The sequence below is a fragment of the Stegostoma tigrinum genome, chromosome 9 (genome assembly GCF_030684315.1).
Source record: "Stegostoma tigrinum isolate sSteTig4 chromosome 9, sSteTig4.hap1, whole genome shotgun sequence".
In the NCBI taxonomy this organism is placed as follows: Eukaryota; Metazoa; Chordata; class Chondrichthyes; order Orectolobiformes; family Stegostomatidae; genus Stegostoma; species Stegostoma tigrinum.
The window spans coordinates 97,384,309-97,456,397 of NC_081362.1; the positions used below are offsets into that span (position 1 = coordinate 97,384,309).

Consider the following 72,089-nt stretch of genomic DNA (forward strand, 5'->3'; position numbering starts at 1 on the left):
ACTCAGCAGGTTTGGTAGTATCTGTGGAGAGAGAAACAAAGTTAATGTTTTGAGTCCAGTGACCCTTCTCCAAAATTGATAGCAGACAAGAAACAATGGTATTTATGCTGATGATAGGGGGTGAGCGGGGGCAAGAGAATAAAGAACATATCTATTTCCACTCATTATCATCTGTCTGCTCAGTTTACACACAGGCAAAAGGGTCAGGCTCTATCGCCATGGTCTCATTATCCCAGCAGACCTCACATACAGGGTGCTTCAGATCTGTGTCATCTTTCAGATCAGATCAGACCAATGAGTTACCAGCTGTCTCTGTTGGGCTAAGTGAATGGATCAAGATTTTGGGAATCAATTAACTGTGAGCTGAATTATCATCCAGTGCAATTTATTGCTCGTTATGAATTTTATGTCTGCAAGCATTTTCTGTCCGTTCAACTGATTTGCAGTTGTCACACTTTGCCCACCCCAGGGAAAATTCACAATCCCTCATTTGTTCTGTGTTTTAACAAAATCACATTATCACTATGCAGTCTGATCACACACGCCTTTCAAAATCAGTATCTGAAGTTTCTAATCACCGAGATAAGGACAGTACAAAAATTAAACATTGATGAATAAAAATTGCTCAATGATATGTTACCTACTGAAACCTAGCCAAAGGGTTTGGTGGATGGGAATTTTCCTCAAGAAATGTGGCAGGCAGGATAAATAATGGGGTGGTTTGGCACTGATAAGTTGCCCACCTCCTCCAGCTACCTCTGTCATTATGTTCTGAGTCAGGCTCATGGCTGGTCTTTCTTTTTATAATGAACCTGTCTTGTTCTAATCAATTTGTCCAGAGATGTTATTACACATCTCTGGAACAGACGGGACTTGAACCTAAGCCTTGGGTTGAGACACTATGCCTGCATCACGATAGGACTTGGCCAATCTTCTTGACCCACACCAATTATGGACCACAACCCGCCAATTAACATCATTTGAGGGCCTCAACCATCCACGCCTTGTTTACCTGCCATCCTAGTGAGTAAGAAATGTCCCTGACCTCCCAACAGACCAACTTAGGCAACCTACCTGCTGAGTTTGGAGGTGTGGGCAGGTTGGCTCTATTTACCCCAATTTGGGGGCAATTGTGAGCATGGATGGCAGAGAGCAGGGTGGCTGCTGAAAGGGGGGGGTGGGGAAGGGAGATCTGGTCATTCCTGAAGCCAGCCACCAAAACACTTATGGAACATAGAGCATTGAACATTACAGTGCAGAATAGGCCCTTCGGCCCTCGATGTTGTGTCGTCCTGTGAACTAATCTAAACACATCCTCCTACATTATCCCATCATCATCCATATGCTTATCCAAAGACTGTTTAAATGTCCCTAATGTGGCTGAGTTCACTACAGTGGCAGGCAGGGCGCTCCATGCCCTTACCACTCTCTGAGTAAAGAACCTGCCTCTGACATCTGTCTTAAGTCTATCACCCCTCAATTTGTAGCTATGCCCCCTTGTACAAGCTGATGTCATCATCCTCGGAAAAAGACTCTCACTGTCCACCCTATCTAATCCTCTGATCATCTTGTATGTCTCCATAAAATCCCCTCTTAGCCTCCTTCTCTCCAATGAGAACAAACCCAAGTCCCTCAGCCTTTCTTCATAGGGCCTTCACTCCAGACCAGGCAACATCCTGGTAAATCTCCTCTGCACCTTTTCCAATGCTTCCACATCCTTCCTGTAATGGGGCGACCAGAACTGCACACAATATTCCAAGTGACGCCTCACTAACGTTTTATATAGTTGCAGCATGACATCACAGCTCCGTAACTCAATCCCTCTACCGATAAAACCTAACACACCGTAAGCCTTCTTAACAGCACTATCAACCTGGGTGGCAAATGCAGGGAATACTATCCTCATGGATACATAGTAAATAGGAGCAGGAGTAGGCCAACCAGCCCTTTGAGCCTGCTCTGCCATTCAGTATGATAATGGATGATCATCCAACTCAATCGCCTGTTCCTGCTTTACCGTATATCCCCTGGTTCCTTTAGTCCCAAGTGTTAGGTCTAACACCTTCTTGAAATCATCCATGTTTTGGCACCAACTACTTTCTGTGGCCGTGAATTCCACAAACTCCCCACTCTCTGGGTGAAGACATCTCTCCTCATCTCAGTAAATCTAATTCTGAGCAATGATTCCCACCAGGAGTACAAGGTATATTTAATTTACTACAACTCATCAATACTATTTAATCAGCTGTAATTGTGGGAAATTTTTCTCCAGATTTACATATTTTCAGCTTCACATTTTTTTCCAAGTCATTTTGGAAAGTGGACAGATTTCTCGACATAAAATCATGAAGTTTCCTTAGAATCCCGACAATGTGGAAACAGGCCGTTCAGCCCAATAAGTCCACATCAACCCTCCAAACAGCATCCCAACCAGACCCACCCCCTTATTCTATATCCCTGCATCTCCCAATGCCAATGCACCTAACCTATACATCTCTGAACACTATGGGCAATTTGGCATGGCCAATCCACCTAGCCTGCACATCTCTGGATTATGAATTTGAATTGAACTTCTGTTTTGTTAAGGAGTCTCAGCTCTTATGAGAGAGAAAGAGGAAAAGAATGAAAGGGTCTTGATAACTCCTCTGATTTTGATTAGCTCAGTATTTCTTTTAAAACTTTACAAACGGAATGAGGCTGCTGAAAAGGGAAGTTACAACTTGGAATCAGCAAGAGCAGCACAGTAGGAGCTGGAATGAAGAAGGTGAGGAGAGGGCAGACAGTGAGTTCGAGAGAGAGAGAGGGTGAAAGGTAAAGAAACAGGAATGAACCCTATGAATAAACAGTAAATGTTTAGAAAGTGAGAGGGATTAGAGAGGCTGATGCAGAAGAACAAGACTGTGTTGAGAGAGAGACAGAAAGTGGAATTTTAAAAAGTGTTGGAAGGAGCTGGGAGAAATAGAGGGATTTAGAGGAGAATAGGGCGAGAGAAAAGAAAGATATTTATTCAGATAAATAGCAAGACCCAAATATTATAAAGCCCTAATATTTCAACTATATTGCAACTGTCTGAAGGTGAAATCCAATCAGCATGAATATTTAACAAACAAAGTGATGAGCTGATAAGGTCTATTGCTGTTTGATTCCTGGTAAACCCATACTGATGATCTCACAGTGACCTGGGCAGATCTGAAAGATTCTTAAATATCTATGACAAGTTAGCCTCAAAAGACGCGCTCAAAGATAAACACTGTCCCCTGATTTCACGCACCTGTTTACGATAATTGTGTTACGATAGTCAGGAGGTGGTGGATTGATAAACGTGGAGCTGCTGTAGTTATACAGAGAAATGTGATATATTTATTTTTGGGCAGTCATTCCCAAATCCTGCTAATACTTTGTTACTCTGGTAACATGTGTTGCACAAACAGTTCTGATTTGCTATTCATGTATTATCTTGCCCATTTTACGTGATGTGCCATTATCCACAAAGCACATTCAAACTCTCAGTTTGCATTTTGTGTACCACTGGTGTACCTATGTTCTATTTTGATTTGTCAATTTGCAATGTTGGAGTGTGTATATGTAGTTTGGACAGTGTATATACCCAGTAGACAGTGTATACAAAGTATTGGATTGTGGCAAACGGTATAGTCAGTGGATATGTAATATTGGAGTGTGTACAAGCAGTGGAGACAGTGTAAAACAGGGTAGATATTATACATCAGTGCTGGAGTATGTACATACAGTGTAGACAGTGTATACACAGTGTAGGGGTGTGCACATATAGTGTAAACAATGTATATGCAGTATTGGAATGCATACATGCTGTGCAGACTGTATACAGCCTGGACAATGTACGCAAAGTTGGAGTTTTAATGTGCCCTATAGCCAGTGTACAGTGCTGGATGATGTACATATCCTGTTGAAGTGTGGTACATGCTGTACATTTACATACAGACAGTGTATATGTAGTGAAGACAGTGCATAAGCAGGATAGAAAGTGCAGGAACAGTGCTGGGCATTGTACAAACAGTGTACGAACAGAGCTCGGCAATGAGATCCTGCCAGTTGTCTCCCTGCCCCAAAACATCATGCGCGGCGTTTGGTCTAACACAATCTGGAGGATATTCAACAGCTATACTCCACTATTCCAGGGAAGGGAATCCCAAAGATTATTGAGAAATAAATTCTTTCTCATCTCCATCTTAAAGAAATTATTTCTTTTTAAAACTGCATCCCATTCAGCATCCACCCTCCTCAGTCCTATCAGGATTTTTTTGGTTTCACTAAGATCACCCTGCACTCTTCTAAGTTCTAACGGTTGTAGGTCTAGCCAATGCAATGTGATCGTCATCATAGAGTGAGCCTGGTGAAACTTCTCTGAGTTGCATCCAATGCAAGTACATCCCTCACTAAATACAGTGACGAAATTGTATGCAGTCTACCAGGAGCACACTCACCCAAACACAATTGCAATTGGAGCAAGATTTCCCTCCCTTTATACACCACTTCTCTACAACAAATGTTAATATTCTATTTACCTTCCTTATTACCTGCATTGTAATTGTTCCTGTTTTATTTCATTGTTCCCGTTCGTGGACACCCAGATCCCTTTCTATGCAGCATTCTGAATTCGCTCTCCAATTTAATAATTTGCTGCTTTTTCTTCTTCCTGTCAAAGTGGACAACCTCATATTTTCCCATGTCTTCCAGATCAGACCCGTTCCCAAACAATCCTGAGCCTCTGAAGCTTGACCAACATCTTACCCAACATTGATCACTCCTTGACATCATGATGCACTCAGATTTGGGAATCCAAACTTTTCCTTTGTGGAAACATATTTGTTTTAAATACTTTGTAGCTTTGCCTTGAAACCTCTCACTGAGTTTCACAGGTTTTTCCTTCAGACAGATGTTAGTTCAAGAAGACTCAGAGACTGTAGTATGGTGGTAATGTGACTGAGCCACTGATTCAGTTTCACAAAAATGGAGATGTGAGTTCAAATCCCACCACAGCAGTGAGGAAATTAAATTTTCAATTACCCTGGGAAGGTAGCATGCTTTGCCTGGCCACTATGAGACTAACCCTCTGAAGTGGCCAAGCGGAATTCTCAGCTGCACTAAACTGCCTCAAAAAAGAAAAAAGAAACAAAATGGAAATCCTAGCATGGAAGTGAAACTGTCCGCCCTATCTTGTCGATACTGCAAAGTCCTTTTTACTGGCATCTGAGGTGCCAAAATTGGAAGAGCTGTTTCACAGACTAATCAAACAACAGCCTGACACAGTTGTACTCATGGAATCATCCCTTACAGACAATGTCCCAGACACCGCCATCACCATTCCTGGATATGTCCTGTCCCATCGGCTGCTCAGACCCAGTAGAGGTGGCGGCATGGTGGGATGCAGTTAGGAAGGAGTGACCGTGGGAGTCTTCGACGTTTACTCCGGGCCCCATGAAGAGTCCTGGCTTCAGATTAAACAGGGGCAAGGAAACCTCCTGCTGATTACCACATACCGTCCTTGCTTGGCTGATGAATCAATACTCCACCATGTTGAACAACACTTGGAGGAAGTACTGAGGGTGGTAAGGTACAAAATGTATTCTGGGTGGGGGATTTCAATGTCCACCACTGTTCAATCCTGTCTCAAATAACAAGTGAAATCGGTAAGTAGCAAAAATAGCCTCTTCATTGAGGATCCGAAGTAGCACAGTTCAAGGCGGTGATGGAATCCTGAAGTCTCTTTAAACACAGTTCTTACATATATTAAAACTCTATCGCTATGGTGTTAGAGATAATGGGAACTGCAGATGCTGGAGAATCCAAGATAACAAAGTGTGGAGCTGGATTTTGTGCTCCTGAGATGCTGCTTGGCCTGCTGTGTTCATCCAGCTTCACACTTTATTATCACTATGGTGTTACACGGTTTTATCTATTGTACACAGAAATTTAAGTGACATCTGCCTCGGGAAACAGGAGATTGTTTAAACATTTGCTAAGTGCTGGCTGCTATTTGGTCCAGAGTGTCTGTCCGATCTACTTTCATAATAAAGAGGTGTTAGTTCTTTTACCTCTTAAGTTAGTAAACGTTAGCACAAATACTAGGCCTATATGATCTAAATAAGTTAGAAATTATACATGCACTGAATAAAAGTATAAAGGATATTAAACTGATTACCGCAGCTGGGTCGTGAGATTTTGTTTACAATTTGCCAGTGTGAGTTTCATTCATTCATGCAATGTCACAGGAGCGCTGTTTTGATAGTAACTTTCTTAAAGAGGACAAAGGCCCTATCCAATATGTATTTAATAGGTACATGCTAGTGGAGGAAATTTGTTTAATGTTCTGCAACCTATTCTAGACCCAAGAGACGGTTGCTACGGGGGTGATTAATATTATCATCTTTTCATAGTTTCGGGTGGGTCGTGGCAGTGAGAGTATTGTTTCTGAATAGGTTAGTAATCGTTGATATTTATTCAGAAGCAGCTTTTGGTGAAAATAGTTCTGATAAGGGCTGAATGTGTGTAGTGGTAGTAATGGGTTTGGAAGGAATGTTTTAAGTTAGTCTACCTCATAACAGTAAAATGCATGACAAAAATTGTAGTTTTATGATTGAATGAATGAAAATGTATTAGAGTATAAAGCAAGTTAGTAAAGTGTTATAAATGAATGAATGAAAATGTGGCATTAGTAAATATAGAATGAATGGGAATGTGATATAAGTGAATATAGTGAACTGGTGAGTGAATTAGTAAAGAGACCTATAATACAATATCTCATAGCCACTGAGACTGGCTTGGCAGCAGTACTACTGATCGAGCTGGTCGGGTTCTAAAGGACATAGCTGCTAGACTGGGTCTGCGGCCAGCAGTGAGGGAAAATATACTTGACCTCATCCTTACCAATCTACCGATTATAGATGCATCCGTCCATGACAGTATCAGTAAGAATGACAGTCCTTGTGGAGACAAAGCCCTGCCTTCACATTGAGAATACTCTCCATTGTGTAGTGCAATTAACACAGTCAGAAGTGTCACAGATTCAGAAGAGAATTCACAGCTCAATAATAAGTATAATTTGTGCAAAAGTGCAAGGTGATGGCCATCTCCAAGCACAGAGTATCTAACCAGTACCACCTTCACATTCATTGCTGGTGCTGCGCCTGAATCTCTCGTTATCTACAACCTTGAGGTTACCATTAAACAGAAACTAAACTGGTCTCACCATATAAATACAGTAAGATCAAGAACAGGGCACAGGCTGGTAATACAGTTATAAAGAAGAACTGACACCCAACCACTGCTCCCCCCACACCACGGCCCTGCTGAGGACTAAAACCAAAACACCCAAAGAGAAGCACCTCACCTTATAATCTACAAAAGGAGTGTGAAAAGTGCTGTAGCTTGCCTTTCAGCAACTTCTAGTGGTTAAATAAAATAAATCTCTGACACTTACTTTAAAATCAAGAAGTAACAATTTATTTACCTAACTCTAACAGTGAACAAACAAACTGAACTGTGAAACAAATAAGTCCCTTCTATCTTTCAACTATTCCCAAATAAAGCAAGATTCCAATGGTACACTGTTCCAATCAATACAAAACCCACTTATATACAAAAAAACAGAATGTAGTCTCTCAAAATCACAGACAGGTTATTTGTCTATCAGAATGTTCTTTGCCTTCTCTGTCAAATCTTCTGTTTGAAATTATTAACTAGTTACGCCATGGGTACCGTTGGTGTATTTAGATGGTGCTTTCTCCAAGACATAGAGAAGTCCATGAGAGCCAGCGATTCTCTCTTGAGAGATGAGGGCTGTTCGCTCTGGCAGATGGCAGTTACCACTGGGCTTTGTCCAACTGTCCCTTTCTTTTATACCCTTGATGACATGTTCATATCTTATTGTAGGATTCGTCCTATCTGGTCAAAATGAGTTTTTGGTATCTAAGTGTCCGGATCAAATTGATTAGCTAAATTCAAAAATCTTGTTGTTTTGGTAAAAAGAACTGCTGCTTGGCCTGCTAACTGTATGGCCTTCTGATACAAATATTTCAATTCAGATGCTCTGTGTGTATTTGCAAATTTTCAAGCTCAACTCACAGGCATTCAATTTAAATCCCTAAGCGCATTAAAAAAACACATGATCTTTTAAAGGGACCATGGCAATGCTTTCTCCTGCTTCTATTTTACAAATGCCAATTTCTAAATTCCTGAAACCCAATTCATAAGTACTCTACCCAACTTCGAAACAATACTGCGATATGTAACTCATCTCCTGACTCCCCAAAGTCTGTCCATCATCTACAACACAGAAGTCAGGAGTTTGATGGAATACTCACCACTTGCCTGGTTGGGTGCAACTCCAGCAACATTCAAGCAACTTGACACCATCCAGGGCAAAGCAGTCACTTGATTAGCTACCCATTCACAAGCATCCAGTCTCTCCACAACCGACATTCAGCACCAGCAGTGTGTATTATCCACAAGATGCACTGCAGAAATTCATCAAAGACCCTCAGACAACGCGTTCCAGACTCCCGGCCACTTCCATCTAGAAGGACAAGGGCAGCAGATACATGGGAACACCACCCCCTGCAAGTTCTTCTCCAAACCACTCACCATCCTGGCTTGGGAATATATCGCCGTTTTTTCAGAGTCTCTGGGTCAAAATCCTGGAACTCTTATGCTAAGGACGTTGTGTGTCTAATTACAGTCACCTGGGAAAGCGGAGGTTCAAGAAGGCAGCTCATCCCCTTCTCTCAAGGGTTAAATAAAAGCGGGCAATAAATTTTCGTCCACCTAATGACATCACATTTCAAAATCAAGTGACAAAAAAGGTTTCCCATAGATTGGCCCCTATAAACCTCCAGTCCCCAAAACCTGCTGGCTACCATATCTTGTGAACGGAGATGTCCCAGGATAAGACTCCAGTAAAAGGTAGCTTTTATATAAGGGGACATAGTTTTAAAGTGAAAGGACGTACATGGAATAGTGTAGGTTAGATGGGCTTGAGATCGATATGACAGGTCGGCACAACATCGAGGGCCGAAGGGCCTGTACTGTGCTGTAATGTTCTGTGTTCTATGAGGTAGATATTGGGGAAACGTCAGAGGTAGGTTCTTTACTCAGAGAGTGGTAGTGGGGTGGAACATTGCTGGAGAGGGTCGTGGAGTCGGCCTCATTAGGGGCATTTGCAACACTGTCCTAAGTTCTAATGACAGGAGCCGACTGTCTGAGAGCAGATGAGGATTCTACAGCTACCTGCAACTTGTGGTAAGAATCCTGTGGTTCCTTCCTCAGTACAGTGTGAACCCAACTGGTGGGGGGGAGGGGCAGGGGGAATGTGGGGAGACGGGGGTGAGCTGTGATTTCAGCTCAGTTTCATAAAGAGACAGGGCTGAGCACAAGGACCAACTGGAACAGAAACCCCGTCTGGTGTGGTGAGGACAGGACGGGGTCAGATAGTCAGTCGCAGAGACATTCATGTGTTCTGGCTCTTACCCAAAACCAGAGGAGAATAATTAACAGGTATGGTCGGGAATTTCAGTGGGTTGTTTCTAAAGAAATAAGGTGCAGTGAATGATAGAGGTGAAGTGAGAATGGAGTAAACAATCGAAACTGAGCTGGCTCAGCAACACCCCCATCCCAGAGTGGAAGGGAAATGGCTGACAGCCCTCTGCATTGTTCCTACCAACAACCTTGTGATCACTCTGACGATCACACACTCATCCTCACACCCTCACCCTCTCACACATTCACCCCTCACACATCTCAACACTCACAAACCTCATCCTCGCAGACTCATATGCTCACCCTCACAAGCACTGAAGCTCGCAAACACACTCAAACAACTTCCCTAACTCACCCACACGCACACCATCACACAGCTCTCCCTAAGACACATGCACCCTCACTCCCTCACATACATACGCAGCTCCCTCTTACACACTCCGCTTCACACACACATCCTCACACAGTTCCTGCTCATACACTCACACAACACCCACGCTCACAGCTTCCCCTCAGGCACACCATCAATCAGCTCATCCACACACAGCTCCCCCTCATTCACACATCCTCACACACCTCCTCCTTACACACACACACACACACACACACACACACACACACACACACACACACACACACACACACACACACACACACAGCTCCCCTTCACACATACCGTCAATCAGCTCCCCACACACAGTTCCCCCTCTCACACACATCCTCATACATCTCACACACAAACACTCACCATCACACAGCTCCCTCTCTCACCCTCACATTCACAAATACCCTCACACAACTATGCCTCACACAGCATTCCCTCACAAATAATCACCCTCACACAGCTTCCCATCACACACACATACTCACACAGCTCCACCTCTCACACTCATACACCCACAATCACAAATACCCTCACACAGCTCCCCCTTCACATACATATTCACCATCACACAGCTCTCCCGTGCACATACACACCCTCACACAACTCCTCCTCACACACACTGATACACTCACACAGCTCCCCAATATACACTCACCCTCACACAACTCCCCCTTATACATTCTCCCTCACACAATTCCTCCTTCCCACATTCACAAACTCCCTCTCACACACACTTTCCCTCACAGCTCCCACTCACACAGCTCTCTTCACACACACATGCACTCACCATCATGCAGCTCCCCCTTACGCACTCACACTCAAACAACTCCCGCTTATACTTTCACTCTCCACTCTCTCTCTCTCTCACACACACACACACTCACCTTCACACTGCTCCCCCTTATACACTCACCTCACACAGATCCCACTCATACCCTCACACTCCTCCTCTCTCACACATACACACAACTCCCCCATACTCCGTGCCATACTCACCGTCACACAACTCCCCCTCACACACTCACCCTCACACAACACCCCCTCACACAAATACTCAGTTCCCCTGCACACACTCACCCTCATACAGCTCTCCCTCGCACAGCTCCCCCTCACATCCACCTATAATCCCCTCGCACACTCTCACACTCCACTTCATACACATAGCCTCACGCGGCTCTGCTTCACACAGCTCCACTCAGTCCAAAAATTGGATACCAGAATCACTCATTATCTACATCCTGGTGATTAATATTGACCAGAAACTGAACTGGGCTGACCCTATAAACACAGTAACTACAGAAACGTGGCAGAGGCTGGGAATACTGTGACAAGTAATTCACCTCCTGATTCCCCAGAGCCTGTCCATTATCTGCAAGTCAGAAGTGTGACGGAATGCTCCCCACTTGCTGGATGGGTGCAGTTCCAACAACACGCAAGAAGGTTTGACACCATCCAGGACAAAGCAGCCTACTTGATTGGCACTGCATCCACAAGCATCCACTCACCCCACCAGCAACAGTATGCACTGCAGAAATTTACCAATGACGCTCAGGCAGAACCTTCCAAACGCATGGCCACTTCCACTTAGAGGGATAAGGGCAGCACCATCTCCTGCACGTTCCCCTCCAAGCCAATCTGCAACAAAATCGGAAGTTGCTCGAAAAGCTCAGCAGGTCTGCCAGCATCTTTGGAGAAAAATATCAGAGTTGGCATTTTGGGTCCAAAGACCCTTCCTCAGAATTCAGCATCCTGACTTGGAAATATATCGCCGTTCTTTCAGAGTCGCTGGTTCAAAATCCTGGGGATCTTCTTCCCTAATGGCATTGTGGGTATAATTACAGTCACCCAGGGCTGTGCTGGTCAAGAAGGCAGCTCACCACATTCTTCCCAAGAGTAAATAGGAATGGGGCAATAAGACCATAAGACCATAAGACCATAAGACCTCGGAGTGGAAGTAAGGCCATTCGACCCATAAAGTCCACTGCGCCATTTAAATCACGGCTGATGGGTATTTCAACACCACTTCCCTGCACTCTCCCCGTAGCCCTTGATTCCTTCTGGTCGCCCTATTATAAGAAAGATGTGGATGCTTTGGAGAGGGTTCAGAGGAGGTTTACCAGGATGCTGCCTGGACTGGAGGGCTTATCTTATGAAGACAGGTTGACTGAGCTCGGACTCTTTTCATTGGAGAAAAGGAGGAGGAGAGGGGACCTAATTGAGGTATACAAGATAATGAGAGGCATAGATAGAGTTGATAGCCAGAGACTATTTCCCAGGGCAGAAAAGGCTAACACGAGGGGTCATAGTTTTAAGCTGGTTGGAGGAAAGTATAGAGGGGATGTCAGAGGCGGGTTCTTTACACAGAGAGTTGTGAGAACATGGAATGCGTTGCCAGCAGCAGTTGTGGAAGCAAGGTCATTGGGGTCATTTAAGACTGCTGGACATGCATATGGTCACAGAAATTTGAGGGTGCATACATGAGGATCAATGGTCGGCACAACATCGTGGGCTGAAGGGCCTGTTCTGTGCTGTACTGTTCTATGTTCTATGAGATCAAGAACTGGTCGATCCAACGTCCCGGCCTCCACTGCACTCCGTGGCAATGAATTCCACAAGCGCACCACTCTCTGGCTGAAGAAATGTCGTCTCATTTCCGTTTTAAATTTACCCCCTCTAATGTTAAGGCTGTGCCCACGGGTCCTAGTCTCCCCGCCCAACGGAAACAGCTTCCTAGCATCCGCCCCTTCTAAACCATACATTATCTTGTAAGTTTCTATTAGATCTCCCCTCAACCTTCTAAACTCTAATGAGTACAATCCCAGGATCCTTAGCCGTTCATCATACGTTAAACCTACCATTCCAGGGATCATCCGTGTGAATCTCCGTTGGACACGCTCCAGGGCTAGTATGTCCTTCCTGAGGTGTGGGACCCAAAATTGGACACACTATTCTAAATGGTGCCTAACTAGAGCCTTATAAAGCCTCAGAAGCACGTTGCTGCTTTTATATTCCAACCCTCTTAAGATAAACGACAACCTTACATTCGCTTTCTTAATTACAGACTCTACCTGCAAGTTAACCCTTAAAGAATCCTGGACCAACACTCCCAGATCCCTTTGCACTTCTGATTTGCCAATTTTCTCACCGTTTAGAAAATAGTCCATAGGCAATAGGCAACAGAAATAGGCAATAACTGTTAGCTCACCCAATGACATCACATTTCAAAAACAAATTACAAAAATGGTCTACCACAGATTGGCCCCTATAACCCTACTGTCCCCAAACCCTGTTGGCCTCCATATCCTGTGAAAGGAGATGTCCCAGGACAAGACACCAGTAGTGACAGGAGCTAACTGTCTGAGAGCAGATGAGGGTTATACAGCTATTTGCACCCGGTGGTGAGAATCATGTGGTTCCTTCCTCAGTACACTGTGTGAACCCGACTGGGGGTTGGGGGGGGCGGGGGGGGGGGGGGGGGGTGGATTTGGGGAGACGGGAGTGTGGGGTGAGCTGTGATTTCAGCTCAGTTTCATAAAGAGAAGCACAAGGACCAACTGGAACAGAAACCCCATCTGGTGTGTGGAGAGGACAGGACGGGGTCAGATAGTCAGACGCAGGGACATTCATGTGTTCTGGCTCTTAATCAAAATCAGAGGAAAGTAATTAACAGGTATGGTCGGGAATTTCAGTGGGTTGTTTCTAAAGAAATAAGGTGCAGTGATTGATAGAGGTGAAGTGAGAATGGAGTAAACAATCGAAACTGAGCTGGCTCAGCAACACCCCCATCCCAGAACAGTAGGGAAAGGACAGAGAGACCTCTGCACTGGTCCAACCAATATGTTCATGATCTGTCTGATCTCCACACCCTCTCACATTCCAGCTTCCACCCTCACATACTCAAACATACATACAAATGTACATTCACACACAGACACACACACACACACACACACACACACACACACACACACACACACACACACACACACACACACACAAACACACACACACACACACACACACACACAACAGTCTAGCAGAAGTATAGTTGGACTGTTAATCCTGAGACCCAGCTAAAGTTTTGGGGACCCGGGTTTGAAACCCATCACATCAGAAGGAGGAATTTGAATTGTAAAAAAATTCTGGAATTAAGGGTGTAATGATGACCATGAATCCCTTGCCAATGCTGGAAAATCCCATCTGTTTCACTAATGTCCTTCAGGGAATGAAACTGTCATCCTTACTCCATCTGGCCTACATGTAACTCAAGGCGTACATCAAAGTGGTTGAATCTTAACTGCTCTCTGGGCAATTAGGAATGGGCAACACTCCTTCCTTGTCACCTCAGACTCCAGCATCGGCAGTTCCTACTATCTCTGAGTGAGTTTTAACCCCACTGAGAAGCCTCTTCTCAGGGCCTCTACCTTGAAGAAGTCACCCTCCTCCCTCCAGAAAGACATCAGTTGATCTCTCCTTTCTCTACCTTCTTTCATCGCCTTCCCCTCTCTTTATTTATTTCAGAGCACTCTTCCCTCCCCCATTTCTGAAGAAGGGTCTAGACCTGAAAATTCAGCCTTCTTGCTCCTCTGATGCCGCTTGGCCTTCTGTGTTCATTCAACTCCGCACCTTGTTACCTCAGACTTCAGCACTGGAACTTCCTACAATCTCCCATGGCCAATACATGTTGCCTAGCTAGCAATGCCCTCATCCCATTAATGAAGAGAAAAAAGACACTGTCAGTATCTGGTGTTGCCTCTCACTCTACTTTGGACTGAATGAACAACAAGCTCCTCTGAGCCCTGCTTTCTGGGCCATGGCAGGCTACAGTCTATAATGCATTGAATATTCATGAATTTGTACAGGCTTTGGGGAGTCAGGAGATGAATTACTCTCCACAGTATTCCTAGCCTCTGACCTGCTCTTGAAGCCACTGTGTTTACGTGGTGAGTTCAGCTGAGTTTCTGGTGCATGATCATCCCCAGGACGTTGATAGTGGGGGATTCAGTGATGCTAACACCAATGAATGTCAAGGGGCTAAGGTTAGATCGCCACTTATTGGTGATGGTCATAGCCTGCTATTTGTGTGGTTCAAATGTCACTTGTCACTTGTCAGCCCAAGCCTGGATATTGTCCAACTCTTGCTGCATCTGAACGCACACTTGCTTCAGTATCTGACGAGTCACAAATGGTGCTGAACATTATGCAATCATCAGCAAACATCCCCACTTCTGACCTTATGATGGAAGGAAGGTCATTGATGAAGCAACTGAAGATGGTTAGGCAGTGGACATTATCCTAAGCAATCTGCAGAGATGTCCTGGAGCTGAGATGATCGACCTCCAACAATGACGACCATCTTCCTACACTTCAGGTATGACTCCAACCACCGGAGAGTTTTCCCCTGATGCCCACTGATTCCAGCTTTGCTCAGGCTATTTGATACCACACTCGGTCGAATGCAGCCTTGATATCAAGGGCTGTCACTCTCACCTCACCCTCTGGAATTCAGCTCTTTTATTCTGCTGCTGTTGGTGGCTAACAGCACCTCATGGATGCCCAGACTTGAGTTGACAGATCTGTGTGAAGTCTGTCCCATTTAGCACGGTGATACTACCACACAACACAATTGAATTTATTCTCAATGTGAAGGCAGGATTTCGTCTCCACAAAGACTGTGTGATGGTCACTCTTACCGTTACTGTCATGGACAGATGCAACCGCAGCTGACAGATCGGTAAGGATGAGGTCAAGTTTGTTTTTCCCTCTGGTTGGTTCCCTCACCACCCGCCACAGACCCAGTCTCAAAGCTGCTTCCTTTTGGACCCGACCAACTCAGTCAGTAGTCAGCAGTAGTACTGCTGCTGTGCCACTCTTGGTGGTGGACACTGAAATCCCCCAACTGCAGTTTATTCTGTGGGCTTGCCATCCTCAGTACTACCGCCAAGTGTTGTTCAACAAGGAGCAGTACTAACCCATCAGCTGAGGGAGGACGGTATGTGGTAATGAGCAGGAGGTCTCCTTACCCATGTTTAACCTGGGGCCATGAGACTTTGTGGAATCCAAGTCAATGTTGAGGACTCTCAGAGCAACTCCCTCCTGACTGTACGCCACTGTGCCACCACCTCTGCTGAGTCTGTCCTGTCCGTGGGACAGGGCTTATCCTGGAATGGTGATGATGGTGTCTGTAAGGTATGTTTCTGTGAATATGACTATGTCAAGCTGGTGCTTGACTTGTCTGTGAGACAGCTCTCCCAATTTTGGCTCTATCCCCCAGATGTTCATGAAGACAACTTTGCAGGGTCAACAGGGCTGTTTCTGTTCCTGTCTTTTCCAGTGCCTAGGTCGATGCCAGGAGATACATCCTGTTTCATTTCTTTGAGACTTTGTAGCAATTGGTACAACTGAGTGGCTTGTTGGGCTATATCAGAGGGCAACTGAGAGCCAAACACATTACTGTGGGTCTACAGTCACATGCAGGCCAGGCCAGGTGAGGATGGGAGATTTCCTTCCCTAAAGGACATTAGTAAACCAGATGGGTTTTTCTGAAAATCGACAATGGATTCATGGTCATCACTCCAGAAGTCTCATGGCTCCAGGTTAAACATGGGCAAGGAAACCTCCTGCTCATTACCACATACCGTCCTCCCTCAGCTGATGAATTAGCGCCCAGATAAAACTCCATCTGCCATTTCTCTGCCAAAGTCTGCAGCCTGTCTATGTTCTGCAGAATCCTCTGGCAATCCTCCACATTATCCACAGCACCCACATCCTTTGTGTCGTTAGCAAACTTACTAATCAGGCCACCTACATTCTCGTCCAAATCTTTTGTATATATTCTAAACAACAGGAGTTCCAGCACTGATCCCTGAGAAACACCAGTGGTCAACAGATCTCCAGTCAGAAAACACACCCTCTCACCGCTTCTCTCTGTTTTCTATAGCTAAGCCAATTCTGTATCCATCTGAGATAACAAGGTGTAGAGCCGGAGGAACACAGCAGGCCAAGCAGCATCAGAGGAGCAGGAAAGTTGACGTTTCGGCTCTAGACCCTTATCTCGATGCTGCTTGGCCTGCTGTGTTCCTCCAGCTCTACACCTTGTTATCTCAGGTTGTACAGCATCTGCAGTTCCCACTCTGTATCCATCTTACCAGCGAACCTAGGATCCCATGTGACTTCACCTTCCGTATCAGCCTGTCATGAGGGACCTTATTAAAGGCCTTGCTAAAGTCCATATAGATAACATTTACCACCTCGCCCTCAATCATCTTTGTCACTTCCTCAAAAAACTCCAGAGTTTGTTGGCATGACCTGCCTATCGCTAACATGCCTATATTTTTCAAATGTAGTAAATGCTATCCCTAAGAACCTTCTTGAATAATTTTCCTATCACTGACATAAGGCTCACTGGCATGTAATTTCCTGGATCATCCCTGTTGTCCTCCTTAAACAAAGAATCAACATTGACTGTTCTCTAATCATCTGGGACTTCTCCAGTGTCTAAAGAAAATACAAACATTTTGGACAAGTTCCCAACAATTTCTTCACCTGCCTCCCTCAGCATTCTGGAATAGATCCCATCAGACCCCGAGTACTTGTCTAACTTAATGCTTTTCAAAACACTTGATATCTCATTTTGTATATTAACATGCCCTAAAAAATCAACATACCCCTCCCGAGACTCACCACCTACCATGTCCTGCTCCTTTGTGAATACTGATACAAAATATTCATTAAGGACCTCACCTACTTCCTCAAGATCCATGCATAAATACCCTTTTCCTTGCTTCCCTCGTGCTCCTTCCAAATGTATAAAACGCTTTAAGGTTTTCCTTCATCCTGTTTGCCATGGCCCCTTTTAGCCCTCCTAAATCCTTTTTGAATTCTTTCCTGCTAGCTTTGTCATCTTCAAGGGCTTTGTTTTCAGTTTCCTAAACCTTAAGTATGCCTCTTTTTTCTTTAGACTACGTTCTCAATTTCTCTTGTCATCCAAGATTCCTGAACGTCGCCATCTTTATCCTTCATTTTCACAGAAACATGGCGGTCCTGAACTCTATACAACTGGCCCTTAACAGATTCCCACGTGCCTGACATGGAATTATCTTCAAACAGTTGCCTCTAATCTACATTCCCCAGTTCTTGCATAATATTGTGGTAAATAGCCTTCTCCCAATTTAGTGTTCTTATCTGAGGATTCGTCTTGTCCTCATCCACAAGCAGATTAAAATTTACAGAATTATGGTCACTGTTACCAAATACTAGGTTTAGTATGACCCCTTCCTTAATTGGACTATTCACATATTGTTTGAAAACACTGTCCTGGATATACCTAACAAATTCCACATCCACCCCAGTCCATCCAAGCCCCTAGCAGTAAGCCAGTCCCATGCAATGGAAGTTAAAATCACCCACCAACACAACCTTGCTGTTTCTCCATTTTTCTACAATCTGTCCACATATCCATTCCTCTATCACCCACTGTCTTGTTGAAAGGCCTGTAGTACAACCCTAAAGTGATTGCACACTTCATATTCCTTAGATCTACCCATATCGCCTCTCTGAATGATCCCTCCAAGATGTCCTCCCTCAACACAGTTGAACACTACTTAGTTGGCGAGCCAAGTATAGGTTACTTCTTCAGCCGTGGTGTTATCTCCAGAGCTATGCTTCTGGATTCTGCTGCTCAGGTATTTGTTCCACTGTTCACCCTAGGTTACTCTGACTGACCCCACTCCTCAGGTATTTACCGTGCTATCAATGTTCATTGCCAGGTTTGCTCTCCTTCACGGTGTTACTGCTCAGATTGAGCTCCAAAGGAAGCGGTTGAGGAGGAACCTTCATGAACCTTCCTGGGGGAAGTGATGGCCTAGTGGTATTATCGCTGGACTGTTAATCTGGAGATCCAGACAACATTCTGGGGACCCAGGTTCAAATCCTGCCAAGGCAGATGGTGGCTTTGAATTCAATAAATATCTGGAATTAAGAATCTAATAATGACTGTGAATCCATTGTCAATTGTTGGGAAAAACCCACCTGGAAGGGAATTGCCATCCTTACCTGGTCTGGCCTACATGTTACTCCAGACTGTCAGCAATGGGGTTGACTCTTAGCTGACCTCTGAACAATTATGGATGGACAATAAATGCTGCCTGGCCAGCCATGCCCTCATCCCATAAACAAATAAAGGAAAATAATAGTAAGCTCAGGCATTGTGGGAATTGAACTGTGCTGTTGCTGTCACTCAACATCACAAGCCAGCTAATTGAGAACCATCCCCCAAATGACCTCCCCTCTCATATTTATATGGAGACGCTGATTCAGAATCTGCTCAATGGTAAGCCCCAAGATGTTGATAGTGAGGGATTCACCAAAGGTAACACCACTGAAAGTCAAAGGGTGTTTAAGATTTGACCACTTTGCTGCAGGATGTTTTCCTAATACAAAAGGTTGTTCTTTGACTTGGATGAAATATGAAAGAAAACGGAGGGTAGTAGACAATCTGAGCTTGATCGGAAAAATGTATGGACATCATTAATCTCATTAAACTGAGAAACTATTACCTAGTAATTTTATATCTCATCCATCTCTGACTAACCTTCAAAATTCCAAGTAGCATGCAGTTCCCAGGCTGGTATGTGGTTTTAATTTTTTTCAAACATAACATGCAATCAAATCTGATCATAACCCAGACTCTTAACCTCCTCTGAAGGCAATTACAGATGAGGCACATCTGGCTCAGGATGAATCAATAAATTGGCGATAAGGGAACAGTGAATAATACACAGGAGTAAAACAACCTAAAAAACATTCCATTGGAGAACAAAAAATCTGCAAGCAAGATCCAATTGTGGTATCTGAAGCAGGCTAACAATGGTTTTAGTTAAAAGTATGCCATTATACTGTTAAGCAAATAGAGTTTTAGTTGATAATTTTGGGTTTCAGAACTCAACAAGAAACTAACAAAACGTTGATGAAAAAGTGAATTAAAATATGCCACTTAATTTGTCAGGAACATGGACTACTTCCAGATAGCTTGCAGAAGTAAAAAGGAGAGTGACTAGAGTAAACATTGGTCCCTCAGAGATGGAACAAGAGAAAATAAATGAAGGATGAGACAATAATGGGACATTGAACCACTGTTCACTGCCTGTCCTCACAGTCAAAGACTGGACATAAATGGAGGATAGCTGAGAGTCGAATCTGAGTGAGTGAAGAAATTAACAGTAGCAGAGAAAATATACTGGAGAAAATTCAGGTGTTGATATCGGAGGAATCCCCCATCCCTGGGTACATATTGTACAATAATACATAACATCAGATCACAGATCTTTATTCAGAGTCATTTCCATGATGCATTCCTCCAGAAAACTCTCCAAAAACATCCATTATCTCATCTTATAGGGTCTAATTGCCAATTTATTGTCCCAGTTTACATTAAAGTAAAAGCACCATGACACCAAATTCCAAAAATGAAATTTATGACTTCACAAGATAACAAAGTGTGAAGCTGGATGAACACAGCAGGCCAAGCAGCATCTCAGGAGCACAAAAGCTGACTTCACAAACCTGGTTTCAATCTCACTTGTCCCAGTTTACCGTCTGCTGGGATCATGTTTTTAATTTATTCATTAAATTGGAGCATCACTGTCTGGGCCAGCACTTATTGCCTGTCCCTCGTTGCTCTTGAGAAGGTTGGGATGAGCTGGCTTCTTGAACCGCGGCAGGCCACGTGATGTCGGTTGACTCACAAAGCCCTTAGGGAGGGAATTCCATAATTTTGACCCAACAGTGAAAGACTGGCTATATATTTCCAAATCAAGATGGTGAGTGGCTTGGAGGGGAACTTGCAGGGGACGGTGTTCCTCTATACCTGCTTCTACATGGAAGTAGTCATGGGTTTATAATGTGCTGTCTAAGGAGCCTTGCCAAATTTGCTCAGAGGATCTTGAAGATAGCACACACTGCTGAATATCATTGAGCTGGTTGCTGCTGATTCATACCATCGTTAATGACACCTTCCATCATTTTATTAACTGTCAAGAGAGACTGATGGGGCAGGAATTGGCTGGGTTAAATTTGTTGCTAATGTGGGCAGACTATACCACGATAAATTTCTCCCACACCCATTTCCACCTCCTGGTAATAAACTCTTAGTTCTCTGTCCATGGTGGTATGACTCCAGTCACAGAGGGTGTTTACACAAGTAAATGGCAATGCCTCTGTTTTTCCAGAGGGAATCAGGCGGAAGGTGGAATTAGCATCACCCAGATTGTGATCACTCCCATGGCATGGGGCTGAGGGGGCAATGACAGCACCCATGTGAATTAATGGCAAACACATCTGAATCCTGGCACTCACCACAACTGCAGAGGGGTCCAGTCCTGGAATATTGACTGGGTGTGTGCCAATGGAGAGTCCATCATGATGGTGACAGCCTGATACTGTCATTCTCTGCCTGTCCACCCTGCATTCCATCTGTGTGCCACCACAAGGTCAGAGGGTAGCAACTGGGCAACAAGAGCTACCCATTGATCACACAGTCCTGCCACAAGCATCAAACACAGGTGCACGTTGACAAGGTGTAGAGAATGGTATCCATTTGCAGCAAGGCAGTGCATCTCGGGCATACCACTGAAATATCAACCAATGTTTGCGTTCGCAGGAGCATGATCAGGGGAAGTGCCCGTCAGCCATGATTTAAATGGCGGAGTGGACTTGATGGGCCGAATGGCCTTACTTCCAATCCTCTGTCTTATAAGACCATAAGACCATAGGGGAGAGTCGTTCCCCCTCATGACTCAGAGCCAGGCTGAGAACCCAGAAACAAGGAGGTGGCAACTAGCTCATCCCCTTGCCAGCTAGCCTCCATGATTGGCTGACACAGCTCTATTCCAAAAAGGACAGCTCCAATTCACTGCTCATCAACCAATCCCTGATTACACCATCCGTCTGTCATTGACCATGACAGTCTCCTCTTGGACACAATGCTGAGAGAGAAATCTCCATCAAACCAACATTTGAAATCTAGATTCAAAGTAAAATCATCCAAACATTCATTTAGAACACAACAATTTGCTCCCAGGTTGCTGTCAATGTACCACCAGGGTTGACCCTTTTATCCTGAGAGTGGAGATGTCCCACTCCAGTAATGAAAGGAACTGCATGTCTGAAAGCAGATAGGGGTTGTACAACTCAAAAACAGAAGTTGCTGGAAAAGCTCAACAGGTCTGGCAGTATCTGTGAAGAAAAAAAATCAGAGTAAACATTTCGGGTCCGGGGACCCTTCCTCAGAATATGGTTACGCAGCTGCCTGCACCTTGTGGTGAGAACCATGTGGTTCCTTCCCCAGTATTGTTTGTGAACCTAATTGGTGGGAGGAGGAATGGGGGAGTGAGGAGGGAGGGTGTGGGGTGAGCTGAGATTTCAGCTCAGTTTCACAAAGCAACACAGCTGAGCACAAGGAGCGACTGGAACAGAAACCCTGTCAGGTGTGGAGAGGAAAGGGTGGGGTCAGATAGTCAGACCCAGAGTCATTCATGTGTTCTGGCTCTGACCCAAAACCAGGGGAGAATAATTAACAGGTATGGTCGGGAATTTCCGTGGGTTGTTTCTGAAGAAATAAGGTGTAGTGCTTGATTGATAATGATGATTGGGTAATAAATGTTGACCTTGTTCAGCAACACCCACATACCGGAATAGAACGAAAACACTGAAAGGTTACCTCCCACATTCCACACAGTAACGTGGGGCCTTCCAGATATAAATATAAAGATCAGCACAGCACGAAGCCAGGTCCAAACCCCCTGACTTTGTCAGACTGACAGGCTGCAGACAATCTTCAGATCCTCTTCAACATCAACTGGAAACAGGTAAACGTGGTGAGTAGCAGCAAATTACTGCAGATGCTGGAAGTAAAAGTGCTGAGATGGCCGAGGGCCAGGCTGCATCCCTGCAGAAACAGCAAGCTACCATTTCAATTCTGGATGACTCTTCCTCAAAACATTAGCTTGCTCTTTCGCCGTGGATGCTGCCTGATCAAGTGTGATTTCCAATGTTATTTGTTTTCAATCCCTGAATACATGTCGGTCATGACCTGAAATGAGAATTTACACCAAATTTGATCGCAAGTATCTCATCTGGTGTTAGAGTACTAAGGGCCAGTTAACATTAGTTGTGAGTTCACACTGTCTATTGGGGGAATAGTTACATGATTCCCACCATGAGGTGTGTTTTGATGAGGAGTCACTAGATCTAAAATGTTAACTCTGATTTCTCTCCAGAGATGTTACCAGACCTGCTGAGCTATTCCAGCAATTTCTATTTTTGTCTGATTTACAGAATCCACAGTTTTTTTGGTTTTTATTTCGTAATCCAGGTCGGTTGGCTTGCTGAGCTGGTTTGCTGTTTTGCAGACATTTCGTTACTATGTTTGGTAACATTCTCAGTGCAGCCTCCGATGAAGTGTCGGTGTGTTTTCCCACCATGTTTGTAAACTCTGGGGTCCGTTGGGATGGATTGCCTCTCTTCTGGTTTTCCTTCATAGTGGAATGTCGATGGGGTCGAGTTCAATATGTTTATTAATAGCACACTTCGTGGAGTGCCAGGCTTCTAGGAATTCTCTGCCTCACCTGGCCCAGGATTTTGGTGTTGTCCCAGTCAAAATGGTGGTTCTCCTTGTCCATGTGGATTGAGATGAGTGAGTATTGGTCGTGTCTTTTTGTGGCTGGTTGGTGTTCACGTTCTCTTGTTGTTAGTTTCCTTCCTGTTTGTCCGATGTAGTGTTTCTCACAGTCTCTGCAGGGGATCTTGGAGATGACATTGGTCCTGTCCGTGGCGGGGAGTGGGTCGTTAGTTCGGGTGAGCAGTTGTCGTAGGATTGGCGTGGGCTTGTGTGCCACTCTGATGCCCAGCGATCATAGGAGTCTCGTGGTGAGTTCCGACGTGTTCCTGATGTAGGGTAGTGTGATGAGTGTGTTGGGGTCTGTCGGATCTTTCTGATGCTGTTCACATAGGCATCTTCTGACAGGTTCTTTGGATATCCATTATCCTTAAACACTTGGAAGAGGTATTCATCTTCCTCTTGGTGTAGTTCCGTGTTGCTGCATTGTGTTTTGTTGCCCTTTTAAATAGTGTTCACGATTAAATAGTGTATTGCTTAAAAAAGGGCAACAACACACTGCAGCAACATGGACCTATGCCAAGAGGAGGAGGAATACCTCTTCCATGTTTTCAAGGATAATGGGTATCCAAAGAACTGGGTCAGAAGATGCCTACCGGAACAACATCAGAAAGATCCTTCACGCCCCGATACAGATCGCACTACCCTACCCTGTTGCAGCGAGCTTATGAAGTGGCTAGAGAATTGGCTCTCGGGCAGGAAACAGTGAGCGGGGAGAAGGGATAACAACGTGCAGAGGTGGATGAACACAGCAGGCCAAGCAGCATCAGAGGAGCACGAAGGCTGACCTTTCGGGCCTAGACCCTTCTTCAGAAAGACTTTTCTGAAGAAGGGTCTAGCCCCGAAATATTAGCCTTCCTGCTCCGCTGATGTTGCTTGGCCTGCTGTGTTCATCCAAATTTACACCTTATTATCCCAGATTCTCCACAATCTGCAGTTCCTACTCTCTGAGTGGGAATAAGGGGTTCCACGGGGATCACTGCTGGATCCAACTGTTTGCAATTTATATTAATGACTGGGAGAAAGGAAGTGAATGTACTGTAGAAATATTTACAGATAACCCTAAAATAAGTGGAAAGGCAGGTTGTGAGAGGGTTACAATTTACAGAGAGATATTGATAGGCTAAATAAGTGGTAAAAAGCCTCAATTTATAGCTTTAAATTGAGGGGTAAAAGATATAGGACAGATGTCAGAGGTGGTTTCTTTACTCAGAGAGTAGTAAGGGAATGGAACGCTTTGCCTGCAACAGTAGTAGATTCGCCAACTTTAGGTACATTTAAGTCGTCATTGGACAAGCATATGGACGTACATGGAATAGTGTAGGTTAGATGGGCTTGAGATCAGTATGAGAGGTTGGCACAACATCGAGGGCTGAAGGGCCTGTACTGTGCTGTAATGTTATATGTTCTATGTTCTATGTTCAAATGGAGTGTAACATGGAAAAATGTGGTGAGCAGAGGTTAAAATGGTTGGAACTCTACTCACTGGGAATCTAGAAGAATGAGATCCATAGTATAGGTTTAAAACTCTTGTTCTGTATCCACGAGGATGGCCTTAACTGTGACCTTGGATTCATGTCACACGACATGCAACCTCACTACAGCATTTTGTGTTTGCAAAATCTTCTGTACTGTTCCGTTTTCACCTTGATAACATTATTTTTTTACCTTAGTTTGTACAGTTTTCGATTACTTGTTACTTTGGTTAGACCCTCGTCATGTGACTCTTAAACCTATTGTGTTCTTCCAGCCACTTCTTTGTCTTTGACATCATCTTATTTTTGATTATTTTGTAATTACCTCTCTGCCTTAATGATTCAGATCATAGGTCATCCATTCACTTGCAATTCAGCTATTAACGTTGTACTCACATTGACACTTTTGATCACTTGCAAAGACTTATTTGGCCTGTCGATACTCCACCACACTGTTTGTACTATCTTTTAATACTCTTATTTACCTGGAATTATCTTGCAATTATCTCCCGGCCTATTAATTCTGAGAATGTGCTTTCCTCCACCTGATGAAGGATCAGTGTTCCAAAAGCTTGTAATTTCAAATATATCTGTTGGACTATAACCTGATGTCATGTAAGAAAAGACGAGAGCAGTGCAGTAGACATTGTCTATTTGGCTTTTAGCAAGGTCTTTGACAAGGTACCACCTGGTGGGATGTTGAGTAAGATTAAATCTCATGATATCCAGAGAGATCTAGCCACTTGGACGTAAGATTAGCTTGACGGTAGAGGGTAGTAGTAGGGGGTTGTTTTTCAGACTGGAGGCCTATGACCAATGGTGTGCCACAGGCATCGGTGCTGGGTCCATTGTTAGTTGTCATTTATATAAATAATGTGGATGAGAATTTCAGAGGTACAGTTAGTAAGTTTGCAGTTGATACCAAAATTGGAGATTATAGTTGACAGTGAAGATGATTATCTTGGAATGAGGTGAGATCTTGGTCAACTGGGTCAGTGGGATGAGGAATGGAGTTTAATTTATATAAGTGCAAGGTGTTGCATTTTGGTGGGTCAAACCAGGGCAGGGATTGCCCAGTCAATGGTAGTGGTCTGAGGAGTGTTATAGAACAATGAGATCTAGGGGGTATAAGTTCATAGCTCCTTAAAAATGGAGCCACAAGTAGACAGGGTGGTGAAGATGGTTTCCAGCATGCTAGCTTTCATCAGTCAGAGCACGGAGTATGGAAGTTGGAATGTCTTGTTGCAGTTCTGGTTGGCTGATTGTAACAACGATTCTTAATAAACTACAAGGCATACAAAGAAGATTTACGGGATGCTGCCTGGACTGGAAGGTTTGAGTTATACAGGAAAGGTTGGTTAAGCTGGAACTTTTTTCCCTGGAGCACAGGAGACTGGAGGTGTTTTATAGAAGCCTATAAAATCATAAGAGGCGTTGGTAAGCCAACTGCTCTTCCCTCAAGGTAGCGGAGTCTAAAATTGGAGGACATTGGCTGAAGGTGAGAGGGGAGAGTTACAAAAGGGTCCAGAGAGACAACTTTTTCACACATGGGCTGATGAGTGTCTTGAATGGTCTGCCAGGGTTAGGGGTGAAAGCGAGTGCAATTTCATCATTTAAGAAACATTTAGACAGGTACATGGATGAGATAGATATGGAAGCATACGGACCAGGAGTAGGGAAATGGGACTAGTTTAATTGTGAAAATTGAGCAGCATGGGCATGCTAGGTCAAAAGCCCTGTTTTGAAGCTGTAGATGTCTATGACTCTATGATTCTAAGATCCCTGGAGCAGGTGGGACTTGAACCCAGGCCTCCTGGTTCAGTGGAAGAGAAAGTCCATTGTCCCACACTGCTACAAATCATTCACACAGGTAGCTTAGTTAGGTCAAGGCCTCATCTAAGACCACAAGTAATAGGAATAGTAGGCCATTCAGCCTGCTCCAGACAGTCTGCTCCACCATTCAATAGGATTATGGCTATCACACATTCCTCACATCCACTTTCCTGCCCTTTTCCCATAACTCCTGATTCCCCAACTGATCAAGAATCTATCTCAGCCTTAAATACACACAAGCTCACTGCCAGAGAGCTCTCTTTGGCAAGGAGTTCCAAAGACTCTCAACCCTCAGTGAATCTTCCTCATCTCAGTCTTAAATGGGTGCCTCTTTATTCTAAGACTGTACCCTCTGGTCCTAGACTCTGCCAATGAGGGGAAGCATCCTCTCAGCATTTACTCTGTCAAGCCCCATTAGAATTCAATATGTTTCAATGAGGTCACTTCTCATTCTTCTAATTCCAATGAGTCAAGCCCCAACCTGTTTCACCTTTGCTCATAAGACAATTCCTCCATCCTAGTGAAACAAAAACAGAAATTGCTGGAGAAACTCAGTCGGTCTGGCAGCACGTTTGGAGAAAGAAACAGAGTTGACATTTTGGGTCCAGTGACCTTTTCTTCAGAACAGATTTCAGATTTGTGTTTCAAAACTGATTCATATTTTCAACATCAGCAGTTTAGTTTTATCATCCTAGTGAACCTTCTCTGAGCTACTTCTAATGAAAAAATCTTTGCTTAAATAATGGGACCAAAACTATTTATTTAGATTATGCTTTTCCAAATGTTCTGCTATTACTTCGTTAATAATTGATCGCAATTCATCAGCCTTTAGTTACACACTTTTTGCCTCCGTCCCTTTTTGAATAGGAGTATCACATTGGCAGTTTTCCAAACCTCTGATACTTTTCCAGAATCCAAGAATTTTTTGAAAATTACAACCAATGCATCCACTATCTCTGTAGCTCCTTCTTTTGGGATTCTAGGATGAAAACCATCACGGCCAGGGAATTCTCTGCCTCTAGCCCCATTAGGTTATGGAATACAACTTCTCTAGTGACGGTGATGGTAGTTAATTCCTCCCTCTGTATTCTTTAGTCTTAAGGGGACATTCAAAGTATCTTCCACTGTAAGGACTGATGCAAAATATTTAACTACTCTACTATTTCCTTGTTCCGCAAAACCATCTACCCCACCGAACCATTTTCTAAGAGGCCTCTCTTTTCCTTTTTATATATTTAAAGATGATCTTTCTGTCAATTTTATATTCCTCCCTTAGTTTGTCTTCGTAGTTTATTTCCTCTCTTCTTATTATCTTTTTAGTCCTCCTTTGCTGGATCGTGAGCTTATCCCAGTCTTCGGGGTTATCACTGACTTTTGCCTTCTTATATGGAGCTTTTTTTTCAAATTAATACTCTCCTTAGTCCGCTCTTAGCTCCCAGTAGGGAGGATAGATTCTAAGTTTTTGGAGCAGATTTGTAGATACTGGGAGCTATTTTTAATGACAGTCATGAACTACCTCCTTAAATGTCTGTCACTGCTTGCTTACTGTCATTCCTGTTAAATTAGCTGCCCAGTTCACATTAGTTTACTTTATCGTTTTTTCATTATAATTCGCTTTACTTACTTTAACCATGATTGTTTTCGAAGCAAGTTTCTCACTCTTGAACTGAAATTTCAATTCTGTCATATTATGATCGCAACCCCCGAGGGGATCTTATACTCTGAAAAGACATGTTGTAATTTAAAGTTGCAGATGTTCTTATGTGGTTATGACACAGGATTATCTCAAGATCAAATCATCTCAGTTCCGGGACATCTCTACTGGAATTCCTCAGCGTAGATATTTTTTAATTATTAATTTGTTTAGGAATGTTATTACACACTGCTGGGGTAGTGAGGCCTTCTGGCTCAGAGATAGGGACACACCATTACACACCAGCTATCCTTGTTACTGTCCTAGGCCCAACCATCTTCAGCTGCTTCATCAATGGCCTTCCCTCCATCATAGGGTCAGAAGTGGAATGTTTGCTGACTATTGCACAATGTTCAGCACCATTCATGAATCCTCATATCAAAGCAGTCCATGTTCAAATGCAACAAATCTGGATAATATCTGGGCTTGGTTGCTAAGTAGCAAGGAACAATTACACCATTCAAATTCCAGGCAATGACTGTCTCCTAAACAGACAACCTAATTACCACATTATAACATTCAATGGCATAACCATCACTGTATCCTTCACTCTTTGCATCCTGAAGATTACCACTGACCAAGAATACAACTGGACTAGACATATAACGGAGGAAGGTATAGTTAGGAGGAAGGTATAGTTAGGAGGAAGGTATAGTTAGGAGGAAGGTATAGTTAGGAGGAAGGTATAGTTAGGAGGAAGGTATAGTTAGGAGGAAGGTATAGTTAGGAGGAAGGTATAGAGGAGATGTCGGAGGGAGGTTCTTCACCCAGAGAGTTGTGAACGCATGGAATAGTTTACCAGTGGTAGTCGTGGAAGCAGAGTCATTAGTGACATTTAAGCGACTGCTGGACATGCACATGGACAGCAGTGAATTGAGGGGAATGTAGGTTAGGTTATTTTAGTTTTGGATTAGGATTATTCCACGGCACTACATCGTGGGCTGACGGGCCTGTACTGTGCTGTACTTTTCTATGTTCTATATAAATACAGTAAGTTACAAGAACAGGTCGGGGCTAGGAATACAGCAGCAAATAACTCACCTCCTGACCCTCCAAACCCTGTCTACCATCTACAAGGCACAAGTCAGGAGTGTGATGGAATACTCTCCAATAGCCTTGATGGTGCAGCCCCAACAACACTCAAAAGCTTGATAACATCCTGCTTAATAAAATGTGAGGCTGGATGAACACAGCAGGCCAAGCAGCATCTCAGGAGCACAAAAGCTGACGTTTCGGGCCTAGACCCTTCATCAGAGAGGGGGATGGGGAGAGGGTTCTGGAATAAATAGGGAGAGAGGGGGAGGCGGACCGAAGATGGAGAGTAAAGAAGATAGGTGGAGAGGAGAGTATAGGTGGGGAGGTAGGGAGGGGATAGGTCAGTCCAGGGAAGACGGACAGGTCAAGGAGGTGGGATGAGGTTAGTAGGTAGCTGGGGGTGCGGCTTGGGGTGGGAGGAAGGGATGGGTGAGAGGAAGAACCGGTTAGGGAGGCAGAGACAGGTTGGACTGGTTTTGGGATGCAGTGGGTGGGGGGGAAGAGCTGGGCTGGTTGTGTGGTGCAGTGGGGGGAGGGGATGAACTGGGCTGGTTTAGGGATGCAGTGGGGGAAGGGAAGGGGAGATCTCACATTTTATTATCTTGGAATCTCCAGCATCTGCAGTTCCCATTATCTCTAACATCCTGCTTAACTGGCACCACATCCACAAACATACATTCCCACACCCCGCAGTGCTCAGCAGCAACAGTATGTACTATCTATAAGACTCACCAACATTTCTTAGACAGCACATTTTATACAGACAACCATTTCCATCTAGAAGGACAAAAGCAGCAGATACTTGGGAACACCACGCCTACAGGTTCCCCTCCAAGCTACTCACCATCCTGACTTGGAAGTATAATCGCCATTCCTCCGGTGTTGCTGGGTCAAAATTCTGGAATTCCTTCCTGAGGGCATTGTGGGTCAACCTACAGCACATGGACTGCGGCAGTTCAAGAAGGCAGCTCACCACAACCCTGTCAAGGGGCAACGAGGGACAGGCAACAAAAACTGTCCCAGCCCATGATGTCCACACCCTGAGTGAATGAAACAAAAAATATTGAGTGTGATTCCAGCAGAGGCAATTGTCAGATTGAATTGAGATGTTCAGGCTAGAAGGCTTTTGACAGTGTAAATAAGGAGAAAGAGCTTCCATTGGCTGAAGGGTCAGTAACCAGATGAATACAGATTGAAAGTAATTGGTAAATCAAGCAGATATGACCTTGTGGAGGAAAGCTTACCCAAAGATTTATGATCGAGGACATTCTGCCTGAAAGGGAAGTGACAGTTGATTAAATGACGCCTTTGAAAATAGAACTGGATAAATATTGGATTGGGAATGTTAGCACTGTGATACGGATTGATAGGAGAACGGGACTACATGGGGAGCACATTTTCATACTTCACTGTGACCGTGTAGTGGAAATTACACTCTGATAGGAGAACGGGACTACATGGGGAGCACATTTTTACACTTCACTGAGAGCGTGTAGTGGAAATTACACTCTGAGAGGAGAACGGGACTACATGGGGAGCACATTTTCACACTTCACTGTGACCGTGTAGTGGAAATTACACTCTGATAGGAGAACGGGACTACAGGGGGAGCACATTTTCACACTTCACTGTGACCGTGTAGTGTAAATCACACTCTGATAGGAGAACGGGACTACATGGGGAGCACATTTTCACACTTCACTGTGACCGTGTAGTGGAAATTACACTCTGATAGGAGAACGGGACTACAGGGGGAGCACATTTTCACACTTCACTGTGACCGTGTAGTGGAAATTACACTCTGATAGGAGAACGGGACTACATGGGGAGCACATTTTCACACTTCACTGTGACCGTGTAGTGGAAATTACACTCTGATAGGAGAACAGGACTACAGGGGGAGCACATTTTCACATTTCACTGTGACCGTGTAGTGGAAATTACACTCTGATAGGAGAACGGGACTGCATGGGGAGCACATTTTCACACTTCACTGTGACCGTGTAGTGGAAATTACACTCTGATAGGAGAACGGGACTACATGGGGAGCACATTTTCACACTTCACTGTGACCGTGTAGTGGAAATTACACTCTGATAGGAGAACGGGACTACAGGGGGAGCACATTTTCACACTTCACTGTGACCGTGTAGTGGAAATTACACTCTGATAGGAGAACGGGACAACAGGGGGAGCACATTTTCACACTTCACAGTGACCGTGTAGTGGAAATTACACTCTGATGGGAGAACGGGACTACATGGGGAGCACATTTTCACACTTCACTGTGGCCGTGTAGTGGAAATTACACTCTGATAGGAGAACGGGACTACAGGGGGAGCACATTTTCACACTTCACTGTGACCGTGTAGTGGAAATTACACTCTGATAGGAGAACGGGACTACATGGGGAGCACATTTTCACACTTCACTGTGACCGTGTAGTGGAAATTACACTCTGATAGGAGAACGGGACTACATGGGGAGCACATTTTCACACTTCACTGTGACCGTGTAGTGGAAATTACACTCTGATAGGAGAACGGGACTACATGGGGAGCACATTTTCAAACTTCACTGTGACCGTGTAGTGGAAATTACACTCTGATAGGAGAACGGGACTATATGGGGAGCACATTTTCACACTTCACTGTGACCGTGTAGTGGAAATTACACTCTGATAGGAGAACGGGACTACATGGGGAGCACATTTTCACACTTCACTGTGACCGTGTAGTGGAAATTACACTCTGATAGGAGAACGGGACTACATGGGGAGCACATTTTCTCACTTCACTGTGACCGTGTAGTGGAAATTACACTCTGATAGAACGGGACTACATGGGGAGCACATTTTCACACTTCACTGTGACCATGTAGTGGAAATTACACTCTGATAGGAGAACGGGACGACATGGGGAGCACATTTTCACACTTCACTGTGACCGTCTAGTGGAAATTACACTCTGATAGGAGAACGGGACTACATGGGGAGCACATTTTCACACTTCACTGTGACCGTGTAGTGGAAATTACACTCTGATAGGAGAACGGGACTACAGGGGGAGCACATTTCCACAGTTCACTGTGACCGTGTAGTGGAAATTACACTCTGATAGGAGAACGGGACTACAGGGGGAGCACATTTTCAACACTTCACAGTGGCCGTGTAGTGGAAATTACACTCTGATAGGAGAACGGGACTACATGGGGAGCACATTTTCACACTTCACTGTGACCGTGTAGTGGAAATTACACTCTGATAGGAGAACGGGACTATATGGGGAGCACATTTTCACACTTCACTGTGACCGTGTAGTGGAAATTACACTCTGATAGGAGAACGGGACTACATGGGGAGCACATTTTCACACTTCACTGTGGCCGTGTAGTGGAAATTACACTCTGATAGGAGAACGGGACTACATGGGGAGCACATTTTCAAACTTCACTGTGACCGTGTAGTGGAAATTACACTCTGATAGGAGAACGGGACTATATGGGGAGCACATTTTCACACTTCACTGTGACCGTGTAGTGGAAATTACACTCTGATAGGAGAACGGGACTACATGGGGAGCACATTTTCACACTTCACTGTGACCGTGTAGTGGAAATTACACTCTGATAGGAGAACGGGACTACATGGGGAGCACATTTTCACACTTCACTGTGACCGTGTAGTGGAAATTACACTCTGATAGAACGGGACTACATGGGGAGCACATTTTCACACTTCACTGTGACCATGTAGTGGAAATTACACTCTGATAGGAGAACGGGACGACATGGGGAGCACATTTTCACACTTCACTGTGACCGTGTAGTGGAAATTACACTCTGATAGGAGAACGGGACTACATGGGGAGCACATTTTCACACTTCACTGTGACCGTGTAGTGGAAATTACACTCTGATAGGAGAACGGGACTACAGGGGGAGCACATTTCCACAGTTCACTGTGACCGTGTAGTGGAAATTACACTCTGATAGGAGAACGGGACTACAGGGGGAGCACATTTTCACACTTCACAGTGGCCGTGTAGTGGAAATTACACTCTGATAGGAGAACGGGACTACATGGGGAGCACATTTTCACACTTCACTGTGACCGTGTAGTGGAAATTACACTCTGATAGGAGAACGGGACTATATGGGGAGCACATTTTCACACTTCACTGTGACCGTGTAGTGGAAATTACACTCTGATAGGAGAACGGGACTACATGGGGAGCACATTTTCACACTTCACTGTGGCCGTGTAGTGGAAATTACACTCTGATAGGAGAACGGGACTACATGGGGAGCACATTTTCACACTTCACAGTGGCCGTGTAGTGGAAATTACACTCTGATAGGAGAACGGGACTACAGGGGGAGCACATTTTCACACTTCACTGTGACCGTGTAGTGGAAATTACACTCTGATAGGAGAACGGGACTACATGGGGAGCACATTTTCACACTTCACTGTGACCGTGTAGTGGAAATGACACTCTGAGAGGAGAACGGGACTACAGGGGGAGCACATTTTCACACTTCACTGTGACCGTGTAGTGGAAATTACACTCTGATAGGAGAACGGGACTACAGGGGTAGCACATTTTCACACTTCACTGTGACCGTGTAGTGGAAATTACACTCTGATAGGAGAACGGGACTGCATGGGGAGCACATTTTCACACTTCACTGTGACCGTGTAGTGGAAATTACACTCTGATAGGAGAACGGGACTACATGGGGAGCACATTTTCACACTTCACTGTGACCGTGTAGTGGAAATCACACTCTGATAGGAGAACGGGACTACAGGGGGAGCACATTTTCACACTTCACTGTGACCGTGTAGTGGAAATTACACTCTGATAGGAGAACGGAACTACAGGGGGAGCACATTTTCACACTTCACTGTGGCCGTGTAGTGGAAATTACACTCTGATAGGAGAACGGGACTACAGGGGGAGCACATTTTCACACTTCACTGTGACCGTGTAGTGGAAATTACACTCTGATAGGAGAACGGGACTACATGGGGAGCACATTTTCACACTTCACAGTGACCGTGTAGTGGAAATTACACTCTGATAGGAGAACGGGACGACAGAGGGAGCACATTTTCACTCTTCACTGTGACCGTGTAGTGGAAATTACACTCTGATAGGAGAACGGGACTATATGGGGAGCACATTTTCACACTTCATTGTGACCGTGTAGTGGAAATTACACTCTGATAGGAGAACGGGACTATATGGGGAGCACATTTTCACACTTCACTGTGGCCGTGTAGTGGAAATTACACTCTGATAGGAGAACGCGACTACATGGGGAGCAGATTTTCACACTTCACTGTGACCGTGTAGTGGAAATTACACTCTGATAGGAGAACGGGACTACAGGGGGAGCACATTTTCACACTTCACTATGGCCGTTTAGTGGAAATTACACTCTGATAGGAGAACGGGACTACATGGGGAGCACATTTTCACACTTCACTGTGACCGTGTAGTGGAAATTACACTCTGATAGGAGAATGGGACTACATGGGGAGCACATTTTAACACTTCACTGTGACCGTGTAGTGGAAATTACACTCTGATAGGAGAACGGGACTATATCGGGAGCACATTTTCACACTTCACTGTGACCGTGTAGTGGAAATTACACTCTGATAGGAGAACGGGACTATAAGGGGAGCACATTTTCACACTTCACTGTGACCGTGTAGTGGAAATTACACTCTGATAGGAGAACGGGACTACATGGGGAGCACATTTTCACACTTCACTGTGGCCGTGTAGTGGAAATTACACTCTGATAGGAGAACGGGACTACAGGGGGAGCACATATTCACACTTCACTGTGACCGTGTAGTGGAAATTACACTCTGATAGTTGAACGGGACGACATGGGGAGCACATTTTCACACTTCACTGTGACCGTGTAGTGCAAATTACACTCTGATAGGAGAACGGGACGACAGGGGGAGCACATTTTCACACTTCACTGTGACCGTGTAGTGGAAATTACACTCTGATAGTAGAACGGGACGACATGGGGAGCACATTTTCACACTTCACTGTGGCCGTGTAGTGGAAATTACACTCTGATAGGAGAACGGGACTACAGGGGGAGCACATTTTCACACTTCACTGTGACCGTGAAGTGGAAATTACACTCTGATAGGAGAACGGGACTACAGGGGGAGCAGATTTTCACACTTCACTGTGACCGTGTAGTGGAAATTACACTCTGATAGGAGAACGGGACTATATGGGGAGCACATTTTCACACTTCACTGTGACCGTGTAGTGGAAATTACACTCTGATAGGAGAACGGGACTGCATGGGGAGCACATTTTCACACTTCACTGTGACCGTGTAGTGGAAATTACACTCTGATAGGAGAACGGGACTACATGGGGAGCACATTTTCACACTTCACTGTGACCATGTAGTGGAAATTACACTCTGATAGAAGAACGGGACTACATGGGGAGCACATTTAAACACTTCACTGTGACCGTGTAGTGGAAATCACACTCTGATAGGAGAACGGGACTATATGGGGAGCACATTTTCACACTTCACTGTGACCATGTAGTGGAAGTCCCGTTCTCCTATCAGAGTGTAATTTCCACTACACGGCCACAGTGAAGTGTGAAAATGCGCTCCCCATGTAGTCCCGTTCTCCTATCAGAGTGTAATTTCCACTACACGGTCACAGTGAAGTGTGAAAATGTGCTCCCCCTGTCGTCCCGTTCTCCTATCAGAGTGTAATTTCCACTACACGGTCACAGTGAAGTGTGAAAATGTGCTCCCCATATAGTCCCGTTCTCCTATCAGAGTGTAATTTCCACTACACGGTCACAGTGAAGTGTGAAATTGTGCTCCCCATGTAGTCCCGTTCTCCTATCAGAGTGTAATTTCCACTACACGGTCACAGTGAAGTGTGAAAATGTGCTCCCCATGTAGTCCCGTTCTCCTATCAGAGTGTAATTTCCACTACACGGTCACAGTGAAGTGTGAAAATGTGCTCCCCCTGTAGTCCCGTTCTCCTATCAGAGTGTAATTTCCACTACACGGCCACAGTGAAGTGTGAAAATGTGCTCCCCATGTAGTCCCGTTCTCCTATCAGAGTGTAATTTCCACTACACGGTCACAGTGAAGTGTGAAAATGTGCTCCCCCTGTCGTCCGGTTCTCCTATCTGAGTGTAATTTCCACTACACGGTCACAGTGAAGTGTGAAAATGTGCTCCCCATATAGTCCCGTTCTCCTATCAGAGTGTGATTTCCACGACACGGTCACAGTGAAGTGTGAAAATGTGCTCCCCATGTAGCCCTGTTCTCCTATCAGAGTGTGATTTCCACTACACGGTCACAGTGAAGTGTGAAAAAGTGCTCGCTCTGTAGTCCCGTTCTCCTATCAGAGTGTAATTTCCACTACACGGTCACAGTGAAGTGTGAAAATATGCTCCCCACATAGTCCCGTTCTCCTATCAGAGTGTAATTTCCACTACACGGTCACAGTGAAGTGTGAAAATGTGCTCCCCATGTAGTCCCGTTCTCCTATCAGAGTGTGATTTCCACTACACGGTCACAGTGAAGTGTGAAAATGTGCTCCCCATGTAGTCCCGTTCTCCTATCAGAGTGTGATTTCCACTACACGGTCACAGTGAAGTGTTTAAATGTGCTCCCCATGTAGTCCCGTTCTTCTATCAGAGTGTAATTTCCACTACATGGTCACAGTGAAGTGTGAAAATGTGCTCCCCATGTAGTCCCGTTCTCCTATCAGAGTGTAATTTCCACGACACGGTCACAGTGAAGTGTGAAAATGTGCTCCCCATGTCGTCCCGTTCTCCTATCAGAGTGTAATTTCCACTACACGGTCACAGTGAAGTGTGAAAATGTGCTCTCCATGTAGTCCCGTTCTCCTATCAGAGTGTAATTTCCACTACACGGTCACAGTGAAGTGTGAAAATGTGCTCCCCATGTAGTCCCGTTCTCCCATCAGAGTGTAATTTCCACTACACAGCCACAGTGAAGTGTGAAAATGTGCTCCCCATATAGTCCCGTTCTCCAATCAGAGTGTAATTTCCACTACACGGTCACAATGAAGTGTGAAAATGTGCTCCCCATGTCGTCCCGTTCTCCGATCAGAGTGTAATTTCCACTACACGGTCACAGTGAAGTGTGAAAATGTGCTCCCCATGTAGTCCCGTTCTCCTATCAGAGTGTAATTTCCACTACACGGTCACAGTGAAGTGTGAAAATGTGCTCCCCCTGTAGTCCCGTTCTCCTATCAGAGTGTAATTTCCATTACACGGTCACAGTGAAGTGTGAAAATGTGCTCTCCATGTAGTCCCGTTCTCCTATCAGAGTGTAATTTCCACTACTCGGTCACAGTGAAGTGTGAAAATGTGCTCCCCATATAGTCCCGTTCTCCTATCAGAGTGTAATTTCCACTACACGGTCACAGTGAAGTGACCGTGTAGTGGAAATTACACTCTGATAGGAGAACGGGACTACATGGGGAGCACATTTTCACACTTCACTGTGACCATGTAGTGGAAATTACACTCTGATAGAAGAACGGGACTACATGGGGAGCACATTTAAACACTTCACTGTGACCGTGTAGTGGAAATCACACTCTGATAGGAGAACGGGACTACAGGGGGAGCACATTTTCACACTTCACTGTGACCGTGTAGTGGAAATTACACTCTGATAGGAGAACGGGACTACATGGGGAGCACATTTTCACACTTCACTGTGACCGTGTAGTGGAAATTACACTCCGATAGGAGAACGGGACGACATGGGGAGCACATTTTCACACTTCACTGTGACCGTGTAGTGGAAATTACACTCTGATAGGAGAACGGGACTATATGGGGAGCACACTTTCACACTTCACTGTGGCCGTGTAGTGGAAATTACACTCTGATAGGAGAACGGGACTATATGGGGAGCACATTTTCACACTTCACTGTGGCCGTGTAGTGGAAATTACACTCTGATAGGAGAACGGGACGACATGGGGAGCACATTTTCACACTTCACTGTGGCCGTGTAGTGGAAATTACACTCTGATAGGAGAACGGGACTGCATGGGGAGCACATTTTCACACTTCACTGTGACCGTGTAGTGGAAATTACACTCTGATAGGAGAACGGGACTATATGGGGAGCACATTTTCACACTTCACTGTGGCCGTGTAGTGGAAATTACACTCTGATAGGAGAACGGGACTACATGGGGAGCACATTTTCACACTTCACTGTGACCGTGTAGTGGAAATTACACTCTGATAGGAGAACGGGACTACAGGGGGAGCACATTTTCACACTTCACTGTGTCCGTGTAGTGGAAATTACACTCTGATAGGAGAACGGGACGACAGGGGGAGCACATTTTCACACTTCACTGTGACGGTGTAGTGGAAATTACACTCTGATAGGAGAACGGGACTACATGGGGAGCACATTTTCACACTTCACTGTGGCCGTGTAGTGGAAATCACACTCTGATAGGAAAACGGGACTACATGGGGAGCACATTTTCACACTTCACTGTGGCCGTGTAGTGGAAATTACACTCTGATAGGAGAACGGGACTACATGGGGAGCACATTTTCACACTTCACTGTGACCATGTAGTGGAAATCACACTCTGATAGGAGAACGGGACTACATGGGGAGCACATTTTCACACTTCACTGTGACCATGTAGTGGAAATTACACTCTGATAGGAGAACGGGACTATATGGGGAGCACATTTTCACACTTCACTGTGACCGTGTATTGGAAATTACACTCTGATAGGAGAACGGGACTACATGGGGAGCACATTTTCACACTTCACTGTGACCTTGTAGTGGAAATTACACTCTGATTGGAGAACGGGACTACAGGGGGAGCACATTTTCACTCTTCACTGTGGCCGTGTAGTGGAAATCACACTCTGATAGGAGAACGGGACTACATGGGGAGCACATTTTCACACTTCACTGTGAACATGTAGTGGAAATCACACTCTGATAGGAGAACGGGACTACATGGGGAGCACATTTTCACACTTCACTGTGACCATGTAGTGGAAATTACACTCTGATAGGAGAACGGGACTACATGGGGAGCACATTTTCACACTTCCCTGTGACCGTGTAGTGGAAATTACACTCTGATAGGAGAACGGGACTACATGGGGAGCACATTTTCACACTTCACTGTGACCATGTAGTGGAAATTACACTCTGATAGGAGAACGGGACTATATGGGGAGCACATTTTCACACTTCACTGTGACCATGTATTGGAAATTACAGTCTGATAGGAGAACGGGACTACATGGGGAGCACATTTTCACACTTCACTGTGACCTTGTAGTGGAAATTACACTCTGATAGGAGAACGGGACTACAGGGGGAGCACATTTTCACTCTTCACTGTGGCCGCGTAGTGGAAATCACACTCTGATAGGAGAACGGGACAACATGGGTAGCACATTTTCACACTTCACTGTGACCGTGTAGTGAAAATTACACTCTGATAGGAGAATGGGACTACATGGGGAGCACATTTTCACACTTCACTGTGAACATGTAGTGGAAATCACACTCTGATAGGAGAACGGGACTACATGGGGAGCACATTTTCACACTTCACTGTGACCATGTAGTGGAAATTACACTCTGATAGGAGAACGGGACTATATGGGGAGCACATTTTCACACTTCACTGTGACCGTGTAGTGGAAATCACACTCTGATAGGAGAACGGGACGACATGGGGAGCACATTTTCACACTTCACTGTGACCGTGTAGTGGAAATCACACTCTGATAGGAGAACGGGACTACATGGGGAGCACATTTTCACACTTCACTGTGGCCGTGTAGTGGAAATTACACTCTGATAGGAGAACGGGACTACATGGGGAGCACATTTTCACACTTCACTGTGACCGTGTAGTGGAAATTACACTCTGATAGGAGAACGGGACTACATGGGGAGCACATTTTCACACTTCCCTGTGACCGTGTAGTGGAAATTACACTCTGATAGGAGAACGGGACTACATGGGGAGCACATTTTCACACTTCACTGTGACCATGTAGTGGAAATTACACTCTGATAGGAGAACGGGACTATATGGGGAGCACATTTTCACACTTCACTGTGACCATGTATTGGAAATTACACTCTGATAGGAGAACGGGACTACATGGGGAGCACATTTTCACACTTCACTGTGACCTTGTAGTGGAAATTACACTCTGATAGGAGAACGGGACTATATGGGGAGCACATTTTCACTCTTCACTGTGGCCGTGTAGTGGAAATTACACTCTGATAGGAGAACGGGGCTACATGGGGAGCACATTTTCACACTTCCCTGTGACCGTGTAGTGGAAATTACACTCTCATAGGAGAACGGGACAACAGGGGGAGCACATTTTCACACTTCACTGTGACCGTGTAGTGGAAATCACACTCTGATAGGAGAACGGGACTACATGGGGAGCACATTTTCACACTTCACTGTGACCGTGTAGTGGAAATTACACTCTGATAGGAGAACGGGACGACATGGGGAGCACATTTTCACACTTCACTGTGGCCGTGTAGTGGAAATTACACTCTGATAGGAGAACGGGACTATATGGGGAGCACATTTTCACACTTCACTGTGGCCGTGTAGTGGAAATTACACTCTGATAGGAGAACGGGACGACATGGGGAGCACATTTTCACACTTCACTGTGGCCGTGTAGTGGAAATTACACTCTGATAGGAGAACGGGACTGCATGGGGAGCACATTTTCACACTTCACTGTGACCGTGTAGTGGAAATTACACTCTGATAGGAGAACGGGACTATATGGGGAGCACATTTTCACACTTCACTGTGGCCGTGTAGTGGAAATTACACTCTGATAGGTGAACGGGACTACATGGGGAGCACATTTTCACACTTCACTGTGACCGTGTAGTGGAAATTACACTCTGATAGGAGAACGGGACTACAGGGGGAGCACATTTTCACACTTCACTGTGTCCGTGTAGTGGAAATTACACTCTGAGAGGAGAACGGGACGACAGGGGGAGCACATTTTCACACTTCACTGTGACCGCGTAGTGGAAATTACACTCTGATAGGAGAACGGGACTACATGGGGAGCACATTTTCACATTTCACTGTGGCCGTGTAGTGGAAATCACACTCTGATAGGAGAACGGGACTACATGGGGAGGACATTTTCACACTTCACTGTGGCCGTGTAGTGGAAATTACACTCTGATAGGAGAACGGGACTACATGGGGAGCACATTTTCACACTTCACTGTGAACATGTAGTGGAAATCACACTCTGATAGGAGAACGGGACTACATGGGGAGCACATTTTCACACTTCACTGTGACCATGTAGTGGAAATTACACTCTGTTAGGAGAACGGAACTATATGGGGAGCACATTTTCACACTTCACTGTGACCGTGTAGTGGAAATCACACTCTGATAGGAGAACGGGACGACATGGGGAGCATATTTTGACACTTCACTGTGACCGTGTAGTGGAAATCACACTCTGATAGGAGAACGGGACTACATGGGGAGCACATTTTCACACTTCACTGTGGCCGTGTAGTGGAAATTACACTCTGATAGGAGAACGGGACTACATGGGGAGCACATTTTCACACTTCACTGTGACCGTGTAGTGTAAATTACACTCTGATAGGAGAACGGGACTACATGGGGAGCACATTTTCACACTTCCCTGTGACCGTGTAGTGGAAATTACACTCTGATAGGAGAACGGGACTACATGGGGAGCACATTTTCACACTTCACTGTGACCATGTAGTGGAAATTACACTCTGATAGGAGAACGGGACTATATGGGGAGCACATTTTCACACTTCACTGTGACCATGTATTGGAAATTACACTCTGATAGGAGAACGGGACTACATGGGGAGCACATTTTCACACTTCACTGTGACCTTGTAGTGGAAATTACACTCTGATAGGAGAACGGGACTACAGGGGGAGCACATTTTCACTCTTCACTGTGGCCGCGTAGTGGAAATCACACTCTGATAGGAGAACGGGACTACATGGGTAGCACATTTTCACACTTCACTGTGACCGTGTAGTGAAAATTACACTCTGATAGGAGAATGGGACTACATGGGGAGCACATTTTCACACTTCACTGTGACCATGTAGTGGAAATTACACTCTGATAGATGAACGGGACTACATGGGGAGCACATTTTCACACTTCACTGTGACCGTGTAGTGGAAATCACACTCTGATAGGAGAACGGGACTATATGGGGAGCACATTTTCACACTTCACTGTGACCGTGTAGTGGAAATTACGCTCTGATAGGAGAACGGGACTATATGGGGAGCACATTTTCACACTTCACTGTGACCGTGTAGTGGAAATTACACTCTGATAGGAGAACGGGACTATATGGGGAGCACATTTTCACACTTCACTGTGGCCGTGTAGTGGAAATTACACTCTGATAGGAGAACGGGACTACATGGGGAGCACATTTTCACACTTCACTGTGACCGTGTAGTGGAAATTACACTCTGATAGGAGAACGGGACAACAGGGGGAGCACATTTTCACACTTCACTGTGACCGTGTAGTGGAAATCACACTTTGATAGGAGAACGCGACTACATGGGGAGCACATTTTCACACTTCACTGTGACCGTGTAGTGGAAATTACACTCTGATAGGAGAACGGGACTATGTGGGGAGCACATTTTCACACTTCACTGTGACCGTGTAGTGGAAATCACACTCTGATAGGAGAACGGGGCTACATGGGGAGCACATTTTCACACTTCACTGTGACCGTGTAGTGGAAATCACACTCTGATAGGAGAACAGGACGACATGGGGAGCACATTTTCACACTTCACTGTGACCGTGTAGTGGAAATTACACTCTGATAGGAGAACGGGACTATATGGGGAGCACATTTTCACACTTCACTGTGACCGCATAGTGGAAATTACACTCTGATAGGAGAACGGGACTATATGGGGAGCACATTTTCACACTTCACTGTGACCGTGTAGTGGAAATTACACTCTGATAGGAGAACGGGACTACATGGGGAGCCAATTTTCACACTTCACTGTGACCGTGAGGTGGAAATTACACTCCGATAGGAGAACGGGACGACATGGGGAGCACATTTTCACACTTCACTGTGACCGTGTAGTGGAAATCACACTCTGATAGGAGAACGGGACTACATGGGGAGCACATTTTCACACTTCACTGTGACCGTGTAGTGGAAATTACACTCTGATAGGAGAACGGGACTACATGGGGAGCACATTTTCACACTTCACTGTGACCGTGTAGTGGAAATTACACTCTGATAGGAGAACGGGACTACATGGGGAGCACATTTTCACACTTCACTGTGACCGTGTAGTGGAAATCACACTCTGATAGGAGAACGGGACTACAGGGGGAGCACATTTTCACACTTCACTGTGGCCGTGTAGTGGAAATGACACTCTGATAGGAGAACGGGACTACATGGGGAGCACATTTTCACACTTCACTGTGACCGTGTAGTGGAAATTACACTCTGATAGGAGAACGGGACTACAGGAGGAGCACATTTTCACACTTCACTGTGACCGTGTAGTGGAAATTACACTCTGATAGGAGAATGGGACTACAGGGGGAGCACATTTTCACACTTCACTGTGACCGTGTAGTGGAAATTACACTCTGATAGGAGAACGGGACTACATGGGGAGCACATTTTCACACTTCACTGTGAACATGTAGTGGAAATCACACTCTGATAGGAGAACGGGACTACATGGGGAGCACATTTTCACACTTCACTGTGACCGTGTAGTGGAAATTACACTCTGATAGGAGAACGGGACTACATGGGGAGCACATTTTCAGACTTCACTGTGACCGTGTAGTGGAAATTGCACTCTGACAGGAGAACGGGACTACATGGGGAGCACATTTTCACACTTCACTGTGACCGTGTAGTGGAAATTACATTCTGATAGGAGAACGGGACTACATGGGGAGCACATTTTCACACTTCACTGTGACCGTGTAGTGGAAATTACACTCTGATAGGAGAACGGGACTACATGGGGAGCACATTTTCACACTTCACTGTGACCGTGTAGTGGAAATTACACTCTGATAGGAGAACGGGACTACATGGGGAGCAAATTTTCACACTTCACTGTGACCGTGTAGTGGAAATTACACTCTGATAGGAGAACGGGACTGCATGGGGAGCACTTTTTCACACTTCACTGTGACCGTGTAGTGGAAATTACACTCTGATAGGAGAACGGGACTACATGGGGAGCACATTTTCACACTTCACTGTGACCGTGTAGTGGAAATGACACTCTGATAGGAGAACGGGACTACATGGGGAGCACATTTTCACACTTCACTGTGACCGTGTAGTGGAAATTACACTCTGATAGGAGAACGGGACTACAGGGGGAGCACATTTTCACACTTCACTGTGACCGTGTAGTGGAAATTACACTCTGATAGGAGAACGGGACTACAGGGGGAGCACATTTTCACACTTCACTGTGACCGTGTAGTGGAAATCACACTCTGATAGGAGAACGGGACGACATGGGGAGCACATTTTCACACTTCACTGTGACCGTGTAGTGGAAATCACACTCTGATAGGAGAACGGGACTACATGGGGAGCACATTTTCACACTTCACTGTGGCCGTGTAGTGGAAATTACACTCTGATAGGAGAACGGGACTACATGGGGAGCACATTTTCACACTTCACTGTGACCGTGTAGTGGAAATTACACTCTGATAGGAGAACGGGACTACATGGGGAGCACATTTTCACACTTCCCTGTGACCGTGTAGTGGAAATTACACTCTGATAGGAGAACGGGACTACATGGGGAGCACATTTTCACACTTCACTGTGACCATGTAGTGGAAATTACACTCTGATAGGAGAACGGGACTATATGGGGAGCACATTTTCACACTTCACTGTGACCATGTATTGGAAATTACACTCTGATAGGAGAACGGGACTACATGGGGAGCACATTTTCACACTTCACTGTGACCTTGTAGTGGAAATTACACTCTGATAGGAGAACGGGACTACAGGGGGAGCACATTTTCACTCTTCACTGTGGCCGCGTAGTGGAAATCACACTCTGATAGGAGAACGGGACTACATGGGTAGCACATTTTCACACTTCACTGTGACCGTGTAGTGAAAATTACACTCTGATAGGAGAATGGGACTACATGGGGAGCACATTTTCACACTTCACTGTGACCATGTAGTGGAAATTACACTCTGATAGATGAACGGGACTGCATGGGGAGCACATTTTCACACTTCACTGTGACCGTGTAGTGGAAATCACACTCTGATAGGAGAACGGGACTATATGGGGAGCACATTTTCACACTTCACTGTGACCGTGTAGTGGAAATTACGCTCTGATAGGAGAACGGGACTATATGGGGAGCACATTTTCACACTTCACTGTGACCGTGTAGTGGAAATTACACTCTGATAGGAGAACGGGACTATATGGGGAGCACATTTTCACACTTCACTGTGGCCGTGTAGTGGAAATTACACTCTGATAGGAGAACGGGACTACATGGGGAGCACATTTTCACACTTCACTGTGACCGTGTAGTGGAAATTACACTCTGATAGGAGAACGGGACAACAGGGGGAGCACATTTTCACACTTCACTGTGACCGTGTAGTGGAAATCACACTTTGATAGGAGAACGGGACTACATGGGGAGCACATTTTCACACTTCACTGTGACCGTGTAGTGGAAATTACACTCTGATAGGAGAACGGGACTATGTGGGGAGCACATTTTCACACTTCACTGTGACCGTGTAGTGGAAATCACACTCTGATAGGAGAACGGGGCTACATGGGGAGCACATTTTCACACTTCACTGTGACCGTGTAGTGGAAATTACACTCTCATAGGAGAACGGGACGACATGGGGAGCACATTTTCACACTTCACTGTGACCGTGTAGTGGAAATTACACTCTGATAGGAGAACGGGACTATATGGGGAGCACATTTTCACACTTCACTGTGACCGCATAGTGGAAATTACACTCTGATAGGAGAACGGGACGAGATGGGGAGCACATTTTCACACTTCACTGTGACCGTGTAGTGGAAATTACACTCTGATAGGAGAACGGGACTACATGGGGAGCCAATTTTCACACTTCACTGTGACCGTGTAGTGGAAATTACACTCCGATAGGAGAACGGGACGACATGGGGAGCACATTTTCACACTTCACTGTGACCGTGTAGTGGAAATCACACTCTGATAGGAGAACGGGACTACATGGGGAGCACATTTTCACACTTCACTGTGACCGTGTAGTGGAAATTACACTCTGATAGGAGAACGGGACTACATGGGGAGCACATTTTCACACTTCACTGTGACCGTGTAGTGGAAATTACACTCTGATAGGAGAACGGGACTACATGGGGAGCACATTTTCACACTTCACTGTGACCGTGTAGTGGAAATCACACTCTGATAGGAGAACGGGACTACAGGGGGAGCACATTTTCACACTTCACTGTGGCCGTGTAGTGGAAATGACACTCTGATAGGAGAACGGGACTACATGGGGAGCACATTTTCACACTTCACTGTGACCGTGTAGTGGAAATTACACTCTGATAGGAGAACGGGACTACAGGAGGAGCACATTTTCACACTTCACTGTGACCGTGTAGTGGAAATTACACTCTGATAGGAGAATGGGACTACAGGGGGAGCACATTTTCACACTTCACTGTGACCGTGTAGTGGAAATTACACTCTGATAGGAGAACGGGACTACATGGGGAGCACATTTTCACACTTCACTGTGACCGTGTAGTGGAAATTACACTCTGATAGGAGAACGGGACTACATGGGGAGCACATTTTCACACTTCACTGTGACCGTGTAGTGGAAATTACACTCTGATAGGAGAACGGGACTACATGGGGAGCACATTTTCAGACTTCACTGTGACCGTGTAGTGGAAATTGCACTCTGATAGGAGAACGGGACTACATGGGGAGCACATTTTCACACTTCACTGTGACCGTGTAGTGGAAATTACACTCTGATAGGAGAACGGGACTACATGGGGAGCACATTTTCACACTTCACTGTGACCGTGTAGTGGAAATTACACTCTGATAGGAGAACGGGACTACATGGGGAGCACATTTTCACACTTCACTGACACCGTGTAGTGGAAATTACACTCTGATAGGAGAACGGGACTACATGGGGAGCAAATTTTCACACTTCACTGTGACCGTGTAGTGGAAATTACACTCTGATAGGAGAACGGGACTGCATGGGGAGCACTTTTTCACACTTCACTGTGACCGTGTAGTGGAAATTACACTCTGATAGGAGAACGGGACTACATGGGGAGCACATTTTCACACTTCACTGTGACCGTGTAGTGGAAATGACACTCTGATAGGAGAACGGGACTACATGGGGAGCACATTTTCACACTTCACTGTGACCGTGTAGTGGAAATTACACTCTGATAGGAGAACGGGACTACAGGGGGAGCACATTTTCACACTTCACTGTGACCGTGTAGTGGAAATTACACTCTGATAGGAGAACGGGACTACAGGGGGAGCACATTTTCACACTTCACTGTGACCGTGTAGTGGAAATTACACTCTGATAGGAGAACGGGACTACAGGGGGAGCACATTTTCACACTTCACTGTGACCGTGTAGTGGAAATTACACTCTGATAGGATAACGGGACTACATGGGGAGCACATTTTCACACTTCACTGTGACCTTGTAGTGGAAATTACACTCTGATAGGAGAACGGGACAACAGGGGGAGCACATTTTCACACTTCACTGTGACCGTGTAGTGGAAATCACACTTTGATAGGAGAACGGGACTACATGGGGAGCACATTTTCACACTTCACTGTGACCGTGTAGTGGAAATTACACTCTGATAGGAGAACGGGACTATGTGGGGAGCACATTTTCACACTTCACTGTGACCGTGTAGTGGAAATCACACTCTGATAGGAGAACGGGGCTACATGGGGAGCACATTTTCACACTTCACTGTGACCGTGTAGTGGAAATCACACTCTGATAGGAGAACGGGACGACATGGGGAGCACATTTTCACACTTCACTGTGACCGTGTAGTGGAAATTACACTCTGATAGGAGAACGGGACTATATGTGGAGCACATTTTCACACTTCACTGTGACCGCATAGTTGAAATTACACTCTGATAGGAGAACGGGACTACATGGGGAGCACATTTTCACACTTCACTGTGACCGTGTAGTGGAAATTACACTCTGATAGGAGAACGGGACTACATGGGGAGCACATTTTCAGACTTCACTGTGACCGTGTAGTGGAAATTGCACTCTGATAGGAGAACGGGACTACATGGGGAGCACATTTTCACACTTCACTGTGACCGTGTAGTGGAAATTACACTCTGATAGGAGAACGGGACAACAGGGGGAGCACATTTTCACACTTCACTGTGACCGTGTAGTGGAAATCACACTTTGATAGGAGAACGGGACTACATGGGGAGCACATTTTCACACTTCACTGTGACCGTGTAGTGGAAATTACACTCTGATAGGAGAACGGGACTATGTGGGGAGCACATTTTCACACTTCACTGTGACCGTGTAGTGGAAATCACACTCTGATAGGAGAACGGGGCTACATGGGGAGCACATTTTCACACTTCACTGTGACCGTGTAGTGGAAATCACACTCTGATAGGAGAACGGGACGACATGGGGAGCACATTTTCACACTTCACTGTGACCGTGTACTGGAAATTACGCTCTGATAGGAGAACGGGACTATATGGGGAGCACATTTTCACACTTCACTGTGACCGCATAGTGGAAATTACACTCTGATAGGAGAACGGGACTATATGGGGAGCACATTTTCACACTTCACTGTGACCGTGTAGTGGAAATTACACTCTGATAGGAGAACGGGACTACATGGGGAGCCAATTTTCACACTTCACTGTGACCGTGTAGTGGAAATTACACTCCGATAGGAGAACGGGACGACATGGGGAGCACATTTTCACACTTCACTGTGACCGTGTAGTGGAAATCACACTCTGATAGGAGAACGGGACTACATGGGGAGCACATTTTCACACTTCACTGTGACCGTGTAGTGGAAATTACACTCTGATAGGAGAACGGGACTACATGGGGAGCACATTTTCACACTTCACTGTGACCGTGTAGTGGAAATTACACTCTGATAGGAGAACGGGACTACATGGGGAGCACATTTTCACACTTCACTGTGACCGTGTAGTGGAAATCACACTCTGATAGGAGAACGGGACTACAGGGGGATCACATTTTCACACTTCACTGTGGCCGTGTAGTGGAAATGACACTCTGATAGGAGAACGGGACTACATGGGGAGCACATTTTCACACTTCACTGTGACCGTGTAGTGGAAATTACACTCTGATAGGATAACGGGACTACAGGAGGAGCACATTTTCACACTTCACTGTGACCGTGTAGTGGAAATTACACTCTGATAGGAGAATGGGACTACAGGGGGAGCACATTTTCACACTTCACTGTGACCGTGTAGTGGAAATTACACTCTGATAGGAGAACGGGACTACATGGGGAGCACATTTTCACACTTCACTGTGACCGTGTAGTGGAAATTACACTCTGATAGGAGAACGGGACTACATGGGGAGCACATTTTCACACTTCACTGTGACCGTGTAGTGGAAATTACACTCTGATAGGAGAACGGGACTGCATGGGGAGCACATTTTCAGACTTCACTGTGACCGTGTAGTGGAAATTACACTCTGATAGGAGAACGGGACTACATGGGGAGCACATTTTCACACTTCACTGTGACCGTGTAGTGGAAATTACACTCTGATAGGAGAATGGGACTACATGGGGAGCACATTTTCACACTTCACTGTGACCGTGTAGTGGAAATTACACTCTGATAGGAGAACGGGACTACATGGGGAGCACATTTTCACACTTCACTGTGACCGTGTAGTGGAAATTACACTCTGATAGGAGAACGGGACTACATGGGGAGCAAATTTTCACACTTCACTGTGACCGTGTAGTGGAAATTACACTCTGATAGGAGAACGGGACTGCATGGGGAGCACTTTTTCACACTTCACTGTGACCGTGTAGTGGAAATTACACTCTGATAGGAGAACGGGACTACATGGGGAGCACATTTTCACACTTCACTGTGACCGTGTATTGGAAATGACACTCTGATAGGAGAACGGGACTACATGGGGAGCACATTTTCACACTTCACTGTGACCGTGTAGTGGAAATTACACTCTGATAGGAGAACGGGACTACAGGGGGAGCACATTTTCACACTTCACTGTGACCGTGTAGTGGAAATTACACTCTGATAGGAGAACGGGACTACAGGGGGAGCACATTTTCACACTTCACTGTGACCGTGTAGTGGAAATTACACTCTGATAGGAGAACGGGACCAAATGGGGAGCACATTTTCACACTTCACTGTGACCGTGTAGTGGAAATTACACTCTGATAGGATAACGGGACTACATGGGGAGCACATTTTCACACTTCACTGTGACCGTGTAGTGGAAATTACACTCTGATAGGAGAACGGGACTACATGGGGAGCACATTTTCACACTTCACTGTGACCGTGTAGTGGAAATTACACTCTGATAGGAGAACGGGACTACAGGAGGAGCACATTTTCACACTTCACTGTGGCCGTGTAGTGGAAATTACACTCTGATAGGAGAACGGGACTACATGGGGAGCACATTTTCACACTTCACTGTGGCCGTGTAGTGGAAATTACACTCTGATAGGAGAACGGGACTACAGGAGGAGCACATTTTCACACTTCACTGTGACCGTGTAGTGGAAATTACACTCTGATAGGAGAACGGGACTCCAGGGGGAGCACATTTTCACACTTCACTGTGACCGTGTAGTGGAAATTACACTCTGATAGGAGAACGGGACTACATGGGGAGCACATTTTCACACTTCACTGTGACCATGTAGTGGAAATTACACTCTGATAGGAGAACGGGACTATATGGGGAGCACATTTTCAGACTTCACTGTGACCGTGTAGTGGAAATTGCACTCTGATTGGAGAACGGGACTACATGGGGAGCACATTTTCACACTTCACTGTGGCCGTGTAGTGGAAATTACACTCTGCACAAAGTTATACACTTATCAGATTGGCAAATTCCCCGATTTCCCTCTTTCAAGACCCAGGTGAACTGAATACTCAGACTAGATTTCTGTGATTAATAACATTTGTTATTGATTCCACACTAATAGATGCTAATCACAGGTAAATAGCTATGAATCCTCAACATATAACACTGTAATCTAAAACTCCAACCCTTTTTGAAACCCAGCCACTTACACAAACTCACACGTCCACAAACAGAGAGGTGCACAAATACACCAAAAAAAAGGTGTCACTGATGAAGGTAAAAAGCCTGAGGCAGCAGTCCAATGCCTGCAATACAAAAGATTCAGTGTGATAATCCTTTTCCATTCCAGAATGTTATGTTTCTCAGTCTCTTTTCTCCAGGTACTTTTCACTTCTTTACAGAAGACACAGACCAAATGATCTGCAAACTGGAAAGTGCCTTAGTTATTAAGGTTCAAGGCATTAACTTCCACAACTGATATGCAAACCTAAACTGGCTTTCCTCAGGCTTGAGGTACTTTTTTTTAAACTCCAGAGACACATTACCTCCCTTTCCTGAGCTCTGAAGGCTTCTGCCAGCATTGTTCACAACCATGAGCTGCTCAGCTTCCCAGAGAGAACACAAATGCAATGGAAGAAGGGTCTCCTGTGCTGCACGATTCTATGATATGATTAAAACATGATGTTAAGGTAGAAATCTGGATTTTGTGTAAGGTTGATGTTGAAATCTTGCCTATAATGTAAATCCAATCTCTACAGTAACAGGGCACCCAGGGTTGTCTGATTTCTCATCACTGTGCTCTTCCTCACTGCAGGCAATGTCAGCAATGTCCGACAAGCAATCCCAGCTCCCAGACGAAGGGCAAATTTCTAACTACTTTCAACTGATGGTGCAGTCGGAGGTTAATGTGGAGAAATTTTTGTTACCAACAATTGCATGTGTCACTAATTTAAGTGACCTAGTGCGACAGGTTAGAAAGATAAATGATGTTAAACTGAAGCCAAGCAATACAGACAAGAAATCCTTGTTTCCAAATCCAGAGTCGTTCAAGAGTTGCCTGATGAAGCTTTGCAATGAAACCGTAAACTCACTTGATGAGACCAGCAATAACTTGCTTAAAATCCGGAATAGTTGTAAAGGTATTACTAACCACCTGGAGAACTTCCTAAAAGCACAAGCATCAAATCAACCCTCTGACAAGCAGCTGAACAGCATTCAGACTTGTGCAATTCGATGCAAGGAGAAAGCAGATTCAGTGGAACAGAAGCTCTTCAGTCTGAGTGGTCTTTACTGTGAGCTCCTGGAGAGGTGTGCAGATTCCCAGATTGCCAGTCAGGATAAACTGGAAGAAATAAGGGAATTCCTGGGAAAAGCCAGTGAAAGGAATATGGCAATAAAGAAGGCAAAGAGTGAGTTAGACAATGAATGGAGTCAAGTCTCCCAAGGACGTGAGGAAGTCCTCAATAAATATGCGGATGTGAGCTCCAGTGCTCACGTTGATGAGTTTTGTGTGGAAGGTCTGAAGAAAATGAAGGAGATGCTCCCTGAAATTGTGGATTTTTTCAGTAAAGTGACCAATCCAGTACAGCTGGCAGTGGAGCTGGGGAAAGGGTTAGTGTTTCTCACAAAACTGATAGCTGATCTCTCCGGCAAAGGATCTTCAGAATCAAACTTGGAAATCAGTAAGTTCCTCAGCATGGTTCGAGAACAGGCAGAACAGAAGATCAAAGAAGTAAAACGCGAGCTGGAGAAGTCACAAAGTAAGTATAAAGATTGTTATGAAAATATGAAACGTTTGGATGCAGAGAGTGAACAACTATCAAGAGCGATACAGGGCACTCAGTCCCAGGAGGAGGCTGTCAAGACCAACCTACAGCTGATGGTTGAAGGCCTGGAGGTACTTGGGAACATCCAATCCAACTGGTCAGATATGATCAAATTCATTCAATGCGTCCCCAAGCTAACTGAAAGTTTCCTGAAGACATTTGCCCAGTTTGGTAGTAACGCTGAAGGAATCCCAGAGTGTGCTCCAGAGATTTTAGCCAGCAATCAGATCCAAGTGTCCCAGGCAGTCAGCATCATGAACATCATTGAGAAAGTGTCTGAAACCTATGTGCAGATTTATGAGGATTACCTTCAAACTCCGCTGCGTGACCTGAGCTCATTGCTGGGTGGACAGGGCTCAGACAACAAGTTTAATGATATTCAGAGAAAATGTGAAACAGCAAAAGAGAAAATACGTGATCGGGTCACTCAGAAACAAGAAGCATTTACCAAGAATGGGACTGAAGCTATTAAAAAACTCTGATTTGCTGAAATAAGAAAATCAATCCAATAAAAGTGCCAATTGCTGATCTTCCGCCTCTGTTCACAGTATGTTCTAATGTTCCTGGATTCTCTGTGACATTAAGATTCTAACTCTCTCCGTCTTACATATATTCAATGAAGGAGCTTCACAACCCTCAGCAGAGAGAATTTCAAAGGTTCACTACCCTCTGAGTGAAAAAGATTCTCATCTCAGTCCTAACCGATTGTCCACTTCACCAGCTCTCTCGTCATACCAATTGGACATTTTTTTAATGCTAAAGCTTCTACTTTTGCACATAAATCACCCCTGAAACTCAATTCCATGTTCAGTTTACTGTGATCATCTCTTCCCAGAGGTATTCCTTCCCCTCGCAAGAAGCTGTGAGTAACAGTGTCTCCTGGACATCCAGGGGTGGTTAGAGGGGGTTGAGGGTTGAGGGGGAGGGGAAGGGGGAGGGTGAGGGCTGGGGTGAGGTAAGCGGGGGGTGACGTGGTGACGGGGATGGAGGTGATGTCAGAGGATGGGTGGGGAGAGAGGAGTTGTAGGGGCAGGTGTAGCACTTCCTGTGGTTGCAGGGAAAAGTGCCGGGGGTGGTGGGGAGTGTGGAGTGAACAAGGGAGTTACAGAGAGTGGTCCCTCCAGAAAGCAGGTAAGGGTGGAGAATGAAAAATGTCTTTAGTGGGGAGGGGTCAGATTGTAGATGGCGGAAGTATCAGAGGACGGTGCAGTGGATTCAGAGGTTGGTGGGGTGGTATGTGAGGACGAGGGGGATCCTGTTTTGGGTGTTACTGCCAGGTAGAGGTGTGTGGCATGAGTTGCGGGAAATGCAGGAGACACAGCCAAGGGTGTTTTTGACCACTGTTTGGGGGCGGGATGGGTAGTGGGTTTGCAATCCTTGAAAAACAAGTACATCTGGGATGTCCGGAAGTGGAATGCCTCATCCCGGGAGCAGATGCAGCAGAGGTGAAAGAATTAGGAATAGGGGATGGCATTTTTGCAGGAAGGTGGGTGGGAGGGGGTGTATTCTGGGTAGCTGTGGGAGTCGGTGGGCTTGAAATGGATATAGGTTACCAAGTGGTTGCCAGAGATGGAAACCATTTGTCTCATGGCTTTCAGTTAACCATGGGCAAAGAAAACCTCCTGCTGATTACCACCTACCTTCCTTCCTCAGCTGAGCAGTCAGTACTCCTCCATGTTGAATAACACTTGGAGGCAACACTGATCGAAAGGGTCCAAAATGTACTCTTGGTGGGGGATTTCATTGTCCACACCAAGAGTGGCTTGGTGGCAGCACTACTGACAGAGCTGGTCAGTCCTAAAGGACATCGCTAATAGACTGAGTTTGCAGCAGATGGCGAGGGAAGCAAGAGGAAAAAACATATTTGGTCTTATCTTTACCATTCTGCCAGCTGCAGATGCATCTGTCCATGACAGTCATCAGTAAGAGTTACCTTTGCATTGTCCTCGTGCAGACAAAATCACACCTTTGCATTGAGAATACCCTCCATTGTTATCTGGCTATCTCCATGATAAATGGGACAGACTTCAAATAGATCTAGCAACTCAAGACTGGGCATCCATGAGGTACTCTGGGCCATCAACAACGGCAAAACTGTACTCCAGCACAATCTGTAACCTCTGGCCTAACATACCCCCCACTCAAGCTAGGGGGTCAATCGTGGTTCAATGGAGAGGAGGGCATGCCAGGAGCAGCACCAGGCTTACCTGAAGGTAAGGTGTCAACCTTATAAGGCGTCAACCTTGTAAGGCCACCAAATGGGACTACTTGCATGCCAAAATGCGAAAGCAGCAAGTGATAGGCGGAGGTAAGTAATCCCACAACCAAAAGATTTGCCCAGTCATGAATGGTAGTGGACAATTAAATGACTCACTGAGAAGGAGGCTCCAAAAATATCCCTTTACGACTGACATAGAAACAGAGAATATAGGAACAGACACAGGACTTTGACCTTGTTCCACCATTAAATTTGAGCATGGCTGATGATCCAATTCTGCACCCTGTTTCCGTTCTCTCCTCATACCCTTTGATGCCTTTAGCTCTAAGAACTTTATCTATTCCCATCTTGAAAACATTCAATGTTTTGCCCCCAATCAGTTTCTGCAGCAAAGAATTCCACAGGCTCAACACTCTGCGTGATGACATTTCTCCTCACCTCAGACCTAAATGGCCTATCCTGGTACCTTGGACTGTAACCCTCTGGTCTGGACTCCTAGTCATACGCAACAGCCTCTGTGCCTTTACCCTGTCGTTGTCCAGTTTGAATTTTATGGGTTTCTTTGCGTTCCACTCATTTTTCTAAACTTTTCTAAATATTTTTCCAAACATAGTCCCAAACGATCCAGTCTCCATTCAAATATCGATACAATAGCGAATCCTTACAACACATCAGTGCAAAAGATAAGACAGCAGCATTCGCAGCAAATATCAGCCAGAATTGCTGTGTGGATAACTCAGCTTGGCCTCCTCCAGTGGTTCCCAGCATTCTGTTCCTTCTGCAACTTCTCCCTGTTGAGCAACACTTAGAGGAAGCACTTAGGATGGCAAGGGCACAAAAAGTACTCTGGGTGAGGGAACTCACTGTCAACCACCAAGAATGGCTTAGCAGCAGTACTACTGATCGAGCTGGTCGGGTCCGATAGGCGATTGCTGCTCGACTGGGTCTGCGATGCGTGGTGAGGGAACCAACAAGATGGAAAAACATTTTTGACCTGACCCTTGCCAATCTGCCAGCTGCAGTTGTATCTGTTCATGACAGTATCAGTAAGAGTGACCACTGCACAGTCCTTGCGAAGACAAATTCACACGTTCATTTTGAGAATACCCTCCATCGTGCTGTGTGGCACTATCAGGGTGCTCAATGGGACAGACTTCATACAGATCCAGCAACTCAAGGCTGGGCATCCATGAGGTGCTGTGGGCCACCAACAGCAGCAGAATTGTACTCCAGCACAAGCTGTAACCTCATGGCCCAGCATATCCCCCATTCAACCATTACCATCAAGCCAGGGGATCAACCCTGGTTCAGAGAGCACAGGAGGGCATGCCAGGAGCAGCACCAGGCATACCTGAAGATGGGGTATCAACCTGGTGACGCCAAACGGGACTACTTGCACGCCAAACAGTGAAAGCAGCAAGTGATAGACAGAGCTGAGTGATCCCACAACCAACAGATCAGATCCAAGCTCTGCAGTCCTGCCACATCCAGTTGTGAACGGTGGTGGACAATTAAACAATTCACTGGAGGAGGAGTCTGCACAAATATCCCCATTGTCAATGATAGAAAAGCCCAGCACTTCGGTACAAAAGTCAAGGAGGAAGCATTTGTAGCAATCGTCAGCCAGAAAGGTCGAGTGGATCATTCATCTCTGGCTGCTCCCAGTGGTCCCTAGCATTACAGATACCAGTCTTCAGCTAATTCGACTGACTCCACATGATATCAAGAAATTGATGCTGGAAGGCTAGTCTTGGGAGATAAGGAAATAGCTGAAGAACTTAATGAGTACTTTGCGTCAGTCTTCACAATGGAAAACATGAGTAGTATGCAAACAATTAGGGAGAGCCGGGGGGGCAGAGTTGAGTACAGTAGGCATTACAAAAGAGAAAGTGTTAGAAAAGCTAAAGGGTCTAAAAATTGATAAATCTCCTGGCCCCAATGGGCTACATCCTAGAGTTCTGAGGGAAGTGGCTGAGGAAATAGCAGAGGCTTTGGTCATGATCTTTCAAAAGTCACTAGAGTCAGGGAAAGTCCCAGATGATTGGAAAATTGCTGTTGTAACCCCCTTGTTTAAGAAAGGATCAAGGCAAAAGATGGAAAATTGTAGGCCGATTAGCCTACCCTAGGTAGTCGGTAAAATTCTGGAGTCCATTGTCAAGGATGAGATTTCTAAATTCCTGGAAGTGCAGGGTCAGATTAAAACAAGTCAGCATGGATTTAGTAAGGGGAGGTCATGCCTGACAAACCTGTTAGAATTCTTTGAAGAGGTAACAAGTATGTTAGACCTGGGAAACCCAGTAGATGTTATCTATCTAGACTTCCAAAAGGCCTTTGATACAGTGCCTCACAGGAGGCTGCTGAGCAACATGAGGGCCCATCGTGTTCAAGGTGAGCTACTGGCTTGGATTCAGGATTGGCTGTCTGACAGAAGGCAGAGAGTTGGGATAAAAGGTTCTTTAGCGGAATGGCAATCGGTGATGAGTGGTATCCTGCACGGTTCAGTGTTGGGGCCACAGCTGTTCACCTTATATATTAATGATCTGGATGAAGGGACTGGGGGCATTCTGGCAAAGTTTGCCGATGATACGAAGATAGGTGGACAGGCAGGTAGTACTGAGGAGGTGGGGAAGCTGCAGAAAGATTCAGACAGTTTAGGAGAGTGGTCCAGGAAATGGCTGATGAAATTCAATGTGAGTAAATGTGAGGTTTTGCACTTTGGAAAAAAGAATACAGGCATGGACTATTTTCTAAACGGTGAGAAAATTCGCAAATCAGAAGTGCAAAGGGATCTGGGAGTGTTGGTCCAGGATTCTCTAAAGGTTAACTTGCAGGTAGAGTCCATAATTAAGAAAGCAAATGTAATGTTGTCGTTTATCTCAAGAGGGTTGGAATATAAAAGCAGCAATGTGCTTCTGAGGCTTTATAAAGCTCTAGTTAGGCCCCATTTAGAATACTGGGTCCAATTTTGGGCCCCACACCTCAGGAAGGACATACTAGCCCTGGAGCGTGCCCAGTGGAGATTCACACGGATGATCCCTGGAATGGTAGGTTTAACGTATGATGAACGGCTAAGGATCCTGGGATTGTATTCATTAGAGTTTAGAAGGTTGAGGGGAGATCTAATAGAAACTTACAAGATAATGTATGGTTTAGAAAGGGTGGACGCTAGGAAGTTGTTTCAGTTAGGCGGGGAGACTAGGACCCATGGGCACAGCCTTAGAATTAGAGGGGGTAAATTTAAAACTGAAATGAGACGACATTTCTTCAGCCAGAGAGTGGCGGGCTTGTGGAATTCATTGCCGCAGAGTGCAGTGGAGGCTGGGACATTAAATGCCTTCGAGGCAGATATTGACAAATTCTTGATCTCATAAGGAATCAAGGGCTGCAGGGAGAGTGCAGGGAAGTGGTGTTGAAATGCCCATCAGCCATGATTTAAATGGCAGAGTGGACTTGATGGGCTGAATGGCCTTACTTCCACTCCAACGTCTTATGGTCTCGTGAACGATCTGGCTAGGACTGTGAATAGCTATTAATGGGGATGCTGCCAGATCGGCTAAGATTCTCTAGCTATTTCTATTTTTGTCTTTTTCTTAAACTTCTTATTGTGGCTGTTTTTATAGTTGCTGTTTTAAAGGAGAATTGAGAAGGCATTCGTACCAGGAGCGCACGCCAAACATGATATCAAAGTGATATCTCACCTCTTTTTCTGCTCTTATGCTATTTCTGACAAACAAAATGGCAGAGTCAACCAATGTATGGATCCAGATACAGTCTTAATAATGCTTGGAATGTTTTTTTCACCACTCCCCTCTCCCCCCGCCCCCAGCCCCCACGAAGTATTTCTGGCTATGGGTTTTAAAAAAAGAGAAGGCTTTGCAAACACCAGCTACTGCTGTCACCTTTCTAGCTTTTAATACCAACTTCCTGTTGAGATGCTATTGGGGTAACATCCCACTGATTTCTATATTTCTATAAATCAATGTCCTTTATCTGCTTACACAGAGGTATGCAGACACTGCCTTCAAACTTCCTGCCCAACTAGAAATTAGGTGTAAAGCTTTGTAACTCCTTATCTTCCTACACATAGGTATGCAGACACTGCCTTAAGCTTCCGGCCTGAATAGAATTAGAGATAAACTTTGCAAATCTTTATCTTCCTCAACAAGGGTATGTGGAAGCTGTCCCAAATAAGGTTAAGTGAGGAGCATTTGTAAAGGTGTGAGACTTCTAAAGAATGTAACTTCTATTTCTGACAAAGGGACCAGGGCACTGACTTTCGTTCAATCCAGACACTTCGACAGCTTGAAATTACATTCTGCCACTTCGGCAACTTGAAATCGTCTCCTGTCATTAGCAGTCACTTCGCAAACGATTGATACCATATCCTGCTCTCTTTATGTTTTCGATGTAGTAATTGTTTTGTATCATGTCTTTGTCTGTTGTAGTGATTGTTTCATGCATCATGCTATTGTGGGATGTAAAATTGCTTTATGTATTATGCACTTGATAAGGTATAAAAAGCGGGGACTGTCCGTTGCTCGGGAAGAATTACTTACGAGGCTCTGCACTCTGTGCCGGGTTCAGCACAGTGATCCTCCACAGCTTGTACTTGCCTTGAAATAAAGGACTTGTGTTCTTCTAAACAGGTCAGTGTCTTGTTATTGCAGCAAGTCCGTGAGGGTCTCTGAAAACAAACCTAACACTGTGACCGTTTTCCTTTGCCCATTTGCCATCACCAGGATGTGGTTTCCTTCAGATGAAACACAGTCATACAGCATGGAAACAGATACTTCAGTCCAACTCATCCATGCTGACCACAAACCCAAACTAAACTAGTCCCACTTGCCTTCAATTGGCCCATATCTCTTTGAATGTTATATATTTATATACTCATCTATAAATGTCGTAATTGCACCTGCACTCATACCAGAATCCGTTTCTAATACTTCAGTAGGCTTATGTCATTTCAAACTTTAAAAATATATATAAGGTAGGGGTAGAGGTTACATAGACCTTAGATTTAGGGTAAAAGTTCAGCACAACATTTTAGGCCAAATGGCCTGTACTGTGCAGTGCTGTACTGTTCTATGTTCTATTTTGGAACTGCGGAAAGCTTTTTCCTGGAGCTATTATCTATTTGAGCTTAAGTGCTCTTCTTAGGAATTCTTTTCCCCCAACAATTCTGGTCTGAGACTAACATTAACTCTTCATTCTGAGGTAATCTAGTTCGATATCTTTTCCTTCTCAAAAATACTGGTCTATTCAATCACCTTCATGCAAGACCATTGCAGAACTGTTCAAACCTCAAAGTAAAACTGAAAAAAAATTCCCTGTCTGAGCTCTGGCGAATGCACTCCAGTATAACACATTCATGGCCCTATTGCACCATTCCTGCATCAGTCTATAGCCAAGTTCACTTATACAAACTGTCCAGGCATTGGCTGCAGCCAGAATTCACTTCCCCTTTAGCTAGTGCCAGCCAGTCAAGATGCTGTAATGGTGAGTGATAATGGGAACTGCAGCTGCTGGAGAATCCAAGATAACAAAGTGTGAAGCTGGATGAACACAGCAGGCCAAGCAGCATCTCAGGAGCACCTGTGAAGTGCTCCTGAGATGCTGCTTGGCCTGCTGTGTTCATCCAGCTTCACACTTTGTTATCCAAGATGCTGTAATATTGAGTCACTAGGCAGATGCGCAGCTGTACCGCAGGGTGTACAATGCTAGTGCAGGAAACATTCATGCAAACTTTCGTGCATTAGGAGAATCAGGCACAGATCAATCACACGTCACAAAATCTCTTATCTGTTTCTAACCTTTTCCTGATCAAATTGGAAAAGGTGCTGAGGGGAAATCAGCGAGAATCTCAAACATCACATTGAAATAAAATGATCAGTTTGGTTTAGGGTAAATCTGAAATAACTTTCATCTTCAAAAACCTGAGCCAAGATTTAGGCTACTGACTGCTGATTGCTGGGCAGGGAAAATGTTCAGGGCATTGTTTCTCAGGAAGGACAGCACTCTGCAGGAAACAGGAGCTGATCAATGAGGTAAGTTAGAATGCGAGAAACACAAACAGTGAGCACGTAGGGGCAACAGATAATCGGGAAGGGTAATAAAATATTGGCCCTTAGTTCAAGAGGGTTGGCATATAAGTGTAAGGAAGTCTGACCGCAAGGTGCTGGGGAGATCACACCTGGTGTGCTGTTTTGAAAAGTTTTGGTTGCCTTATTTCAGGAAAGATATGCAGCTTTAGAAGACTTTGGTTAGGCCACACTTAAAGAGTATTGCACTCAATTCTGGTTGCCACATTACAGGAAGGATATGGAGGTTTTGAAGAGGGTGTAGAAGAGGTTTACCAGCATGCTCCTAAGATGCTGCTTGGCCTGCTGTGTTCATCCAGCTCTACACTTTGTTATCTCGGATTCTCCAGCATCTGCAGTTCCTGTCAACTCTTTACCAGGATGCTGCCTGGAATAGAAGGTATGGGTTGTAAGAAGGGGGCTACAAAAACTCGAGTTGTTTTCTGTGGAGCAACAGAGGCTGAGGGGAGACTTGGTAACAGTCTATAAAATGATGAAATGCATAGACAGGGTTGACAGTCAGAATCTTTTTCCTAGAGCTGAAATTTCTAATACTAGGCGGCATGCATTTAAGGTTACAGGGATGAAGCTCAAATTTTACTTTAAAAGTAGGCAATGACAGGAGTCAAAAACATGCTGTCAAGGGTGCTGGTGGAGGCAGCATAGGATGTTTAAGGGACTTCTGGTTTTTGCATGATATGCAAGGCATAAAGAGATATGGACCAAGGTCAGGCAGAAGGGTTTAGTTTAATTTGGCTTCAGGTTCAGCATGACATTATGGGGCAAAGCGCCCACTCCTGTGCTATATTGTTCTATGTTCTATATCATTCATTAGCAGCAGTTCAGACAAGGTTCACCAGGATGTTCCCTGGTATGGAGGGATTGTCTTTTAGCCAAAGGATAAACAGGCTAGGTCCTTCTACTCACTGGAGTCTAGAAGAATGGAAGGTAATCTCATTGAAACATATAGAACTTTTAAGGGGCATGACAAGTTAAATGCTGAGATGATGGCATATGGGATGCTTTCAAGTGTAAGTTGCTGGGAATTCAGGATCGGCGCATTTGTTTAAGGATGAAGGTAAAGTATGGCAAGTTTAGGGAACCTTGGATAATGAGTGATATTGTGAGCCGAATCAAAAAGGAAAAGGAGGATTTATCAAGGCTAGGAGGCTGGGAACACATGAAGCAAGGGTGGGATACAAGGAAAGTCGAAAGAAACTTAACCAAGGAGTGAAGAGGGCTAAAAGGAGACATGAAAAGTAATTTGCCAACAGGATTAAGGAAAATCCCAAGGCTTTTTATACATTGGATTCAGAATTGCTCGGCTGACAGGAGGCAGAGAGTGGTTGTAGATGGTAAGTATTCTGCCTGGAGTTCAGTGCTGAGTGGTGTCCCGCAGGGCTCTGTTCTTGGGCCTCTGCTCTTTGTAGTTTTTATAAATGACTTGGATGAGGTGGTTGAGGGGTGGGTTAGTATGTTTGCTGATGACACAAAGGTTGGAGGTGCCGTTGATAGTATCAAGGGCTATTGCAGGCTTCAGCGAAACATTGACAGTATGCAGAGCTGGGCTGAGAAATGGCAGATGGAGTTCAACCTGGATAAATGTAAAGAGGTGCATTTTGGAAGGTCGAACTTAAATGCTGAACATAGGATTAAAGGCAGGATTCTTGGCAGTGTGGAGGAACAGCGGGATCTTGGTGTTCAAGTGCATAGCTCCCTCAAAGTTGCCACCCAAGTGGATAAGGATGTTAAGAAAGCATATGGTGTTTTGGCTTTCATAAACAGGGGGATCGAGTTTAAGAGCCGCGAGGTTATGCAGCAGCTCTACAAAACCCTGGTGAGACCACACTTGGAATATTGTGTCCAGTTCTGGTCGCCCTATTATAGGAAAGATGTGGAGGCTTTGGAGAGGGTGCAAAGGAGGTTACCAGGATGCTGCCTGGACTGGACGGCTTGTCTTATGATGAGAGGCTGACTGAGCTCGGACTTTTCTCTCTGGAGAGAAGGAGGAAGAGAGGTGACCTGATTGAGGTGTACAAGGTAATGAGAGGCATGGATAGAGTCGATAGCCAGAGACTTTTCCCCAGGGCAGGACTGACTGCCATGAGGGGTCATAGTTTTAAGGTGTTAGGAGGAAAGTATAGAGGAGACGTCAGAGGGAGGTTCTTCACCCAGAGAGTTGTGAGCGCATGGAATACTTTGCCAGTGGAAGTTGTGAAAGTGGAGTCATTAGTGACATTTAAGCAACTGCTGGGCATGCACATGGACACCAGTGAATTGAGGGGAATGTAGGTTAGGTTATTTTATTTTTGGATTAGGATTATTCCACGGCACTACATTGTGGGCCGAAGGGCCTGTACTGTGCTGTGCTTTTCTGTATGTAAAGAGCAAGAGAGTAACCAGGCAGAGGGTTGGCCCAGTCAAGGACAGGGAAGGGAATTTATGTGTGGAGCCAGACCAAATGGACAAGGTATTAAATGAGTACTTCGCGTGAGTATTCACTAGAGGAGGACTTTGTGGATGATGAGTCTGAGGAAGGGCGTGTAAATAGTTTGGGTCATGTTGAGATCAAAAGAGAGGAAGTATTGTGGGTCTTGAAAAGCATTAAGGTAGACAAGACCCCAAGGCCTGATGGCATATATCCCAGAATTCTGAGAGAGGCAAAGGAAGAAATTGCTGGGGCCTTGAGAGAAATCTTAGTATCTTCAGTCATTATAGGAAAAGACCCAGAGGATCACAGAATAGCCAATGTTGTTCCCGTGTTTAAGAAGAGTGGCAGGGATAATGCAGCTAATTGCAGGCAGGTGAGCCTTAAGTCAGTGGTAGGGAAATTATTGGAGAGGATTCTTCAGTACAGGATTTACTCCCACCTGGAAGTCAATGGGTATATTAGCAGGAGGCAACATGGTTTTGTGAAGGGGAGGTTGTGTCTCACAAACTTGATTGAGTTTTTTGAGGAAGTGACGAAGATGATCGATGAGGGTAGGGCATTGGATGTTGTCTACATGGACTTCAGTAAGGCCTTTGAAAAAGTCCCTCATGGCAGGCTGATACAGAAGGTAGAGTTGTATAGGGTCAGAGGTGAGCTTGCAAGATGAATAAAAGACTGGCATGGTCATAGAAGACAGAGGGTAGCAGTGGAAGGGTGCGTTTCTGAATGAAGGGCTGTGACTAGTAACGTTCCTCGGGGATCAGTGTTGAGATCTTTGCTGTTTGTAATAAACGTAAATGATTTGGAGGAGAATGTAATTGGTCTGATTATCAGGTTTGTGGATGACACAAAGATTGATGGAATTGCAGACAGCAATGAGGACTATCAGAGGATATAGCTGGATATAGATCGGTTGGTGACTTGGGCAGAGAGATGGAAGAGGGAGTTTATTCCAGAAAAATGGGAGGTAATGCATTTTGGAAGGTCTAATCCAGATGGAAAATATACAGTAAATGGTAGAACCCTTAAGTGTACTGATAGCGAGAGAGATCTGGGTGTACAGGTGCACAGGTCACTGAAAGTGGCAACGCAGGTAGAAAAGATAGTTAGCCAGGGCATTTAGTTCAAAATTGGCAGGTAATGTTGCAGCTTTATAGAACCTTAGTTAGGCCACATTTGTAGTATTGTGTTCAATTCTGGTCGCCACACTACCAGAAGGAAGTGGTGGCTTTGGAGAGGGTACAGGAAAGATTGACCAGGATGTTGCCTGGTATGGAGGGCATTAGCTATGAGGAGATGTTGAAAAAACTTGGGTTGTTCTCATTGGTACAACAGAGGTTGAGGGAGCAACCTGTTAGGTCCACACGATTATGAAGGACATGGACAGACTGGACAGTCAGAAGCTTTCTCCCAGGGTGGAAAAGTCAGTTACGAGGGGCCGTGGGTTTAAGGTGCGAGGGGCAAGGTTTAAAGGTGATGTACAAGGCAATTTATTTTTAAAACAGAAGGTTGTGGAACTCACTGCTGGGGGAGGTAGTAGAAGCAAATACTACAGTGACTTTTAAGGGTGTCTTGACAAATACATGAATGGGATGGGAATAGAGGGATAGGGTCCCTGGAAGGGTAGGCAGTTTAAGTTGTGATGGGCAGCATGTTGGTGCAGGCTTGGAGGGCCAAAGGGCCTGCTTCTGCACTGTAAGTTTCTTTGTTCTTTTCTTCATTCTATGGTGTTTCTCCTCAAGGAGAGTCTAGGACCAGAGGGTATCATCTCAGAATAAAGGAGCACCAATTTAAAACTGAGATGAGAAGGAATTTCTTCTCTCAAAGGGCTGCACCTCTTTGGAACTTCTTGCCACAGAGAGCTGTCAGACTAGAGTCCTTGTATATATTTAGGGCTAAACAAAGAGATTCTTGATGGGGAAAGGTCAGGAAAGTGGGCGTGATGAATCTCAGTTCAGCCATGATGCTATTGGATGGTGGTGTCGGCTCAAGAGGCTGAATGGCCTACACCTGTTCCTATTCTTTATGGTCTTATGGGATAAGCAAGAATAAAAGGGTCCAAAGGCAGAGTTGGGTTAAGCAGGAGTGAGATGGAAGGAAATGGTAACGCAATTACAGCAAATATCAAAGTCAAACCTTGGCCATGTAGTCATAAAGAAACACTTCTTTTTGATGTATAAGCAGCCCCACGATCCACACACTCTGTAAATGCTCCTCCCAGAGCTCAATATAAGAGCAGCTCCACCACATCCTGCTCTGTCACTCACTGCTTGAGCTGTTGGCTTTCAGAACGAGAGAGAGAGAAATTTTGTTCACCTCTCACCAGATAACAGTCCGTCAAGACCCTGCTGGAGTTCTGCACAGTGCTAGTGACATCTTCACTCACACTCTATACCAGCCACAACCACAGAAATGGACGACAAGAACAATTTCAAGAAGCAAGTCTTACCGCATTATTTAGACACATTAACATCGGTCGTGACTCTTGCTGATATCGTCATTCATGCTAGTGACAAACCTCTCAGTGACACAGAAGGGAGAAGATTCAGGTCTGAGGTGGAATTGGCTCACACAGAAATTCAGAACTCAGTGCAAAAATGCAAAGAGATCAGAGATGGTGTGGATCACAAGATCGAAGATATGGCATCAGAGTCTCTTGAGCAGGAAATAGTAAACTTGACAAATCAGCTGGAGGATGTGAACAAGCAATTAATAGCAGTGAAAAATGAGAAAGACAAAACCAGAGATGAACTTCATCATTCTCAAGTTCAATTATTGCACACAACAGAAACTCAGGACAGAGCTAATGTGAAGAAAGCAGAGAAAGAAACTGTTCGTAACATAGGCTATGGTCTTCTCATCATCCCCTTCATCGGTAAGTTCACGGATTATTCCGTACAAATCCTTCCCTTTCGCTAGCCCCCTCCAGTTCATGTGATCAGTCCCACTGTGTGGGTAATGATCTCGCTCCTCATTCTCTGACACAGTCTCTTTGGAAGCTTTTGTGAGGAACAATCTAGAGTCAGCGAACTCATAAACTCGTCAGTCTCAAATTGTGGAGGCTCCGCCTCCTATTACTATTCAAGGAACTGCAGACGGTCGTTCAGAGGGAAAAGTGAACATACAGTGAGGGAGGAATAATAATGGGTGGGGGTGGGGGTGAGTGTGATTGGTCTCAGAGGGAGTGGGAGTGACTGACTGACCAGTCACTGAAGGAGTGAGTGCGAAATAGGTCACTCAGGGAGTGAGAGTGAGAGTGGTTAATGAGGGAGTCAGAGTGAGTTGGCAACTAAGGCTGACATTTTGTGTGGAGCTGGAGGTTCATTGTGTTGAAAGCCTCTGATGTCCTTTCAGCTGATTCTATCCTCAAGCTGGTCACTGTCTGACTGCATTTGAGTCTGTGCAGCTGAATTAAGAAAGCGCTCAAAGATACCTCACACTGAACATGGGGCAACACCAATCGGAAATAAACTCAGCTTCTGAGAACAGGAACTTGACAAACAGAATGTGGAACTTGTAAAATGTGGTGACATGAATGGCTGAAGAATGAGTCATCAGGCAGACTGCCTGCGTGCTATAGGTCAGTTAGCTGGGTCTGGAGTCCTGAAGCCACAACGCGGAAACACTAAGTCCCCAGTGAAGAAGGCCTCAGTGCAGAAATGCAGGCTAGGAAACGAATAAAAAGAAAGTCCACGTACTCATGCCTTAGAAAGGCGCTTCATTCACTCTGCCCAGTGTAACATGCATTCATTCTCTTGTAGGAATCCCGATGGCTCTCAGCACTTCCAAAGAAATCAAGCGTTGGGAGGACATAATTAAAAATACAACAGAAACCAAGGGAGATTTGGAGAAAGAATGTGATAAGAAACAGACAAATCTAAACAACTGTTACGAAAAGATAAAGGATCTGAAAGAAAAGAGAGTGGAATATGAGGGTCTTCGGGAGAACAAGAGAGGGAAATTGCAGGCTTGGACACAAGAGACTGCTGAGCTCTTTGATGCACAGAGAAAGGTGAAGGATATGCTGTCCTACCTTAATAAGCTCCAGGGTGCACTGGAGCAGTTACAAGAACAGAGCACTGAGGAGGCCTTCTATGGGATAGAAGGGATCAAAGATCTTCTCCAGACAGTCTTCACCACCATCCAAAAGGAGAGTTTCAATAAGGAATTGCTGTGTGATTCCCGAATCGACAGAAAGCTTCATGAACTCGAGGAGAAAATCCCAGAGTTTAACAGGATTTATGTGCAATAGAGAAATACAGAAAAGGGAATGGGAATATGGCAGGGACAGACGCACCGTTTAGACGCTTCATGTCTCTGGAAGAATGTCCTCCAATAAAAACAGAAAATATAAGAGAAATTCAACTGGTTCAGCTGTGTGTGGTGGGTGGGGGGGAAGACAGTGCTAATGTTTCTTCTTAAAACATTAACTCTGTTTCTTTCTCCATTTCTGCTGCTCGACTTGCTGAGTTTCTCCGGCACTTTGTGTTTTTATTGCAGATCTTCAGCATCTGCGGTATTCAATTTTTGTTTCTTGTAACTCTCCCTGTCCAGTGTAAATCTTGGATTCCTTCCACTTCCTAATGCAATCCCTGCTTTGTATGATTCTCTATGTTTGCTGTTCACACCTTGTAACAGAGTCAAATATGTTTCACTTAGTACTGCCCCTCAGTCCCAGCTGCTACTGAATCATCAGCTGGACTGGGCAAGAGTAACTATTCAAACATTAAATACAAGAAATAAAATTATTCAAATTGTTTTAGATTTCTCCCTTTTCCACTTCTTGTCGTGCTTCACCAAGTTATTCAATTTTTAAAAGCCTCAAAAGCAGAAAGGTGAAGGGGGTTAAACTGGGGTTAATGGTGACTGGGACCACAAAGGCTTGTCGAACACAGACAATTCTACAGTGACAATTCCCACATCGAACTTTCAGATCAAGAAATGCTTAAGATCATATGAAATAGCAGCAGGAGCAAGCAGTTTGGCCCTTCAAGTCTGCTCTGCTATTCAATAAGCGCATGAATGACCCAATATTCCTCACATCCGCTTTCCTGCCCTTTTCCCCATCACCCTAGATTCCCTGACTGATCAAGAATTTATCAACCTCAGCCTTGAATACACATAAGGACTGCCCCAAGCTCTCTGTGGGGAGGAGTTACAAAGACTCTCAACTCTCTGAGAGAAGAAACTCCCCCTCATCTCTGCTCTAAATTGGGGCCCCTTTATTCTGAGACTGTGCCTCTGGACCTAGACGCTCCCATCAGGGTTAACATTTTCTCAGCATTTACTCCTGTCAAACTGCTTAGCTTTAGCTGTCTCAGGATAATTATACTTTTTAGTTCCAGCCAACATTTGCTGTCCAGCCTCAAATTCCCTCCTACAGTGTGGATGGCTGGGACATTTGAGGGGAATTTAAGAGTCAATCATGTCCTTGTGGCCCTGAAATTACATGTAGGGGAGCCTGTGAAAATCACTGTCATAGAAGGTGGGTGAGACAAAAACATTCAATGTTGTCATGAAGGAGTTAAATATCATTCTTCGGCAAAAAAGGACCAAAGGTTGTGGGAAGAAAATGATTGGATGATCAGCCATGATCATCTTAAAAGACAGAGTAGGCTCAAAGGGCTGAATGGCCTACTCCTCCTGCTATTTTCTAATGTCATTCATTGAGTTGAAATGGCACCAACAGCTCTGGTGGGATTTGATCCCATGACACACAGCATATCCTTCTTCAAGTGGTATGATCTTCCCATTACGTCCACTGGTTGCTGATAGTCATAGTTTGGGCTCTATTTTCTCTTGAGGTCTTCTTCAAAGCTTTGCATTGATCATCTCTTCAGCATTTCATTGTTATCCTTATCAGCTGTACAACCCATTGTTAACTATTCCCTGCAGAATATGTCACCAGGTTTTAGAAGTCTTCATGTGATTGAGTCAAAAGTTGCTCATCCATGGATACATTTGTAAGATGACCTTTACAGTACAACTGGAATCTTACTATATTCAGTGAAGTTTCATTTTAGTTGCATTTCATGGAGGATTTCTTGCCATGAGGGCTAAGTGGGTTTCCTGCCAAACTCTCCTCAAACTCACCTCATGAACCACGAGCCTCTAAGATGCTGCCCTAGTCCTAGTCTCTCCCCCTGGTTATGCACAAGTGTTCTCACCACCTGCTGTTGTACACCAAGCTGCCTGGCATCAATACCAGCTGTGCACCCAGCAAAGCACTGATTGTCTGAAAATGCCCTTCAGCCATGTATGCAGTGGGATAGCAGCCACAAACCAACACATCTCAGGCTAAATGAGATAATGGGAACTGCAGATGCTGGACAATCCGAGATAACTAGGTGTGGAGCTGGATGAACACAGCAGGCCAAGCAGCATCTTAGGAGCAGGAAAGCTGACATTTTGGGCTGAGACCCTTCACCTCAATGTACACTTGACACACACAATAGAAATCATAGGAGCACAAGTAGGCCATTCAGCCCATTGAAGGTGCTCTGCCATTCAATGGGATCATGGCTGACTCGATCATCCTCAATTCTCCTTGCCTGCCTTTTCCTCATAACTCTTGACTTCCTTATTTAATTAACAATCTGTCAATCTCAGACTTAAATAAACTCAATGAACTAGCCTTGACATTACTCTGTGGTAAAGAATTCCACAGACTCACTCCCCTCAGAGAAAAAATTCCTCTTCCTCTCTATTTGAGATGAGTGATCCCTTATTCTGAGAATGCAGACTCTGGTTCTCGACTCTCCAATTCTAGAGGCACCAAGACCTGATGCTCACGATGACAGCTCACATGTATATTGTTGGAATACCATTCTCCGAGTGAACTCAACTGCTTTGTGATTACAGATAAAATGGGGACTGCAGATGCTGGAGAATCCAAGATAACAAAGTGTGGAGCTGGATGAACACAGCAGGCCAAGCAACATCTCAGGAGCACAAAAGCTGACGTTTCGGGCCTAGACCCTTCATCAGAGAGGGGGATGGGGAGAGGGAACTGGAATAAATAGGGAGAGAGGGGGAGGCGGACTGAAGATGAAGAGAAAAGAAGATAGATGGAGAGGAGAGTATAGGTGGGGAGGTAAGGAGGGGATAGGTCAGTCCAGGGAGGACGGACAGGTCAAGGAGGTGGGATGAGGTTAGTAGGTCGGAAGTGGAGGTGCAGCTTGAGGTGGGAGGAGGGTATAGGTGAGAGGAAGAACAGGTTCGGGAGGCGGGGATAAACTGGGCTGGTTTTGGGATGCAGTGAGGGGAGGGGATATTTTGAAGCTTGTGAAGTCCACATTGATACCATTGGGCTGCAGGGTTCCCAAGCGGAATATGAGTTGCTGTTCCTGCAACCTTCGGGTGGCATCATTGTGGCACTTCAGGAGGCCGGTGATGGACATGTCGTCTAAGGAATGGGAGGGGGAGTTGAAATGGTTCTAGACTGGGAGGTGCAGTTGTTTATTGCGAACCAGGCGGAGGTGTTCTGCAAAGCGGTCTCCAAGCCTCCGCTTGGTTTCCCCAATGTAGAGGAAGCCACACCGG

At 45.1% G+C, this 72,089-nt stretch overlaps 2 protein-coding genes across 3 annotated transcripts; both read left to right on the forward strand.

Moving 5' to 3' along the window:
• The first annotated feature begins 22,638 nt into the window (after window positions 1-22,638).
• LOC132205996 (uncharacterized) lies at window positions 22,639-54,636 on the forward strand. Of its 2 annotated transcripts, none has more exons than XM_059648840.1 (2): window positions 22,639-22,773; window positions 52,807-54,636. In XM_059648840.1, the coding sequence occupies exon 2, from the start codon at window positions 52,810-52,812 to the stop codon at window positions 54,298-54,300; it is 1,491 nt and encodes a 496-aa protein (XP_059504823.1). In that variant the 5' UTR covers window positions 22,639-22,773; window positions 52,807-52,809; the 3' UTR covers window positions 54,301-54,636. The 2 variants fall into 2 exon arrangements, with proteins under 2 accessions (XP_059504823.1, XP_059504824.1); XM_059648841.1 differs by having other exon boundaries at window positions 22,639-22,764.
• A 12,183-nt stretch (window positions 54,637-66,819) lies between these two features.
• LOC125455036 (uncharacterized) lies at window positions 66,820-68,924 on the forward strand. Its single transcript, XM_048536530.1, has 2 exons — window positions 66,820-67,422; window positions 68,309-68,924. Exons 1-2 carry the CDS (start codon window positions 66,960-66,962, stop codon window positions 68,797-68,799), a joined length of 954 nt encoding a protein of 317 aa, XP_048392487.1. The 5' UTR covers window positions 66,820-66,959; the 3' UTR covers window positions 68,800-68,924.
• Window positions 68,925-72,089: the final 3,165 nt, after the last annotated feature.

Coding starts and splice junctions, on each gene's coding strand:
- LOC132205996 (XM_059648840.1), top strand. CDS start 52,810: ATGTCAGCAATGTCCGACAAGCAATCCCAGCTCCCAGACGAAGGGCAA.
- LOC125455036 (XM_048536530.1), top strand. CDS start 66,960: ATGGACGACAAGAACAATTTCAAGAAGCAAGTCTTACCGCATTATTTA. Junction 67,423..68,308: donor TCTCATCATCCCCTTCATCG/GTAAGTTCACGG, acceptor ATTCTCTTGTAG/GAATCCCGATGGCTCTCAGC.